Source organism: Gossypium hirsutum, chromosome A07 (assembly GCF_007990345.1).
Source record: "Gossypium hirsutum isolate 1008001.06 chromosome A07, Gossypium_hirsutum_v2.1, whole genome shotgun sequence".
Taxonomy (NCBI): domain Eukaryota; kingdom Viridiplantae; phylum Streptophyta; class Magnoliopsida; order Malvales; family Malvaceae; genus Gossypium; species Gossypium hirsutum.
The window spans coordinates 46631214-46703302 of record NC_053430.1 but is presented as its reverse complement, the minus strand read 5'-3'; the positions used below and the strand labels follow the sequence as shown (position 1 = coordinate 46703302).

The 72089-nt window shown below is 35.8% G+C and overlaps 1 long non-coding RNA gene, 1 other non-coding gene and 1 pseudogene across 2 annotated transcripts; 1 reads left to right on the top strand and 2 right to left on the bottom strand.

Annotated features, from left to right (window-relative positions):
• Positions 1-2496: 2496 nt before the first annotated feature.
• Positions 2497-3138, bottom strand: LOC121231875 (uncharacterized). The gene is made up of 2 exons (XR_005930014.1): positions 2893-3138; positions 2497-2795 (listed from the first exon to the last, which is right to left on the bottom strand). It is a non-coding gene; the product is annotated as an uncharacterized lncRNA (long non-coding RNA).
• A 36790-nt stretch (positions 3139-39928) lies between these two features.
• LOC121204039 (small nucleolar RNA R71) lies at positions 39929-40035 on the bottom strand. The gene has a single exon (XR_005898967.1). It is a non-coding gene; the product is annotated as a small nucleolar RNA R71 (small nucleolar RNA).
• A 17327-nt stretch (positions 40036-57362) lies between these two features.
• Positions 57363-67213, top strand: LOC107952858 (protein WHAT'S THIS FACTOR 9, mitochondrial-like; annotated as a pseudogene).
• The last annotated feature ends 4876 nt before the right edge of the window (positions 67214-72089 follow it).

The window sequence follows — 72089 nt, the reverse complement described above, 5'->3', positions numbered from 1 at the left end:
ATAATGTTTGAATCAATTAACATTTGTTTTAAATAACATGTATTGCGTGCATAAAAGGTTAATTATAATCCATGAGCATTTTAAATGGTAATATAATTTCATAAAAAATATATAACTTTTATCTCATTTACATGTACAAATTTATTATTAACAGTATTGTATTTACATGTACAAATAATTGTGATTTGAAGCCCATTATTTGTAGGCATAATGCTCTTTAAAAAAAATGTTACCTAATAGTAAAAACATATAACTTGGCTGATAAATTCAAAAAGAACAATGGTCATGCAACAATAACCATAACCATACAAACAAAAGCTTTAATGAGCATTACAAACATACAAACAAAACCATATTCATTTGGGAAACAACAGAACCTGCTACATCAATACTAACCTGTAATGCTCAAATCTGGGACGACTGCGATGTGGAAGTGTTGGAAAAATGTTACCTGTAATGAGAAAAGTGCTCGGATCAACCTTTTTTTTTTGGGGAAAATATTTATGCTATAGCTAAATATAGTATATCAAAGCACAGAACAACCATACACCAATCATCATCCATGAGCCATATTTTAAATATGATATCGATCAAAACAGTATCTAGATAGTTTATTAAATCCCCTTGCCTACCAATCATCAATACTTACAATTATATTAATTACTATTTTAATATCATGATTCAAAAGGTCAACACTTTATAAGGTCAACACACTATCAAAGAATTGAATTTGCAATTACACATTATCAAAAAAAAATAGCACAAATTTAGAACACACGAAGAAAAAAATATAACTTTAAACTAATTCATAGTTAATATTAAAATCTTTTTCACCGGCTTGTACTTATTCCATTTATTTCAAAGGCTTCACACTCATGTATCCACAAGAAATTAACTTGGTTTTTCTTATTTGTTGTAGCTCACATTCATGTTACATGTATTAAAAGGAAATCATATTATGAATGAGAAAAGCTTTATGTATTATGTAATCAACTTAAATTTTAAGATAGAATTAGGTAATAAATTTCAGCCTAATTAATCTTTTATAATTTAGACAACATTATTTTCATTATATGGAAAAAAACATATTAACCATAATATTAAAATGATATACAAGATTTGTTTTATAATTAAGATAACCTTATTTCTATTATAGGGGAAAAGTCATGTTTTGAATCAATTAACATTTGTTTTAAATAACATGTATTGCGTGCATAAAATCTTAATTATAACAATTTAAATTTTATTTTAATAAAACTTATATTAAAATTTAATATATTATGTATAATTGACGTAAATATATTGATTAGTTACTTAAAGCATGTTCAATGTTTGAACATTATAGTTTGGACATTTAAATTTAAATTTAAATACAATTTCGTATAATGAAATTTAAGATCTAATAAAGCATGTTCTAAGTTTGATCATTGATTAAATTTTTAATTTATGATTAGTTTAGTTAAGGTTTTCTAATTTCAAAATAAATAAAATGAAGATTGAAGATTTAAGTTTAATAAACTTTTATACCATTTTAAATGGTAATTTCATTTTGTAAAAAAATATATAACTTTAATCTCATTTACATGTACAAATTTATTATTAACAGTATTGTATTTACATGTACAAATAACTGTGATTTGAAGCCCATTATTTGTAGGCATAATGCTATTTAAAAACATATAACCTAATTTAAATTCAAAAAAGAACAATAATATATAATTTCAAAGGATTCACTGGATTTTCTTTGTTCTGTATGAAACCAGGCGACAAACCATTAAACCCAATTCCAAGTTCAATAACCTACACTGAACTGCCTCCTCATTTCCCTCATTATTTGTAATTAGTTCTCACCTCATTATTTGAGATCACTAATGCATGAAGTCAAGCTATTTAGTATAGTAAGCCTACTTGATCTAGCTTGTAAATGAGCAAAATACAAGTATATGAAAGAGCTCAGCTTGACTTATCACAATTAAAACCCATCATTCCCCTTTCCCTACATTCCTCAAAAGGAATTAGAATGAGGATAGATGTTTGCTCATTAAACAAGTCAAGTAATGGAGGCTCTTGCCATTCATCTTTAGTCAAGTAAATCCCATTAAACAAGTGCTATTCATATCAGGCCTAGTAAAGTGTCCTATGAGTGGGATAAGGGGAAAAATAACAGTTAATCCATGGCTGGCTCAAGCACAAGAACCAACGTCCCCGAATGACATAAAACAAACATCATCTAACAGAAGAATATGAATTTAGGTACGAAAATAGTCTAGACTGACCATAGTCCAAACCTACGATATAAATAGTTTCATCACAGAACATGTGCAGATTTGGGTGAATTTGTAGCAAATAATATGAAATAACTAGATTATAAATTATCCATGCTCAATGCTTACATAACAGGACCGAGTCCTAAACCTAAGAATATAAAATGTGCAACTTCAGCACTCTCTGGTCAAATACACACCCAAAAGTCAGGGATAGAGACTTAATTGTGTAACCAAACTAACAGCAACAGAACTTATGACTATTCTTTATACAATCTTCAGCGCAGTGAAAAATGTGAGCTACACAAATGAAGACCAAAGTCGAGCAATGAGGCACTCACACCTCTAAATCTTATAGGATTATTCTTATACAACATTCACAGCAGTGAAGAACACAAATTAATGAAACGAAGATCAGAGCAGAGCAATAAGGCACTCACGATTCTAAATGTTCGAAATGCAGAGACCAAGTATGTTAAACTCAAGAATCACCCTTGATTTCATCCGAATCTGAATCACTCGCATTATAACCTGATAAAAGACCCACCACAGCAAACAGCAAATTTCAAACAATTAGGAAATTATCACTTACAAGGTGATGAAGATACTAACATTTACAGAGGTGAACCTGGATGCTTATGGCTGACTTTCCAAACTGAAGACCGCAGCCTCGACGCCCTTGTCATCCAAATTCTTCCCTATAATACCAATACACCGAAGCTAAACTTAGAAACAAAGACAAGCTTAGTTGGAAGAAACAAAATGAGAAATAAGATAAACTAATCCAAAAACCCTGTTGCTGCTTCTAGTTAATCTTGGAACCTAAGAATATAGAACAAAAGCTCCAAACTTTTCTTCATCTTGTAATGAATTTTATACAGCAAAATGTAAAATTTGTCATACGAAAATGGAAATATGATTTACTGAAAGAAGTATATGCTTTAAACTTTTTGATGTTGCTCTTTCAAAAATCAGGATTTATAAATTACACCGCACATAATTTATATGAAATCACCATCAGAAAGCAAGGGATATTAAACCCAGAAAAACTTTCGTTAACTAAAACTACAGAAGAGTAAAAGATTCATAACCATGAAATCAGCATTAAACTACTGAAGAATAAAAAGCCACAAGTGCAATTATACAATAATTCCAATGAAATCAGCAACAATTTCATAAAATAAAATAGCAATTTCAACAGAAACTACTGAAGACTAAAGATTCATAACCATGCAAAAATATTTGATAAAAGATTATCGAACAAAAGAATTGGCAGATTAATTTCGGTCCGAAATAAAACTCACCCGATATTGGATTAAAGATGATGACCCGAAAAACGCTTCACTCTTTTTTCAATGGATTCAGCTATCAGGTATTTCCAATTTTGTGAAAATATTGAAGAGCAGTAGAGAGTTGCAGATAGGGTTGGGAGGAAATGGGAGGAGACAGAGACTGAAGAAATGATGAGGACAGAATAATAAACAAAAACGGTGGGAGATGGAAGGAGAAATTTTGAGGACAGAATAGGAGAGGGTCGGGTAGGGAGGGAGGGTAAAACAGAGAGCAGGGGACGGAAGGCGGACGTAATAGGTATTACAGGGATTTGGGAAGGGATTACAAAAGCAGCGAAAAAGGGGATTAGGTCGGGATTGGTTTACGCCCGTAATGCCTATTACAGCGAACCAAACGCCGGATTAGAGGCGTCATGTAATACGCGCGTATTCGGCCTGTATTGTATTAGGTAATACACTGAACCAAACATGTTGCTAGTGTTTTTATAGTGAATTCAAAGCTAGCTCGGATTCAGGGATCATCGGAGACATCGTCACACTATCCAACCATCACTTTGGTACTTTTGAACTAATGGTTTAGTCATATGGCATGTATAGGTATCTTGAGTCATTTTGATTATGGATTTATAATGATTTCGATCATTTATAATGGCTTGTAAATGTATATATTTGGTTTGTAAATATAACCATGAGATTTGTCTTAATTTGGTGGATTTAGTTATGTACTCATATGTGCATATATGGTTGATTTTGAGTTCATGGATGGATATGTGAATGACCATATTATGAGGGTTGTAGAATTGGTATCATGCTTGTGTATTGGTACAAAAATGAGATATGTTAGGTAAAGGTTTAACTAGTTGATTGATATATATATTTTAGTATGTTTTGGTTGAGTAAAACTTGAGATATAAGCATATTGGTTGCTAGTGTTGGAAATGGTGTGAATTAGCCTTGATTGTGGCTAAATTGGATGTTTATTTATACTATGGATTGGTACCATTTTGGTTGTTTCAATGAGCATAATTGTGGGTGGTAAATTGGCTTAGTAAATAGCCTATTTTTGTCTACATGGGCAGAGACACGGGCGTGTGTCTTAGCCGTGTGTAACACATGGTTATGTTACATGACCGTGTGTCCCCTAGTATTAAAATTGAAATAAAGTTAGTATGCTCCACACGACCTAGGGCACGGGCCTGTGACTGGCCGTGTGGCACAAGTCAGTATACCTCCTAATTGGCACACGGCCTAGCACACGGGCGTGTGACTTGGCTGTGTTGCATAATTCAGTATATCCTACAGTTTTGGCATGACCTAGCACACAGCCTGGCACACGGGCGTGTGTGGCCATTTCGAAGGGCACACAGGCTAGACACACGGGCATGTGGTTGGCCGTGTGACCCAAGTCAGTAACCTCACTTGTTTGGACATGGGGTAGGACACGAACTGGGACACGGCCATGTGCTCCCATTTCGAATGTTCAGACAGCCTGTGCCACGGGCGTGTCTGGTGGCTGTGTGAGACACACGGCCTGGCCACACAGGCGTTTGTCCCTTGTTTTGAGAAAAAAACTTTCTTAGTGTGGAAAAGTTTCCCGAGTTATAAGTTTAATCTCGAACCTTTTCTAATGCATGTTTAAGGCCTCGTAGGCTTGATTAAGGGACACCATAGTTGGTTATGATTAATTATATTTGAATTGATAAATTGTATATGAAATGTGTGTTTAAAAGTGTTGTAAGTTTGATAATACTCCGTAACCTTATTCCTGAGTTGAATACGAGTGAGGGGTGTTACAGTTTTGGTTCGTTTTAAGGGCAAATTATGCTACACATGGCCAGGGACACAGGCTATCACACGTCCGTGTGCCACACACAGTCACCCTACACGACTGTGTGCTTCAAGTCAGTATGCTACACGGTCTAAGACATGGCTTGTGACATGACCATGTGACTTAACATCAAATGCACACACGATCTGACACACGACATGTGACACGGCCGTGTGACCCTATTTTGAATACCCACACAGGTGGACACACGGGCTGGGACATGGCCATGTGTCCAGACTTCAAATGTCCACATGGTCTGGGCTATGTCACTCGACCTAGCCACACAGCCGTATGACCCCTGTTTCTTTGTTTTCAAGTTTTTCAAAAAATTTACGTTTTGATTCAAATTGATCCCTATTGATCCCTGATTGTTCCCAAGTTATTTTTAAGGCACCGATGGCTCAGTTTAAGGCTCGTAAGAGTATTTTTACTATGATTATATTAAGTTGCATAATTGTTTTTGTTTTGAAATTAAATGTTTTGATTTTTATGGTAATGCTATGTAACCCTAATTCGGCGACAGAGACGGGTTAGGGGATCTTACAACAACACTTATTAATACCAATAATTTACACATGGAGACACCAATATAGTTATGTACAATCCATTGGTGATTTCATAACACGAAATAATTAGGGTACATTGGTAGACACTATTCCCCGCTAAATGCAGTCACCAGTAACTTCAATTTTCATGCGAATATTAGTTATGTCTAATCACAAACATAGAAAATTTCATACCACAACCAAATTTAGTTCACATGCGGATACTTTTCACTGTTAAGCAAAAATCACATAGATACCTATTCATCTAAGCACTATTCATGTACAGTAAGTTTCTGTAACACTTGCATGCTTTGCATAGACTGTTCATGGACCCCTTCCTTGCTTTAGCTTTTAATACACATATCACTCTGAAAAGACGATTTCTGAAACACCCTTACCCCTCTCCGTCACTGGATTAGGGTTACGGGATGCTACCTCACATAACAAAAAAAATCATGTTATATCAATTCAAATTTCTCTAAATGCTCTTTAATCATCAATCACATAATAAAAAACATGTCATTCATACAATATTGGGGTTAAATAGAGTTTATGGAAGCTCTAAAATAGTTTAGAACAAAATAGGGACTAAGTTGAAAGATTTCAAAAAAGTGTGGCCAAAAAATGCAAAACAGGGTCACATGGCCATGTGGCCAAGCTGTGTGATATGCTGAGGCCATGCAGAGCCGAACCACAATTGGTATACTTTAACCATATATAAGGCTAATGTCGTGTAATACAAGGTCACACGGTCGTGTCGCCATGCTGTGTAATTAGCTGTGGTTGTGTCAAACAACCTACACTTAGATCATTTAGAGCACACAACCGTGCCACATGCTTATGTGAGGAACACGATCGTGTGTCAAACTGTGTTCACTTTTATGTACCCTACAACGCAAGTTATAAACCACAAACTTTCATATACCACATATGCAATTTATATCATTCCTTAAACCACATTAAAATGTACCAAAACATCAATTAAAATATCATTCCAAAGTGCCTAACCAATATGTCATTTGACACCATCACAACAAATTAAAAAATACAACTTAACCATTTATATAAGCATATATGAACACCAATGTACATTTTACCATAATACTTTTTCCAACCTTATCTTTCTAACAACCCAAAGCATGCCTTAACTTTTACGAAAGTAAATCGTACTCAAAACTCAACCATACCATTACTTTGGTACATATAACAAAACTTACTAAATCCATGAAACAACTCGGTACAATAATTTCATATACAACAATTATCAACTAACACAAATGCCAAGCATTTCATCCAAGTTTAACCATTTCCTAACCATATCAAAAACTAAGAACAAGCATACCTATAACATCCTAAATTTTTTGTTTAAAGGTTGTAAAATTGCTTCAAGGATGATTAATTGACTTAGTGGTTAAAAGAAAATAAGGAGATAATGCAATTAGTTCAAGGACTTGAGTTTGATTCCCTTTTCTTACAAAATAACTTAATTTTGCTAATTTTTCTCCTTCCCCCTATTTTTGTGCCACCCAAGCCTAGTAACCTAGGTGTAAATACCACTTTTCATTTATTGTCAACCTTAAGTCATTTTTTTTCAACCCTAGCCACTCCTCTCTTCTCCTCTCTCATTTTTCTCACTAGATTCTTCATTTCTCTAGGATTTCACCATTGTTGTGCCACCCCTTTTTGCTAAGGCTTTACCCAGCCACTTTGTAGGTTATTTTTACCCATTAATCCAATATTTTTTCTTCCCTAAATCCATCCCTAAGCCACCCATATCATCCCCCTAATTATTCACCCCCACCCCCTCTCCCTTGTTCGGATTAGTGTTGGTAAGTCCTATTTTTCTTTCTCTCATGTTCTGCTTTCTGTGTCAATTTTTGGCGCTATTTTTATAGTCAATAAATCATAATTAAAGCCCCAAGATTTTTTCTTTTTGGCTTTCAAAAGATCCCTCCTTGTGTCGCCCTAGATTTGCCTTTTCTGTTGTCTTAAGTGATGTTGCCACCCTCTTAGAATACCATTGTTTTGGGACCGCCATTTCTCTTCAGTTGCCGCCCCTAATATTTTAATTTTTTGGATATTTCCCTCTTTTTGGATCTAATTTAGACATTCTTATTTGAGTAATTAACCAAGCTGATCATTCAACAACTTTCATCTGTGCAAAGTGTAGATTTGTGCGAGATCTTGCACTATTTCGCTTTATTAATAAGTTTTTCTTTGGGCGATCACTTTATTAATAATTTTTGGTACTCATTATGTTTAGGTTTTGATTTAAATGTCCCATGTAATAGCCCATTCTTCAGTGAAATTGGAACAGTGGTTTCGGGACCACAAATCCAATCTGAAAATAAAAAATTATTTTTATTTTATTATATGGTCCGTGTTATGTTAGAAGTGTCATGTGAAAATTTTGATAAGAAAATTTTATTGATTATGTGCTTAATTACGAGAAGGACTAAATCGCATAAAATGCAAAAGTTGAATTCTAGTAGCTATAAGGATTAAATAGCTATGAAATTCAAAATTAAAGGTCCTTATATGGTAATTAGACCATTAAAGAAAAGCATGCAGATATTTTGGTGACTCGTCCATGGAAATTTAGAAAAAGGGCAATGGCTGAATTGGAATTTGAAAATATTTAATTAATTAAAAAGATGATAAAAGATATCATCTTATTTTTTTATGTCATCTTCAACCTAAAATACATGGAAACCCTAGGAGAGAGAGAAGAAACTTTCATGGCTTAATTGGGTAAGTTTCTTTGTCCCGTTTTTAGTAATTTTGATATTTTTAAAACCGGGATAACTTAATCTATCTATTTGGGGGATCAATTTGAAAAGTTATCAAAGTATGAAATTTGGGTCATGGATGTATATGCTGAAAATTAGAAATTTATGGTAGAAAATGGAAGGTTGTTAATAGATAAACAACTTTTACAAAGTGATTTTTGATGAAAACATGATACTAAAATGTGAAATTGTAAAAATTGATGAAAAATTCTAAAATTTATAGAAAATATGTGCTATAAATTTTATGTTGAAAATTTGGTTAGACTTGGAATAGGGAGTAAATTGCATAAATTTTATTTTTCGAGTAGAGGGATGAAATTGGTAGATTTTATACGCGAACCAGTGTCGAGGTAAGTTCGTGTAACTTAATCGAGCGTGTAAATATGTTAACTTGAGTGGTCTTATAAATGCCAGCAGGGTTTTGACAGATTAAAAGCTTTATTGATAGAAGCTTCAGTGTTAGTTCAGCTAGAATCGGGTAAGGAATTTATAGTTTATAGTAATGCGTCATTGAATAGGTTAGGCTGTGATTTGATGCAATAAGGTAAAGTAGTTGCCTATGCTTCAAGATAGCTAAAATCACATGAAAAAAAACTACTCGACACATGATCTTGTATTGGCAGCCATAGTGTTTGTATTGAAAATTTGGCAGCATTTCCTGTCTGGTGAAAAATGCCACATATTCATGGATCATAAAAGTCTGAAGCACTTGATGACACAGAAAGATTTGAATTTGAGACAGCGCAGGTGGCTTGAGTTATAGAAAGATTATGATCTGATTATTGATTATCATCTGAGAAAAGCCAATGTGGTCTTTGATGCCCTAAGCAGAAAATCCCTGTTTTCCTTGCGAGCTATGAATACTCGATTGTCATTATTTGATGATGGTTCAATTATAGCAGAGTTAAAAGCTAGACCAACATTTTTGTAGCAAATATCTGAAGCTCAAAAAAATAATAGTAAGTTGCAAGCAAAATAGATACATAGTGAATCAGTTCTTGACTTAGAATTTCAAATAGGGACTGATGGTTGTTTGTTATTCAAAGGTAGAGTATGTGTACCGAAAAGTTAAGAACTAGTACAAAAGATTTTGAATGAAGCTCATACTTGTAACATGTCTATTCATCCTGGTAGTAATAAAATGTATAATGATCTGAAAAAGATGTACTACTGGCCAAGAATAAAATGGGATATTTCTGAGTTTGTATCAAAATGTTTGATATGTCAGCAAGTAAAAGCTGAACATCAGTTGCCTTCCAGACTATTACAGCCAGTTACAATACTAGAATGGAAATGGGGAAGAATTACCATGGACTTCGTATCAGGATTACCCCTGTCTCCAAAGAAGAAAGATGTCATTTGGGTGATTGTTAATTAGTTGAAAAAGTCTACACACTTTATTCCAGTACGTATAGATTATTCTTTGGACAGATTGGCTGATTTGTATGTTTAAGAGATTGTCAGATTGCATGGGGTGCCTGTCTCCATTATTTCAGATAGAGACCATCAGTTTACATCACAATTCTAGAGCAAATTACAATAAGCTCTAGGTACTCAATTGCACTTTAGCGCTGCATTTCTTCCACAGACAGATGGTTAATCTGAAAATGTTATACAGATTTTAGAAGATATGCTTCGGTGTTGTATACTTGAGTTTGAAGGTAACTGGGAAAAGTATTTACCTTTAGTTGAATTTGCTTACAATAACAGTTATTAGTCCAGCATCAAAATGGTACCGTATGAAGCTTTGTATGGTTCAAATGTATAACTCCATTGTATTGGACAGAATTCAGTGAGAAAAAGATACACAGAGTTAACTTAGTTCGTGAAATCGAGGAAAAAGTGAAAGTAATTCGGGACAGTTTGAAAGCAGCCTTTGATCGTTAAAAGTCTTATGCTGATCTGAAACAAAAAGAAATAAAATTTCAAGTCGATGAAAAAGTATTCTTGAAAGTATCGCCTTGGAAGAAAGTTCTCCGGTTTGATCGTAAAGGAAAACTAAGTCCAGGGTTCATTGGACCATATGAGATTACTAAAAGAATCAGACCAGTTGCATATCGGTTAGCTTTACCACTAGGACTTGATCATATTCATAATGTTTTTCATGTGTCTATGCTACGGTGGTATCGATTCGATCCTTCACATGTTATTTCTCCGACAGAGGTAGAGATTCAACCTGATATGACATATAGTGAAGAACCAATCAAAATCTGAGCTTGGGAAACAAAAGAGTTAAGAAATAAAAAGGTAGCATTAGTAAAAGTTCTTTGGCAACGACACAGTATAGAAGAGGCTACCTGGGAACCGGAGGATACTATAAGGAAGCAATACCCAAATCTTTTTACTGGTAAGATTTTTAAGGACGAAAATCCTTAAGGGGGAGAGTTGTAACAACCTATTCTTCAGTGAAATCGGAACAGTGGTTTCAGGGCCACAAATCCAATCTGGAAAGAAAATTTTATTTTTATTTTATTATATGGTCCGTGTTATTTAGAAGTGTCATGCGAAAATTCTGATAAGAAAATTTTATTGATTATGTGCTTAATTACAAGAAAGACTAAATCGCATAAAATGTAAAAGTTGAATTCTAGTAGCTATAAGGATTAAATAGCTATGGAATTCAAAATTAGAGGTCCTTGTATAGTAATTAGACCATTAAAGAAAAGTATGTAGATATTTTGGTGACTCATCCATGGAAATTTAGAAAAAGGGCAAGGACTAAATTGGAATTTCAAAATATTTAATTAATTAAAAAGATGATAAAAGATATCATCTTATTTTTTTTATTTCATCTTCAACCTAAAATACATGAAAACCCTAGGAGAGAGAGAAAAAACTTTCATGGCTTAATTGGGTAAGTTTCCTTGTGCCGTTTTTAGTAATTTTGATATTTTTGAAACCGGGATAGCTTAATCTATCTATTTGGGAGATCAATTTGAAAAGTTATCAAAGTATGAAATTTGGGTCATGGATGTATATGCTGAAAATTAGAAATTTATGGTAGAAAATGGAAGGTTGTTGATAGATAAACAACTTTTACAAAGTGATTTTTGATAAAAACATGATTTAGGGACTGAAATGTAAAGTTGTGAAAATTGATGAAAAATTATGAAATTTATAGAAAATATGTTTTGTAAATTTTATGTTGAAATTTTGGTTAGGCTTGGAATAGGGAGTAAATTGCATAAATTTCATTTTCTGAACCTAGGGACAAAATTAAAATTTATGGAAAAGTAAAGGGTAAAATGGTAATTTTGCATAGGACGTAAATTAAGTCCAAACAAATATGAAATGTGTGAAATTGATCATTAAAGTTATTTATATAGATCTAGACAACACAAATTCGAGGTTAGGTCAAGGAAAAGAAAATGTTTCGGATTAATAGATTTTATACGCGAACCAGTGTTGAGGTAAGTTTGTGCAACTTAATCGAGCGTGTAAATATGTTAAGTTGAATGTTATGATCGTATGCAATATGATTTATATTTATGTGAATATTATAAATGTGTGAATGATTACATGTTCGGAAAAGTTGGAAAAAGTGTAAAGTTTCGTTTGAATATTGAATTCCGATGAGTATATGTGCTTTCCCGAAATGAATGAGGTCCTGCATTTGTTGCTGACAGGATTTACCTCGGATGAGTAATCCTATTGATCTCATTATTGAAAGGATTTAGCCTGGACGGGTAATCCAGATATAATCCCTCTCGAGCATATGTTACAATTAGGGTTTAGCCTAGACTAGTAATCCTAATTGAGCTCTTCTGAACATACGTTACATAAAGGATTTAACCTGGACTGGTAATCCTGTAGTACGATATGTGGCTCGAGAGTGTGTTCTTCGATTAAATACCCTAATGGGTACCTCAGAATAAGAATTGACGGGTTATTGAATGTACACCTTGAGTGTACTACCCAAGTATCTATCAAAATTTCAATGATTCAACGGTCAAAACCTCTTGGCATGATAAGAGAATTATGGAATGAAATGAATGATGTCTTGAAGGAAAATGGTATAAAGAGCTCATCTATTTTTGCTTGATTGATATGAAGATTTTGTGACTAACATGTTTGATTGAATGCATGAGTTTAGACAATTTTGCCAAGTTGATGGAGAACATGATATTGTATGCTTAGATTTAATAAACAGGATTGGTAAGTTTAGTTTATGTTATACGAACTTACTAAGCATGTAATGCTTACTCCGTTTTATTTTCCCCTATTTATAGTGCTCGGAAGCTCGCGAACGTTGGAGATTATTGGAGCATCATCACACTATCCATTAACTTATTTTGGGTATATATAGTAAAATTTTTTTGGTATAATGGCATGTATAGGCTAACTTGGCCATAGATAGCTTAAATATGTGGTTTGTAATCTAGCTATTGGAATGGCTATTAATGGTTGTTTTTGACATACTTGTAATGTCATACTATGGTAGCTATATGCATGTTAAATGGTTGTTCAAATTATGCCTATCATATGAAATATATCAAGGTAAGATTATAAACATATATGCATGTATGTCTTGTTGAAAGATGGAATTTTCTTAATTTGAATGCTTGAATTGGTTGGTATTGGATGTGAGTTTAAAATACAAGTCATTGGTGTAAATTTTGGGTGAGAAATGAAGCTATAAATGGCTTTATTTTGTCCATATGGGCATGTGTCAAGACCATGTGTGATCCACGGCCTAGTACATGGGCGTGTAGTTAGGGTGTGTGTCCCCTGTACCTTAAATTTGAGAAATAGAATGCTTAGAAATGAGCACACAGGCAAAGACAAAGGCGTGTGTCTCAGCCGTGTGTGTTACACGGGTGTGTGTCTTGGCCGTGTGAAACCTGCACCTAATTTCAAAAGAATTTAGTAAACCACATTGCCTAGCACACGGACGTGTGGCATGGCCATGTGCACAAGTTGGAGAGTTACATGGGGTCGAAAATGGCCTGCAGCATGGGTGTGTCCCAGGTTCACACGAGTTTGTCCCTTGGACCACATGGGCACGTGAGCCCTGTAACTTAGAAAATTTTTGAAATGTTGCGAAAAATTCTTAGAGTTTTCGATTAAGCCCCAACTTGATTTTAATGCTCATATTGGGCTTCGACAGTCCATTTAAGGGACGTTACAAATAGTTTCGAAGGATGTATAATAATTGATATAAATTATCTGTAAATGTTTTGAAAGTTTTGGTAATGCTCCGTAACTTTGTTCCAGTAACGAATACGGGTTAGGGATGTTACATTCCAGGTCAGCAGTGACTGTAGATCTTGTTTGCACTCACGTTTCGTATCAATACAGTGTAAATTCACTTCATAATTCAAATAAGAAAATTTGTGTTTGTAACACTGCTTAGGCCGAACCCTTTTTGGTGTTTTAAGGCTGGTCATTAATCGTATATTATCATATTAAATACTGATTTTGTATATAGGCTCATCTAAGGCTTAGGAGTGGAAGTGCGTATTACGATTTAGTGTCGCGATTTTCGACATTAAGGTGTGGGTTCTAACTTTCTAAAATAAATGTTAAATAAGAATTTTTAGTATTTAATCTGGTAATTAAGATTTTTGGACGAGCTTGATTAAATTACTAAGGAAGTAATTTAAAGGTGGCTGAACTAGGTATGATTTAGGCCCTAACAAATAATGTGAATGTTAAAAGGACTAATTTGTAAAAAGGTTATAAAATGTGTGTAAAAGTGTGATTAAATGAAAAATGTGGGTTGTAATAAGCATAAAAGAGGTTCGACTAGGCTTGGGAATCGAAGAAATTGAATCTATTTCAATTTACGAGCCTAGGGACTAAAGTGTAAAAATGTCAAAGTTTAGGGGCAAAAATATAATTTTTCCCTAATGTGATTTTTGAACTGAATTGAATAATGTGAATAATGAATGAGTTAAATTTGCTATTATAGATCAAGAGAAACGAGGTTCAGACCTAGATCGGGGGAAAAACAAAGTGCTTGACGATTAGGTCCCATTTCTACTATTTTTGTACTGAGGTAAGTTCTTTTGTGAGTAATGCATTATTTTAATTATGTTTTAAATGTTTTATTATTGTATGAATTGTGATTGGCTCATGGACTTATTCGAAAAAGTTATGACAAGAGTGAAATCCCGGTTGAACCCTATGAATAGATAGGATACAAATGTCATGACATTAGGGTTACTGAGACCATGTGTAAGACCATATCTGGGATATGGCATCAATTTGAGACTTCGTGTAAGACCATATCTGGGATATGGCATCAATGTGAGATTTCGTGTAAGACCATAGCGAGCTATTGGCATCGATATGAGATTACATGTAGGACCATATCTGGAATATGGCATTGGTATGGTACCGTGTGTATGGAACTCCCGAGTATCCTTTAGTATTCCAAGTGGTTCAACGGGTAACTTAATGAGTATGTCAAAGGTGAATTGCATGCATATCCAGTTCGAGATGACTCAGGTATGTACGTAAAACCCATACGTAATGAGCTCGTTATGTGATGAACCCTGAGTAAGGATATGATTGAGAAAGTTATGATTATAAGATCTTAATAATATTTATGTCAATTATTATCATGTTAATTGTATGTTATATGTTGGGTTATGTTGTCTATTATTTGCATGGGAACTTACTAAGCTATATATCTTACTCCCCTTTTCTTTCCCTTGTCTTATAGTGTCACCAAGCTAGCTCAGGGATCGGAGACTATCGGAGGTCCACTCATACTATCAACTGATTATTTTGGGTACCAATGAATTTGACATTTTGAGATATGGCATGTATAGGGACTTGGTTATTTTGTTATGTGTCATAATTGAATTGGCCTAGTGTGTTGGCCTATATTGGTTGATAATTCATTTTGTAAATGGCAATTGAAATTGGCTAATATTGGTTTAAGTATATATATGCATATGATGATGTTTTCATGGATGTGGAAATTTGCATGGTTTAAGTTGATAAGTATGTGATGTTTGTATGTAGTAAATGGTAGCATGTGAATGATGTGTGGATGTCTTGATTGTGGCTGAATTGGTTAAATGTAATTGCTTGGATTGGTGTGGTGTTTCGTTGTGTAGGTGTGTGTGTGAAATGGTGACAAAATGGCTTGGTAAACAGACTTGTTTTTGTCCACACGGGCGTGTGTCTAGGCCATGTGTGACACACGGCTTGCCTCATGGGCGTGTGTTCCAGTCATGTGTCCCATGCACCTTAAATGTTGCAAAATAGAATGCTCAAAATTGAAGACACGGGCAGAGACACAGGCGTGTGTCTTAGCTGTGTGTATGACACAGCCTCAGGCATAGGCGTGTACCCTGGGCGTGTGAAGTCTACACCTAATTTATGAAAAATCATAAATTTTAAATCGACCACACGGCCTGGCAAACGAGAGTGTGACTTGACTGTGTGACTTCAATGTGTTCTTGGCTGACAAACAGAGAGTTACATGGGGTAGGGACACGGGCATGTGTGACCACATGGCCTGCCTGCACGGGCGTGTCCCAAGCCACACGGGCGTGTGGCTCTTAAAACATGAAAAATTTTCTAAGTGTTGTGAAAATTTCTAAAGTTCTTGGTTTAGTCCCGAACAACTTCAAATGTATGTTTTGGGCCTCGTAGGCTTGTTTTAAGGACGATATGAATATATATGAAAAGTTTTAAATTTAAATGGAAATTTATGTCTTGGTGTTGTATGATTACTTGTGTATAAGTCCGGTAATGCTTCGTACTCTATTCCGGCGTTGGATATGGGTAAAGGGTGTTACAGATTTGATATAACATGATTGGTTGATTATTAAATGTTGTTGGTTATTTTGTATAACATGTGTTATTATGGAATGGAAATTTGAATGTTCGAATTGTATGTTTGAGTGAGATGCCATGGAATGAATTAATTGAAAGTTGCTATACATACATTGGAAAATTGTTTTAGTAGCATGTTAAATTGCTTATGAAATGATTATGAAACCGATACATGTTAGAATGTCATCTAATTGATTGTGAAATTGAACGCTTGATAAGTGTTACCATTGAATGGGAAAGAATGATATAATGAAGGCTTGTAAAGCATGCCACTGAAATGTGATTATAATGGAAACATGTACCTGTTTGTATCTTGTATGACATATAGCATGTTCATGGGGTGGGATATTATGGATGACGAAGGAATTCCATGGAGTAACAGTGACATATTAAGTCCGCCTTAATGTTATCAGTGCACTGCACTGGGAGTAATGAAGATAATGGCGGTTATCTCGCATAATGATTGGCAATATAATTGCATTGTTTATAACGGTGGTTTAACCATATCAAGCACAACTCGCAATGTTTGGAGTTTGGCAAATGAGTTCTTGGGAACTTGTGGAGTGTAGTGGATGGTTGGTTTGGAATCTTTTTGAATTGTCTTATGTCCATGACACACTCGAATGATAATATTTTATGCCACGTATTGCGTTGCATTAATTTATTGATTGCTATATGTTTGAATAATTGAGTGTTCTTATTGTTTTAGATTCACAGTGAGCTAGTTAGCTCACACCCCTTAGTTTCAAACATCTTAGGTAATGATCGAGACTAGGAACGGACCGGACATTCGGACATAATTCAAACTAAACATTTATTTTTTTAAAAATTTTATAGAGGTTTATTTGGTTTTTGGATTGTGGTTTGGGTTTTCTTTATTTTGGGGTTTTATATATGCATATTTATTTCTTTGATTGGATTTAAAGGTGTGTTATGAAATCGAACAATGCATGATACTTGACTTAACTAAAATTTTTCATAAACTAAGCTTTTCATTGGAACAAAAGTTTTTAGAATTTTGTTTGATGAAATGACGTGCAACATGTTTTCCTAAAACTTCGTTATCTCTAAGAAAATGACTTAAGAATGGTTGACTTGTAAAATGAACATTTTTCAAGTGACACAAAAGGAAACCGTGGTTTTCTTCTTCAAAGAGAGTAACTAAGGTTTTCAAAGTACAGTAGGGTCATTTAATCACGCAGGTGGCTTATGTGGTCTTCACATTTCGGCCATAACGTCTAGGCCAGTTTGGGGAGGTTACATTTAGCGATATCAAAGCCTAGGTTTGGAGTGAATTCTATTCTTTTCAAAAATGAGTTTGCATGCATGCATACATGAAAAAGGATTATTTTGGGGAAAAACAAACTACAGTGTTTTGAAAAATACTTTTTAAAAAAATGACGAAGTCTGAAGTTTCGATGTCATGGCCATAGAAACAATACTGAAACTTTAGAGAAACACTAGGGATTATTCCATAAAATATTAAATAAAAGAACTCTATTAAAATGCAAGAAGAAATTGAACGTAGAATAAAACTGAAAACTCTCTACATTTGAATTGTTGATCTCATAAAAATCCAAAATGAACACTCGTAGAATGTTAACTTGTGGTAGGAGGGGCCATAGAGGGCGACCTTCGTTGGTTCCAGCTAATTCATCTGCTTAACAAAAGTTGGTTTTAAAGCGCTAAAATGAAACGTGGATTTTTAACTTCAATGTGGTACGTCGGATTCAGCTGTAACGTCTGGGCCTGGTTTGGGGGGTTACATTTAGTGGTATCAGAGCCCGGTTGCAACAACTCGGCTGTGGATCGAGTCCGAAAATCTTTTCGAAAACTTAGGCCTAAGAGGGGTATTTTTGGAAATGGTTTTGAAAAGTTCTTTTCAAAGATGTTTTACAAGGTAGACATGATAAAATGGTTCAAGTTTTTCTGGTTTTTTAAACGGGGCTAAAATCAAGAGTTTCAAAACAAGGGTGTGTCAAGTCAAAATTAAAATTTCTACCTGTTGTGACCAAATGCATGTTTTTTATTTTATTTTATTGAGAAGTGGCACACTGAATTCCCAGCACCAAGTCTGTAAGTATACTCTCTTTTACATTATGTGATAATGATATGATGCTATGAATAGAACTGAGACCCTACTATGATACTTTAGATAGGGTAGAGCTGTAAAACGGTAGGAATAAGACTGTAGCTAGGCTATGACGTTGTGAAAACAATCCTTGAACTGCTATATTTCCATAAGACATCTCGTAATAAACAATTGAACATTATACTAATATCATAAAATTCGTAATCAGATAATTCGATATGAGTACAAGAGGAACTCGTGGACGAGGCCGCGGACGTGGTCGCGAAAGGGTGCAAGCTGAATCTTCATCCTCAGGGCATAGGCCAGCTGAGGAGGCATTCGTGCCACAGGCAACTGAGACTGGGTCATATGATCGGGTTGCGGGGGATGATGCTTTGTCCCAAGAAATGTTAAGGGTTTCAGAAAGAGTTGCTGGAGCTAGCAGTGGGACAGTAAATAGGGGATCCATCTCGGAGTGACTCTGGGCTAACGCAGCAGAAGTTTTTAGGGGTGTATCTGGAGTAGCCCCAAATGTGGTTGAATATTGGCTAGAGGCAACATAGCGGATTATGGACGATTTAAATTGCTCTGTAGAGCAAAAACTGAAAGGGGTTGTGTTGTTGCTACGAGACGAGGCATACCGATGGTGGATCACCGTGAGGGAGGGTACCTCGATTGAACGAGTAACCTGGGAATTGTTCAAGACTGCTTTTCAGGGGAGGTATGTTAAAAGAGCTAGAATGGAGGAACCGGTTTGAGCAGTTCCAGTGAATACTTTTAGACCGTAGGCTTGCAGGGACTGTGGTAGGGTGCATATGGGGGAGTGCTGGAAGTGAACTGGAGCATGTTTTCGATGTGGGTCAAAGGAGCATAAGTTCAGAGAATGTCCTCGAAGAGCAGCTCAAGAACTAACAGCGGAACAAAGGGATGTCCAACCACAGCGAGGAGGACCACTATCACAGAGAGGTCGTGGGCAAGGTAGAGGTGGCAATGGAAATGGACGAGGACGTGGGGCACCTAGCAGGGGTGCTGGACATGCTGAAGCTCGACAGCCGGCATTAGTTTATGCTGCACGATGTCATGAGGAGGGTGACGCTCCTGATGTTATAACCGGTACGTTCTTCATTCATAGCACGCCTTACACTGCTTTGATTGATGTGGGTTCCACTCACTCGTATGTTGCTTGTGATGTATCTGGGGCTTTGGGTGTGCTTCCCGAGGAGACGGTGAGTGGGGTATCGGTGATAAGCCCTTTAGGACACTCGGTTAAAGTAGATAAACTCTTTAGGGCAATGCCTTTAGAGACACAAGATAAGATATTTGTAGGAGATTTGATGGAGCTGCCATTTGGGGATTTTGATCTTATCTTGGGAATGGACTGGCTAGCTAAGCATAGGGTGACATTGGATTGTGCTGCTAAGAGAATGGTACTAAGAACTGCCGAAGATGAGGAGATGATGGTCATAGGGGAACGAAGGAATTATTTGTCCAATGTTGTTTCAGCTTTAAGAGCCGAGAAGTTGATTCGGAAAGGTTGTGAGGCGTACTTGGCATTTGTAAGTCAAGTTGAACCTGAGGGGATAACTGTGGAGTCGGTTAGGACCATTAAAGAATTTCAAGATGTATTTTCTGATGAACTTCCTGGATTACCTCCGAACAGAGAAGTCGAGTTCGGAATCGACTTGTTACCTAGAACAGCTCCTGTGTCCATTGCGCCTTATAGGATGGCACCAAAGGAGTTGGTAGAATTGAAAGCACAGATTCAGGAACTATTGGATAGAGGGTTTATAAGACCAAGTGTTTCCCCGTGGGGCGCACCAGTATTGTTCGTAAAGAAAAAAGATAGGACCATGCGAATGTGTATTGACTATCGGCAGTTGAATAAACTGATGATCAAGAACAAGTATCCGTTACCAAGAATTGACGATCTGTTCGACCAACTAAGAGGAGCCTCGGTATTTTCTAAGATCGACCTTCGATCAGGATATCATCAGTTGAGAGTCAAAGAAGTGGATATTTACAAGACGACATTCAGAACTCGATATGGTCATTACGAGATTCTAGTTATGCCCTTTGGGTTGACTAATGCACCGGCAGCATTCATGGATTTAATGAATCGGGTGTTTCAGCCGTACTTGGATCGGTTTGTGGTCATATTTATCGATGATATCTTGGTGTATTCAGAAACGGAAGAGAAGCATGATGAGCATCTTCGTGTTGTGCTGCAAGTGTTAAGGGAAAAGCAACTTTATGCAAAGTTTAGTAAGTGTGAGTTTTGGCTGAAGGAGGTCACTTTCTTGGGGCATGTTGTGTTTGCTGAGGGAATCAAGGTGGACCCTCGAAAAATTGAGGCAATTCTGGAATGGAAGCCACCGAGGTCAGTAACAGAAATTCAAAGTTTTCTGGGTTGGCAGGTTATTATCGGAGATTTGTGGAAGGATTTTCTGTGTTGGCAGCACCGTTAATGAAACTTATAAGGAAGGGAGCACCTTTTGTTTAGATGAATAAGCAGCAAGAGGCTTTTGAAAAACTGAAGAAGGTTTTAACAGAAGCGCCAGTGTTGATTCAGCCAGAGTCTGGTAAGGATTTCACTATGTACAGCAATGCGTCACATGTAGGTTTGGGCTGCGTGTTGATGCAATAGGGTAAAGTGGTCGCTTATGCTTCATGATAGCTTAAGCCTCACGAGGTAAACTACCCTACGCATGACTTGGAGTTGGTAGCAGTGATTTTTGCGCTTAAAATATGGAGGCACTACTTGTATGGGGAGAGATGCATTATTTATACAGATCACAAGAGTCTTAAGTACTTGTTAACTCAAAAGGAGCTGAATCTTAGACAGCGAAGGTGGATAGAGTTGTTAAAGGACTATGACTACTCGATTGAGTACCATCCAAGTAAGGCAAATGTCGTGGCTGATGCATTAAGTTGAAGGACTGTAGCGGAATTGAAGGCAATGTTTGCTCATTTAAGTTTGTATGATGATGAAGCTTATTGGCAGAATTACAAGTGAGACCAACTTGGGTGGAGCAGATTAAGAAGCAACAGTTGGAGGATGAGTCGTTGGTTTCTCGGTTTCAGCAAGTCGAGAAGGGAGAGAATCCAGATTTTGGGTTAAATAATGATGGGGTTCTTTGTTTTCGAGGAAGAATTTGTATGCCGAAGGACTCTGACTTGAGATTAATGATTTTAAAAGAGGCACATAATGGACCTTGTGCTATGCATCCAAGAGGGAGTAAGTTGTATCGAAACTTGCGAGAGCTATATTGGTGGCCTAGACTTAAGCAAGAAGTGACCGAATTTGTAGGGAAATGTTTGACGTGTCAACAAGTAAAGGCCGAGCATCAACTGCCTTCAGGATTGTTACAGCCAGTAAAGATACCACTTTGGAAGTGGGAAAGGGTAACTATGGATTTTGTAAGTGGGTTTCCATTGACACCTTTCAAGAAGGATTTAGTTTGGGTAATTGTGGATAGGCTCATGAAATCTGCCCATTTCATACTTGCCCGAACTGATTACTCACTTCAGAAGCTGGCCAAGTTGTATGTGGCGGAGATAGTGCGGTTGCATAGGGTGCCAGTATCGATAATTTCTGACCGAGACCCAAGGTTTACATTTTGGTTTTGGCAGAAGTTGCATGAGGCGTTGGGAACGCGATAGGATTTTAGTACGGCCTTTCACCCTCAAACAGATGGGCAGTCAGAGAGGGTCATTCAGATTTTAGAAGACATGTTGAAAGGTTGTGTTATTGAATTTAGAGGCAATTGGGAGGACTATTTTCCATTGGCAGAGTTCGCGTATAACAACAGTTACCAAGCAAGTATTCAGATGGCTCCTTATGAGGCACTATATGGGCGAAGGTGTCGTTCGCCTACGTGTTGGGCAGAGTTGGGGGAAAGGCAAGTACTTGGTCCAGAGTTGGTAGCAGATACTGAAGACAAAATTAAGGTGATCAGGAATCGGTTAAAGGAGGCAGCGGATCGAAAAAAGTCTTATGCCGATCTGAAGCGTAAGGATTTGAATATGCTGTGGGGGATATGGTCTTTTTGAAGGTATCGCCTTGGAAGAAGATATTGAGATTTGGTAAGAAGGTCAAGTTGAGTCCACGATTTAGTGGACCTTATCGAATTATTAAGCAGATAGGGCCAGTGGCTCATCAGCTAGAGTTACCTCTAGAGCTGGATCGTATTCATGACGTTCATGTGTCCATGCTAAGGAGATATCGTTCTAACCCAACTCATATCGTGCCAGTTGCAGAATCGAAGTACAGTCGGATTTGACCTTCAAAGAAGAACCTGTGCAAATACTTGATCACGACGTCAAGGTGCTAAGAAGGAAGTCAGTCCCATTAGTGAAGGTACTTTGGAGGAACCATTGCAAGGAAGAAGCTACTTGGGAGACCGAAGAGGCGATGCGTCAGCAGTACCCTCAACTGTTTGGATCAGGTAAAAAATTTTGAGGTCGAAATTTCTTTAAGGAGGGTAGAGTTGTAATATCCTGATTTTTGAGTTTTGTTGTGATTCTCGATATTTTGGTAAAGTTTTTACAATTAGATATTTGGTTGGGAAATTCATAATTGGAGGGTGTAAATGGGCTTATGGAAGGCCCATGTGTTGGCTGAAACCCGGTAGAATTTTTGAATTTTGGACTTAAGAAGTTAGGGGATTTGGATAGGTGGTCTTATTAAAAATTGTGGGTAAAATGTATCACAAAAGTGCCTCTGGTAAAGTGGCTAAGTGACGCCACTAAAGAGCTAAAAAGGTGGCGTGTAAGAGGTTGGGGGAAGACCTGGGTTCGATTCCCTGTGATGGCAAAGGTAATGTTAATTTTTATGCTTTGAACAGGCAGGAGTTGTAGCCGAATGGAGCTCTGTGCGAGAGAGTTTGAATCAGTCAAACGCATGGATTAATGAGGGATAAGGGGAGAGATTTTAGGGATTTAAGAGGGAGGTAGAGTTAGCCGATTAGAGGGGGTTAGGGAGGGGGTTTCGGTAGAGGGGTGTTAGGTTAGTATTTTTGGCATTTAGGAATTTAGTTGTGCCGTTTTCTTCTGTAAACCATAGTTTCATTCTTTTCTTCTTCTTTTTTTCTTTCTTCTTCTCTAGCCGAACCATGACCTTTCCATCCACTTTTCCTTCCTTTTCTTTTCCGAAACCTGTTCACTATTCCCTCCTGTTCATCTACTACTTCTATCTTTACTTTTGCCAAAAAGTCACAAAAGCCGAAACCTGTGGTGTCGATTTCTTGTTGACCAGCAACTCTCTGTTTTCCTTCACTTTTTGGTGGCCAATCCCTTTATCTTCTAGGCTTTAAACAGATTCAAGAAGAGAGACTGTGGTAAGTATTCGTATTCTAAATCGATTTCAATAGTAACTGTTGATAAAACCGAAACCCCTATAGTTTAGGGAGGTGGCCGATTGGAGATATAAGCCTTATTTGGCTTCTTTATTTATTTTTGTTTGGGTTCTATGGTGGAGTAGATACGTTGGAGGAGCAGCAAGGCGTGGGGTGTCGATTTGGATAAGCTTGGATCACCGGAGTGACTAAATCTATATCTAGTCATCAATTTCGGCAAAGGTATGAATTCTAGGGCCATTATGGATGGTGGCTGAATATGTAAGTGTTAATAGGTAATCTTCGATTTGGTTTAATTACTAACATGATCTAATCTATAAGCGGTTGATTATAGGAGAAATCGCGTAGGAGATCTCGTCAAGGAATATCGCAAATTAGGTGTGTAACGAACCCTCTTTCGTAGCTTAACTCGATATTTGCCGAAAAGCTGAAATGACGAAATTCTAGCATTTCGAGGACTCGTGAGCATGTGAACGCTCATAGGTTAGTTAGATTCGCTAAGTTTGATGATCGGGATCGTTGGAACAGGTAAGGGCACGATTTGGTGTACGATGGTAAGTTGGTCCTCGAGGGGCTGAAATCGGCCCCACTGGGCTTTCAGGCCCATTTGGGTAAATTTGGTAGAAAATGGAATCCTATCAGATTGCGCATTAATACGGCTAAGACCGTTATGGAATATGGGCTAAATAGGCCTAGATGACTAATTCGGCTATGTAGGGCCCATTAAGGGTTTTTGGCCCAATAACTCGGTTTCGCTAAGAATGGGCTAGAATCGCTATCAAAACACATGAAATTGTTAGTAACTGATAATGAACACGGAGAACCCTAATATTTGGTAAATTTACGAAATTACCCTTATAATATGAAAATAACTATTTTGCCCCTAAGTAAAAATGACCATTTTACCCCTAGGGTTTAATTATGAGTTTGATGCATGAGATTTTGATATATATATGATTTGATACGATATGCACATGATATGTATGATATGCACATGATGTATTCATTTATGCATGGGTTGGGTTTATATGGATGGAGGAAGTGCAAAAGGGCTATGCCCTAGTTTACCGAAAAGGGCTTTTGCCCCAGTTATTAAAAGAGGCTAGGCCTCCAATTATATCATAAAGCAGCTATACTGCCAGTGGAGAGTTTGGTTGGGTGCGTTGAGTTATTCCCCATATGGAGAGCTTGGTTGGTATGGGTGGAGAGTAACGGTTGGTGGGTTGAGTAGTCTCCCCAAATGGGCTTGCATATGTTCATTGATGTTGCATGTATTATTGAAATGGGCCTATGGGCCATATTGTTACAGTAAAGGCTATTCTAGAAATCTGATTCACTACTCAACTCACACTGAGCTTTCTTAGCTTGTAACTCTTTATCATATTCCTGAGCATCGCAAATCTGTAGAAGAAAAATCAATCTCGCTTTTTAACTCTGCTAGAATAGCACCATCATGAGATAGGACTAGCCGTGCGTTCATAGCTCTCAAAGCAAGACTTTCTGCTCAAAGCATTGACAACCACATTGCCTTACCGGGGTGATAATCTATCACAAGCACATAATATTTAATAATTCAAGCCATCTTCGTTGCCTCAAGTTTAAGTCCTTTTGAGTCATCAGATATTTAAGACTTTTATGGTCTGAATAGACATGGCATCTCTCCCCGAATAGGAAATTCCGCCAAATTTTCAAAGCAAATACAATAGCGGCTAATTCTAAATCATGCGTAGGATAGTTCTTCTCATGTCGCTTCAATTGCCTCGAAGCATAAGCTACTACCTTACCTTCTTGCATAAGAACACAACCCAGTCCATTCAAGGATGCATTACTATAAATCACAAATTCTTTCCCTAATTTCGGTTGTACTAACACTGGTGCCTCGGTTAACAACACTTTCAATTTCTCAAAGCTCTGTTAGCACTTCTCTATCCATTTGAATTTGACATCCTTTTGCAATAACCTCGTCATTGGGGTGGCTATCATCGAAAATCCTTTCACAAATCTTTTGTAATAACCTGCTAAACCCAAAAAGATCCTAACTTTGGTTACGTTCCTTGGCGGCTTCCATTCGACAATAGCAGAAATCTTACTAGGATCAACTCGTATACCATCTTCGGAAACAGTGTGGCCTAAAAATCCAACCTCTCAAAGCCAAAACTCGCTTTTATTAGACTTTGCATATAGCTATTTATCCCTCAAAGTCTATAAAATAGTTCTCAAATGCTCAGCATGCTCTACCTCATCTCTAGAATAAACTAGAATATCATCAATAAACACCACAACAAACTTATCTAAATATGGTCAAAAAATTCGGTTCATTAAATCCATAAACACAGTAGGAGCATTCGTTAGTCCAAATGGCACAACAAGGAACTCATAGTGGCTGTACCTCATTCTAAAGGCAGTCTCAGGCACATTAGACTCTTTCACTCTAACTGGTAGTATTCGGACCTCAAGTCTACCTTATAGAACCACGTCGCTCCCTTTAGCTGATCAAACAAATCATCAATCCTTGGAAGAGGATGCTTATTTTTTATTGTCACCTTCGAAAATACGTCCGTATACTCCCACACAACCGACACTGATTTGATTTTCAATTTGGATTCCTTAATATTCAATATGTATGCCAAATAAGCTTCATACCCTTTTTTCATATATCTCTGAGCAACCATCGAAGATATCATAATTGGTGACTTATCCGCATCATCTGATTCAACCCGAAGAATTCACCATTTTCACATTTCAATTCCATAACTTTTTGTCTACAATTCACTATAGCCTCATATAGTGTCAACCAATCCATACCCAGTATGACATCAAATTCGTCAAACAACAACAACATCAAGTTGACCGAAAAACAATGATCTTTAATCATCAAAGGACATTTCTTACATACTTTATCAACTATCACATGCTTTCCTAACGGGTTAGACACTTAATTACAAATTCTGTAGACTCAACAGGTATATTCATACTAGATGCCAACTTCATACACACATACGAATAAGTGGAGCTAGGTCTATCAAAGCAATAATATTAGTATCATAGAGAGAAAATTTACCAGTGATCACATTAGGAGAAGTTGTATCTTCGCGTGTACGTATGGTGTAGGCTCTAGCCGGAGCCCTAGCTTTAGACCTCACTGTCGTATCTTGTATTGCATTCTTACTATTGGACTTATTCCCAGCGTTTCTCGAGGGTCTTCCCCTAGAAGCTGCGTCAGTCAGTCTTGGACTCTGAATTCTTTCTTTATCCATCCTCTTGGGACAATCCTTAATAAAGTGGTTTAGAGAACCACATTTAAAACAAGATCCTTCGCTCGCTCTACAGTTGCCAGAATGATGCCTGCCATACTGCGGACATTCAACCTCAAAAGGTTTAGCGTTACCCACGCTTGCCACAGACATAGCCTGAGATCTAAAACTCGAATTTTACTTTCTACGATTCCCTTATGAATGTCAAGCTGACATATGTGAACGAGAATACATCTCTCTAGATTTCTTAGACTGGGATGGCAATGACTTACTCACGTACCTCTTTTTTGCATCTCTAGCATCAGACTCGGCCTTCTTCCTCTCTTTAACCAAGTCTTCAGCTTTACAAGCCCTTTCAAAAAGTACCACAAATTCTTTCAACTCAGTAATACCCACTAATGTCTTAATATCCTCATTGAGCCCATCTTCAAATCTTCTACACATCTTAGCTTCGAAGGGTACACACTCCCGGGCATATTTACCAAGTCTGACAAATTCCCTCTTATATTCACTGATTGTCATACGACCCTGTTTCAATTCCAGGAAAACCTTATGCTTCTGTTCGATGAATCTTTCACTAATGTATTTCTTTCGAAATTCCTCTTTAAAGAATTCCCAAGTAACCCTCTCTAGGGGTACTACAGATATCAAAATTCTCCACCAGTGATATGTCGCATCTCTCAATAGGGATATGGCACATTTTAAACACTCCTCGGGTGTACATGATAATTCATCAAATACTTGTATCAAGTTCTCTAACTAGAACTTAGCTCTTTTAGGGTCATCATTGACATTTGCCCTAAATTATTCGACACCTTGTTTCTGAATTCTATCAATAGGTGTTCTAGTGAGTCTCATGAAATCCATATGTTGAGGCAGCACAGGTGCAGGTTGAGGATTTGGGGGAGGTGGGGAAGGTTGAGCATTCGGGTTTGTTCAAACAAACTCCGTGTACCATGCGTTCATTGTAACATCTCGAAATAGGGCTTAGTTAGAATAGTGGTTTTGAGACCACAAATCTAACATCAAAATACTTATTTTATGATTATTGTGAGGCCTAGAATATGAGAATATACATGTTTTAAAATTTCATGAAGAAATTCTTTGAGTAAGGTGTCCAATTGGAAATTAGGGACTAAATTGAATAGATTGCAAAACTTGGATTCTAGAAGCAATTTGCATGAAATTGCTTTAGATTATAAAATAGAAGGTCTTAGGGAGTAATTTTCCCAATTTCTAAGTTTTTGAAAAAAAAAGGGCTTGCATGGATGAAATTTTAAAGAAAGGGCTTCAGGGCATTTTGGTCATTTGGCATTTTAATGAAATAAAATGGGAAAAAGAAAGCCAAAATCAGCCATCTTCTTCCCCATAGCTGCCGAAATTCCTAGAGCTCTATAAGCTAGGGTTTTTAATATTTCAAGCTCAATAGTAAGTGCTCCCAAGCCCCGTTTTTAATTCTCTTTGTATTTTTGAGATCCCAATAGCTTGTTCTCTCCATTTCTACCCATATTTCATGCTAGGGTTCATTTTAAAAATTTACTCATGAATGAGTTACTTGTATTTTGATGGATTATGGAAAAATATGAAGGTTGGATGTGTGTTAAACATCTTTTCCTAAGTGATTTTCATGCAAAACCCTCAAAGGGACCTTTTTGCAAAAGTTGTAAAATGTGCGGTAGAAATGTGAAAATAATGGAAATTTTGGGCTACCATAAGAGGGAAAAGTGTTCGGCTAGGCTTGGTCAAGGTATAAATTGCATGCGTTTCATTATACGAGCCTAGGGACTAAATCGTAAAAATGTGAAAGGTTAGGGGCAAAACGGTCATTTGGACCGAGGTGGAATTTAGACTTGAAATGTATAATGTTGAGTGTTAATGATCTATTTTTATTGTTATAGACCCCGAGGAACAAATTTCAGAGGTCGATCGAGGAAAATGAAAGGTTTTAGAATAACTGAAACACGACACCGAAACGAATACCAGGTAAGTTCGGATAACTTAAAGTAAACACTTAATGTGCCTAATTATATGATTTATGAATGCATGATGATTGCATTTATTAATAACATGAAATTCTATAAAATGCATGTTTAAGTATGAATTGTGATAAATGTCTTGGTTGAGGTTAAAAAGGGAATTCGATGGATAAACCACGATTGACATATGTAATGAGGTCCTGCATGTGTTGCAGTAAGGATTTAGCCCAGACGAGTAATCTGTTGATCTCATTTATAAAAGGATCTAGCTCGTACGGGAGTTCCTTTGAATGGTCGGGCCTCCCGAAGAATATGTGTGCATTATGGATTTAGCCCAGACAGGTAATCCGATTAGGATCTGAATTTAACCTGGACTGGTAATTCAGATCCGAGCTCAATAAAGGTGTTTGTCATTATAAGGGATTTAGCCTAGACTGGTAATTCCGATATCACTTTAGGAGTTCATAAAATGTGGGATTTAGCTTGGACTGGTAATCCCGCCATAAGATGTGAGGTTCGCGGGAGTACATATCTGAAACGATCATTGTACGAATTGGTGGTAAATGGATATTCCATCGAGATTCCCTGGAAACTCAACGAGATTAATGTGACTTCTATATATACAAATAAGAAGATAACTTTCATAGTGCATTGTTATGTGACTAACTTATTGATTGAGTGTAAGTGATAGGGAAGCCATCCTATGCTCATTGAATTTATTACCCAATTTGACTGCATGCTAATTACTTGGTAAGTTTACTATCCGATTATTCAAGCTTACTAAGCATGAAAATGCTTCTTACCCCTCTCTTTTCCTTGTCTCTCACAGAGCTCGAGGACTCATAAAGATTGGAAGACGGTTGGAGAGTCAACATACTATCAAATAGACCAGCTTTGGTATAAAGACATTTTTAAATTGTTCAATTGCATGTATAGGCCTTTTGAGTATTTTGTTATATGTGTAATTTGATTTGCCAAATGAAGGCTTGTAAAGATAAATCTATCTTTTTGTTTATGGCCATAGAGGTCGGCTTGTTTTGAAGTAGGCTATGACCTACAAAATATCCATGCAAGTTTATAATCATGTGCGATGGTTGAATTCCAATTGGCAATGAGTCATAAGAAAGAGCCAATCTTGAATGTATTAAAGTGGTAGGACAACACATAAATACAAGATGGGAAATAACCTAGCATGTACGAAACCAATGATATGAGGTTTCCATGCAATGAGTTTTTGCAAAGATCATTTATGAGAGCATAATTATGTTTTACTTTGTTTCTAATATTCATTAAGTATAAGTGTTAAAAGGGGGTGACCATAGGCTTGGAAAATAACCTAATAGGGTCTACACGGTTGGGTACACGGGTGTGTGCCTAGGCCGTGTATGACACACGGGCCACACCCGTGGGTGTCTGGCATGGTCGTATGTCCCCTGCATCTAAAATGGTAAGTCTATTAAATGAACATGGGCTAGACACACGAGTACGTGTCTTGGCCGTGTGAATTTAATAGAATGCTCAAATATTGGACACGGGGTGATTGCACGGGCATGACCCAAGTCACACGGGCATGTGACACTTCAAGTTAGAAGAAATTTTCCAAGGTGCCCAAAGTTTATCAAACGTTCTCGGTTTTGTCCTGCACCGCCTCTAGGCATGTTTTAGGTCTCGAAGGCCTGTTTAAGGGAAAAGATATACATATTTGAAAGGTTTTAAATTAGAGCGCAACTTAGTGACTTGATTTAATATGTTTATGAACGTGAAATCCCATTAACGCCTCGAGCCCTATCCCGACGTCGGATACGAGTGAGGGGTGTTACATTTATCATGTGGAGAAAGGCCTCTCTGCCTCCTTCTCCTTTACTAACAATTTCAGGCCTACTTTCAGATCAGGCGTGTTACTTTCCACATCATCCGCCACTGCTCTGTCGGGATCCATTTGCTATATGAAAACACAATTTAATATTGTCAGGAGTCGTCACACTATCATTACTTATATATATATATATCTTTATGGCATGTATAACTAGACTCAAATACGCTAGGTTAGTTCAAGAATCTACTAAACCATAGCTCTAATACCACTAAATATAACACCCCTTACCCGTACCTGAGACCGAAACAAGGTACGAGGCCTTATAGAACATAAACAGGGTATTTCTAAAAAAATACGAGTCATAAAATTTTATTTCAAATTAAAATCGACCAAACAAAATCATTTGTTCTTATCATGGACCTACGAGGTCCAAAACATACATTAGAAGTAACCTAGAACTAAATCGAGAACTTAAGAAAATTCTAAGAAAGTTTCTAGGTTAAAGCCTCACACGCCCGTGTGGATGCAATGCACACGCCCGTGTGTTTTGGGACAAGCCCGTGTCCCTTACCTGTGTAGAATTAATTGAATTTATTTTTCATTTCCAACCTTTAAGGGTTTTCACACGGCCGAGCACACGTCTGTCTCCCTAGCCTGTGTCCCTCACACGGCCTAGACACGCTCGTGTCATCGTCCGTGTCCAAAAACCTGGACATTCTATATATGATGTCATCATTCATTTAGGGGCACACGCCCATGCGCTAGGCTGTGTCCTCCACACAGCTGAGACACACGATCGTGTCTCTACTCGTGTGTTTACTACCATGCATACTGACTTAGAAATTTTCTGTGTAGGGGACACACGGCCATTCAACACGCCCATGGGGCAAACCGTGTGTCACACACGGTCTAGACACACGCCTGTATGTCTACCTGTGCGGACTATTTAAAGGCTATTTTCCAAGCCAATAGTCACCCATAGTCACTCATACATTGAAACATACTTTATAACATACAACATGACATATTTGTGCACTCAAACATTCCACATCATGGCACTCTCACATCTTCATAGTGTCATTTTATTGCACACTCATTTGCTTCACCATTTTGAGGCATTTTACACCAATTTCATGCATTATTAAACTTGTTACCATAGCTTCAATTTGTGTATTCATGCACATAGTCATTTTAAGATATTAGGTCATCCCTTATCCTTTAGTACCAGATTTATACTTTACCATACATTCATCGATCAACCACACATCACATCATTATCATTTATTCACCGAGCAATAACATGTCCTACCATCAAAACACTAGCACATGCATGTATGGGTAATTAGATTACAACCCAAATGATCAAGTATGAGCCATATCACATGGCCATTACAAAATGAATCATCATTATCATAGGCCTTGACAATTTGGCCAAATAGCATGACACATATCACAAAATGACCAAGTTTCCTATACATGCCATACTTAAAATAATAATTTCACTATACCCAATAGTCTTTTGATAGTGTGATCGAATACTCCGACAGCTTTCGATCCCCGAGCTAGCTTGGCAAAACTACAAAGGATGGAAAAAGAGAGGGGAGTAAGCATTAAAGCTTAGTAAGTCCACATGCAAATAATATGCAATAGTGGTAAACAATTAACATGCAAAAACGTGATAATATATACATAAAAATTATTCTTTCATTCAAATCTCTTTGCTTTCTCATTAGATGCACATATATAAACTTGCTCATCGTAAACCGAACTTTATTAAGGCATTACTCATAGGTTTAGCATACATACCTGTACTCATCATAAGTATCCATAACCATACCTCTTTCATATGTCCTTCTCAGGACTCTCATTACATTCTTTACAATACCCGTTGAACATTTGGTATACTATTGGATACACGGAAACCTTGCACATACGTGTCTCATATATAAACGTAGCAGAAGCTACCACATAACATGTAACACGTCCATAATGAACTCGGACCTCTCAACAAGCTCGGATGTTACATGAATCGCATCCACCATGAACTCAAACCTCTCAATGAGCTCGGATGCTTGCATCTATAATGAAGTCAGACCTCTCAACGAGCTCGGATGCCACATATCTCACGAACTCGGACCACTCAACGAGTTTGGACTCCTTAGTTCCTAGTGACATGTCACTTGTATCCTAAACTATTCCAAGGTTCAAACGGGATTTTTCCTCACTTGCATATATTATCTCCCTCGTACTTGTTCGTAACGTCGTAAATCACGACCATAATAACATTCACGCTTTCATAACAATCAATAAGAATATAACTCATAATTACAATAAAACACTTATCACATTATATTAAAGCATTTAAAACATACTACCAGACCACATTATTTGCATATGTACTTAACTCGGTACAAAACGGTGGTAATCGAGCCTAGTCATCGTATACTTTATTCTTTCCTCAATCGAGTCCCGATTCACATTTTTCTAGATCTATAATGCCAAATTTAACTTATTTATTATTCACATTATTCAAAGGGGCCATAAATCATACTTTTGCAAATTTATATTTTGACCCAAAAACTTTCACATATTTATGATTTAGCCCCTAAGCTCGTAAAATGAAATGCATGCATTTTCTTGATTACCCAAGCTTGGATGAACCTTTTCTATGCTCATATCAGCCCATATTTTCTCTTATTTCACATTATTATTACTCACTTTTTCACTTTTACAAACAAGTCCTTCATTTAGGTGTTTTCACTAAAAATCACCTAATAAAAGATGTTCATCATGCATCAAACATTGATATTCCTCCATTAACCATCAAAGTACAAGAATGTCATGCATGGTTAAATTTTCATGCATGAACCCTAGCTCAAAATATAGCTCAAAATGGGTAGACCATGTGACTGGGACTTCAAAAATATAAAGAAAATGAAAAACAGGGCTAAGGAACACTTACTATTGAGCTTGGAAATGTTGAACAAAACCCTAGCTATGGTGTTTTGTGATTTTTGGCCGCCAGGGAGGAAGATGGACACATTTTTTGTCTCAGTTTCCCTTTTTATTCTTTTAGTTACCTAATGACCAAAATGCCCTTAGGGTTTCTCCTTCCAATTTTTTCCTATGCATGTCCATATTTGTCCAAAATTATAGAAATTGGTTAAATTGCTAATTACGACCTCATAATTCATAATCTAAAGCAGTTTCATGCTAAAAGCTTCTAGAATGCAACTTTTGCAATTTATTCAATTTGGTCCCTAAAATGCAATTGAACATTTTATGCTTAGAATTTCTTCATGAAACTTTCACACAAGCATGCATTCATAACATAAACCTCATAAGAATCATATAATAACTATTTCTATCTCAGATTTGTGGCCTCGAAACCACTGTTTCTACTAGGCCCTAATTCAGGATGTTACATTGTACGATATTTGTGATTATCCGAGTATCCTATTCAATTCCGAATGGTTCAACGGGCTATAATAAGTTAAGATCAAATGAAAAATCAAGTTAAAAGTCTCAGGTATGTGTTTATACTATGTTATGAAATGATGGTAAGTTGAATGTTTGAATTAATGATATAAATGTTACATGATAATGTGAACTATATGTATGCATATGTGGAGGTGTACTTTCAATCTACTTATGTATTTATGATGTAAATGAGAGTACATATGTATGTGAAAATCTATTTTTGGCTAAAGGTTAAGTATATGTGACAGTGCAAATGAAATGTATGTGCCTTTATATTTGAGAATTGGTGAAGTATATTCGGCCAAATATTACTATTGTATAAATATGTAATATTACGGTTTGATTTATGAAGATATGTATATAAGAGATTAAATATTCGGTTATATAAATATAAATATATATTGATATTATAAATTTGAAATTGTATGGTATTTTGATAATAGATGCATGTATATACAGTCAAGGTACAATTTGTATATGTCATATATGAAGTTGTGAGCTTGAAAATACATGTGATTCATGATAGCATAAATTAATTGTTTAAGTTAAGTTAATAATAACATTGAGATGTTTATTTGCTTATGACTTACTAAACTATGATAGCTTACTGTATGTGTTTATGTTTGCCTCTATTTTATAGATTTTGGAGTCAAGTTATGAGCTCAGGGATCATCAACAAAGTCTATCACACTATCGACTATTTTTGGTACTTCTATAAGTTAAATTTTGAACATATGGCATGTATAGGCTATACTGTATACGGTTATGTTCGAAGATGTGTTTATATATCAAGCCATACGAAAATGGATAATTTGATACCTAAATATTTGCTATCTTGTTCATAGTTCATATGTGTGCTGAGCTTGGTTTATATGCTTTTACCAAATGACGATATGTTTGCTTTTGGTTTTAATGACTCAATCATGATATACTTGAATATGTGGTTGGTCTAATTTAGTAAGCCTTAAGTTGATTATTTTTAGTTGTTACGGTATGATATGTGTGGCATATTTAATATGATGCATATGATAAATAGCTATGGTTTGAGGTATTGGTAATTGGTTGTAATGAAATAGATATGGATAATAAAAGTGAGTTGTTCATGATTAGTACATATATGTGAACCTTATTGTTATGCATGTTTTATGCGTGAGATATGCTTAAAGCTAAGAATGAATGTATTAGGCAATTGACATTGAAATGGAATTTACTATATGACATGTGGCAATTGATATTTGATTTATCACGGATATTTGATTTACCTAATAGATTACATGTAAAATGAGTTATTAATTATTGATTTAATTTTATGTAATGATACATGCGTATAATTTGATTTAGTAAATAAAGTGGACAATGAATAAATAGATATGACCTATTAGTTATGCGCATGAATATTTAGATGAATTTGTAAGTATACTTGTTCATGTCTTAATTATTTAAAACCGTGTATAGAAATGCACAGTAGATCATTATTGATTTGATTAGACTTTGAATAATTATATTTTTATAATGTGGTGTCGAATGGATAATGTCCATAATGATATATATTTTAAATATGTTTGCTTTGTATAATTTATGTTGGTAATAATTGATTTATTTATTTGTATTGTTTTGAGATGCGCATATGCTATGTGGTAAAATGTTATAAATCGGTATTATTTGCTTATGAATTATCTATTTGGTTATATTTTTGAAAAATGTTAAGATATGATTGGTAAAGAAATTAAATTAGTTATATATGTTAATATTTGATTGATTTATGAGTTTGAGCTAGAATATGTATATGATTATTCAGAATTTATGTCTTGTCTGGTAATACCTCGTAACCCCTTCCGACGACGAATACGGGTTAGGGGTGTTACACATCTATACTACAGGAAGTGCATAGTAGTCATTTTGTTTTGCATCCTGGCAGTAATAAGATGTATCGTGACTTAAGGGAAGTATATTAATGGCCAGGTTATAAGCGTAAGGTAACTGAATTGGTATCGAAGTGTTTGACTTGCTAGCAAGTTAAGGTTGAGCATCAGTTTCCATTTGGGTTACTACAACCAGTTTGTATTCCATAGTGGAAGTGGAAGAGAGTGACCAGGAATTCTGTTAGTGGGTTGCCCTTAACACCTACTAAGGAAGACTTTGTTCGGGTCATAGTGGATAGATTGACCAAGTCTACTTATTTTTTTCTGGTTTGCACTGATTATTGTCTTTTGAAGGTAGCTAAACTTTACATTTCTAAGATAGTGAGACTGTATGGAGTGCAAGTGTCAATTATTTTGGATTAAGACCCTTGTTTTACATCTCAGTTCTAGAAGAAATTTTATGACGCTTTGGGTACATGGTTAGACTTTAATATAGCTTTTCATCCGTAGTCAGACTATAAGTTAGAGAAGTTCATTTAGATTTTAAAGGATAGGCTAAGGAGCTATGTGATTGATTTTCAAGATAGTTGGGAGGAGCATCTACCGATGGCAAACCTCACCTATAATAACAGTTTCTAGTCTAGTACCCAAATGGAACCCTACGAGGCTCTTTACAATCATAAGTGTCGGTTGCCTTTATATTGGACTGAGTTGAGTGAGAGGAAGATGTTAGGTCCAAGATTGGTTTCGGAGACTGAGGATAAATTTTGGTTAATTCAGGATAGGTTAAAGATAGCTTCTAATAGACAAAATTCCTATGTCAACTTAAAGTGAAAGGAGATCGAGTTTAGTGTAGGAGACTGGGTTTTTCTTAAGGTTTTTCAATCGAAGAAAGTTTTGAGATTTAGCCGGAAGAGCAAGTTAAGCCCTAGCTGCGACCTTATCGGATACTTTAAAGTATTGGTTTAGTGGCGTATCAGCTTGAATTGCCTCTTGATTTGGATCGCATACATGATTTTTTTCATGTATCCATGTTGAGACAGTATAAATTTGACCCCTTTCATGTTGTACTAGTTGAAGAGATAGAGGTTAGACCAGATTTAACATTTAAAGAGGAGCCTGTTCAAACTTTGGACCATGAGGTCAAATTTTTGATGAAGAAAAAAATTCCTTCAGTTAAAGTGCTTTAGATGGATCATAGCATTGAAGAGGCTACTTGGGAACCAGAAAACTCAATTCGACTTCAATATCTTCATCTCTTTGAATCAGGTAAATTTCGAGGCCTAAATTTCTTTAAGGGGGGAGAGTTGTAACATCGCAAATTTTTTTATTTAAAGGTTGTAAAATATTTCAAGGATGAGTAATTGGCTAGTGGTTAAAAGAAAATAAGGAGATAATTCAATTAGCTCAAGGACTCAAGTTTGATTCCATTCCCTTACAAAACAGCTTAATTTTGCTAATTTTTCTCCTTCCCCCTATTTTTGTGCTGCCCAAGCTTAGTAACCTAGGTATAAATACCACTTTTTCACTTTTTTTCAGCATTTAGTCTTTTTTTCAACCATAGTCGTTCCTTTCCTCTCCTCTCTCATTTTTCTCTCAAGTTTCTTCCTTTCTCTGGGATTTAACCATTATTGTGCCACCTTGATAAACTATAATATATACATATTTTTACCCCATGCTTGGCATATTTATGAATGATTTTTCTTTGGTTTTAGTGAATTTGAAACGGGCCAAAATGGACAAATTGGGCCTAATTCAGTGTTTCACACGGCCTAGGCACTTCCACACGGGTAGACCACACGCCCGTGTTTCATGGCCGTGTCGACACTAAACCAAGTCAGAATTACACACGGCCTGAGCATCTTCACACGGTTGTGGCACACGGCCATGTCCCTGTCGAGCCCAAGTCTAATTCTACTTGAAAAAAGGCTAATTTTGGGCTAATTTGGGTATTCCAAAGTCTATTTAAAGACCCTAGAAGAGGATTAAAGGGACGCAGAGAAGCGAAGGCAGAAAATACTCAAGAACAGCCATCGGGATCAGCTCAAAAGGAGGATCTACATCAAGACTGAAGATTTCCATCCAAATTCCTAGAAGTTCTTTGGGTTTCTTTATGTTTTGTTGTTTTCCAATTTTTGAGATGTTTTCCATTATTATGAACTAAACTCCCTAAATACCTAAGGGAGATGAAACCTAAGACGAATCTTATTACTAATTGAGTTATATGATAAATACTTTTTCTTATTCTTAATTGTGAGTTTAACCCTTGTTTTAATATTTTAAGATATTAATGCAGGTTTCAATGTGCTTATCTAGTGGAGGAAAAGTCCTTGTTTAAGAGTAGATCATTCATAATTAAGCGGATTTGCATGTAATACTAGAGATAGGACGACATAAATCTATCGGATTATAGTCAAATCTAATAAAGGAATCCATAGATCGAGTTAATACGACAATAAGGGTTTTAATTAGAAAGAGATTTCGTTTAATCAACCTAGAGTCAGTTGTTTTTAGTCTCAAGAGAGATATTAACATAAATCAGGGATTATTACGGATTAAGTCAAGTGAATAAATCGTCTAATTCAAAGATAATAAGTGAAGTCTAGGTGGATTCTTCCTTTGGTATTGTTTTCTCCATCGGCTTTCCAAAAGTATTTTCCAACTTTAATCTCTGTCGCAATCTTAGTTAATTAGAGAATTAGTGTTAGTTTAAAAACCTTCTCTTAATTGTTAGGCTAGATAATAAAAAGATAGTAATTACTAGTACTTTTAGTCCTCGTGGATACGATATTTCCAGTCTCCCCATAACTATACTGCTGTTCAATAGGTGCACTTGCCTTAGTCGAATTTTTAACTAGTTTTACGACCACCAAGTTTTTGGCGCCGTTGCTAGGGACTAAGATATTAGGAACACTTAATTTTTATTACTTTAGCCATTTTATTTTTATTGCAATTTAATTTTGTTTTTATTTACTAAATTTTCTTTTCTTTACTTCTGGCAGGTTTTTATAGTTTATGACTAGAAAAAACACGTCAGGACCTCTACTTTTTGATAGTGAAATCGAAAGCACAGCTCGCAGGAACTAAAGAGAAATAAGGCGAAGCCTACAATACATAAAGGAAGAGCGAGAGGCCGATATCCATACCACAACTGAGGAGATGGCTGATAATCAGAATAATCCGTTACCTCATGTCGTTGCTGCAAATCCAGTAAATCAGAATCCTGCTCCTCGTACTATGTATGATTATGCTAAGCCTACTTTAACAGGAACTGAATCGAGTATAGTTAGACCTATTGTTGCTGCAAATAATTTTGAACTGAAACCTAACACGATTCAAATGATACAACAGTTTGTTCAATTTGATGGTTTGCAGGACGATGATCCAAACTCTCATTTAGCAAATTTTCTGGAATTCTGCAACACCTTTAAGATCAATGGTATTTCTAACAATGTCATTCACCTTCGGTTGTTTCCATTATTATTGAGAAATAAGGCTAAACAGTGGTTGAACTCGTTACTGCTATGGTCAATCACCACTTGGGAACAAATGATCGAAAAATTTTTGCTTAAATATTTTCTGCCTGCTAAATTGGCTAAATTGGCTAAATTAAGAAATGATATCTCTTCTTTTGTGCAAATGGATTTAGAAACACTTTATGATGCATGGAAGAGATATAAAGATCTATTGAGAAGGTGCCCTCACCATGGATTACCCCTTTGCCTACAAGTTCAAACTTTTCACAACGGTTTGAATCCCTCGACTAGACAAAAGATTGACCCAACAGCTGGTGGAACTATCAATAATAAGACACCTGAAGAGGCTTATGAGTTCATAGAAAAGATGTCACTGAATAATTATCAGCGGGAAGTTATGAGGACAAAGCCAACGAAAGTAGCCGGCGTTTTTAACGTCGACTCGGTTACTATGCTTTCCAATCAGGTAGAACTTTTGAATAGAAAATTTGATGGTTTACTTGGTTCTACACAGGTTCACCCAGTAATGCAGTGCGATGCAAGTGGAGGTGGAACGAGCAATTTAGAATATCCATCCTACAGCCCTAACATGGAGAACGAGCAAATGAATTATATGGGTAATAATCATCGGCCTCAAAATAATCCTTATAGTAACACTTACAATACAGGTTGGAGGAACCACCCAAATTTCTCATGGGAGGCCAAGGAAATCAAAGACCACCACCCCCTCCAGGCTTTCAACAACAACAGTACCAGCAAGAGAAAAAACCGAACCTTGAGGAGATGATGAGAAAATTTATTTCAGTAGCGAAGACTCGTTTTTAGAATACTAAAACCGCACTTAAAAATTAGTAAGCATCAATTCAAGGGCTCGAGAATCAAATAGGACAGCTGGCTAAGATGATTTCAGAAAGACCACCAAAAAGTATACCTAGTAACACCGAACCCAATCCAAAAGAGCATGTGAAAGCAGTTACAAAGAAGCTGGAAAGTGTTAGCTAAATCTGAAAAGAAGCTGCCACCAAAAGCTGACAGAAAAGAAGATGAGGAGGAAAAACCGAAAAACAATGAAAAACCAGTGTTGAGGGAATATAAACCACCAATCTCATACCTAGCAAAGTTGAAGAAAGACCGCATGGATGCACAATTCGGTAAATTTCTTAAACTTTTTAAACAATTACATATTAACTTACCTTTTGTTGAAGCTATCTCGCAGATGCCTACATATGCAAAATTTTTGAAAGAGCTTTTAACAAATAAAAGGAAGTTTGAAGAATTATCTACAGTGAAACTCAACGAGGAGTGCTCGACTATACTTCAAAATAAACTTCCAACCAAACTGAAAGATCCAATAAGTTTTACTATTCCCTGCTTAATTGGTAGTTTAAATGTTGAGAAGGCGCTAGCTGATTTAGGCGCTAGCATTAATCTGATGCCCTACAAAATGTTCAAGCAATTTGGCCTTAGGAAACCAAAATCTACTAGGATGAGTATTCAACTAGCTAACAGATCTGTTAAATATCCTAGGGATATTATAGAGGATGTACTCGTAAAAGTAGATAAATTTATATTCCCTATTAATTTTGTTGTGCTTGACATGGATGAGGATGTTGAGGTGCCTTTAATTTTAGGTCGTCTATTTTTAGCCACTGCTAGGGTTGTTATTGATGTGGGTGATGGTAAACTTGTGCTTAGGGTAGGTGACGAAGAGATTATTTTTAGAATTTATGATGCCATGAGATTTCCTAGGGAACAGGATGACTCATGTTATTTTATTGACTCTATTGATCATGCTACTCAAGATTCTTTACAGGAAATCGTGCATAAGGACACATTGAAACTGTGTCTTGCCCAAGGAGAGGAGGTAAATGATGATGATTTTGTGATAGATAAGATAAAAGCTGAACTAAATTCAAATGAGTGTTCACTGAGACAAAAGAACTACTAGGGTATTAAGGTAAACAATGAATTGAAATTAAAGCCCTCTGTTGAAGAACCACCTACGTTGGAATTAAAGCAACTACCATATCACTTAGAATATGTGTTTCTTTGAAATAATTCCACATTACCAGTAATTATTATTTTAGATTTACAGCCAACCGAAAAAGACGAGTTACTCCAAGTATTAAATGAGCACAAAAGAGCCATAGCTTGGAAAATTTTTGACATAAGAGGGATCAACCCTTCTTTTTGCACACACAAAATTTTAATGGAAGATGAATACAAACCTTGTGTGTAAGCTCAAAGACGATTGAATCCTAACATGAAATAAGTCATAAAAGCTGAGGTAATTAAACTTCTAGATGCTGGAATTATTTATCCTATTTCTGACAGTTCTTGGGTGAGTCCTGTGCAGGCTGTTCCTAAGAAAGGAGGCATGACTGTTGTGGCCAATGAGAAGAACGAATTAATTCCAACGTGAACAGTCACAAGATTGAGAGTTTGCATTGAATATAGGAAATTGAACGATGCTACAAGAAAAGATCACTTTCCCTTACCATTCATTGATCAAATGTTGGAAAGATTATCTGGACATATGTATTATTGTTTTCTAGATGGACTCTCTGGTTATTTCCAAATCCCAATATCTCTTTAGGACCAAGAAAAAATGACATTTACATGTCCATACGGTACGTTTGCTTATCGACGAATGCCTTTTGGATTATGTAATACTCTTGCTACTTTTCAGCGATGCATGTTGGCCATTTTTGAAGAACTCGTGGAAGACATTATGGAGGTATTTATGGATGACTTCTCGATATTTGGTAACTCTTTCCATCTTTGCCTTAAAAATTTAAAACGAGTTTTAATGAGATGTGAGGAAACAAATCTTGTACTGAATTGGGAAACATGTCACTTCATGGTTCGTGAGGGGATTGTGTTAGGCCACAAAATTTCTAGCAAGGGAATCGAGGCTGATAAAGAAAAAGTTGAAACTATTGAGAAACTACCTTCCCCTAATTCAGTTAAGGCTATTCGAAGCTTTTTAGGTCATGCTGGATTTTATAGAAGATTTATTAAAGACTTTTCTAAAATAACTAAGCCTTTAACGAATTTGCTAGAGAAAGATGTACCTTTCAATTTCAGTCAGGAATGTTTAGAAGTATTTAGTACTCTTAAAAATAAATTAATTAATGCTCCAATTGTAGTTGCACCTGATTGGAATTTACCCTTTAAGCTAATGTGTGATGCGAGTGATTTTGAAGTAGGTGTGGTTCTTGGACAGCGGAAAGACAAGCACTTTCAACTTATCTATTATGCTAGTAAAACTTTAACAACCGCACAAGAAAATTATACAACGACTGAGAAAGAATTTTTGGATGTGGTTTTTGCATTCGATAAATTTAGACCATATTTAATATTATCTAAAGTTGTCATTTACACTGACCATTCAGCTCTTCGATACCTCTTTACTAAAACAGATGCAAAATCTCGACTAATAAGATGGATTTTACTGTTGCAGGAATTCGATTTAGAAATTCAAGATAAGAAAGGAGCAGAAAATCTTGCAGCAGATCATCTATCTAGATTAGAAAACCCACATCTCAAGGGACTTGACGAATAGGAGATAAATGACTCATTCCCTGAAGAACAACTCTTTGCTATATCTAACTCTGAGGAACCTTGGTTTGCAGACATTGTGAATTATTTAGCTGCTAACGTTATACCAAAAGGGTTGACACATCAGAACAAGAAGCGATTCTTCAATGATGTGAAAAACTATTTTTGGGAAGAACCTTTTCTTTTTCGTATATGTGCAGATCAGGTAATTCGAAGATGCGTTACAAAGACAGAAGCAATTAAAATTTTGGAACATTGCCACTCAGGACCGACTAGAGGACATTACAATGGAACTAGGACCGCACATAAAACACTCGAATCAGGTAATTACTGGCCCACACTATTCAAAGTCGCAAACAGGTATGTTATGTGACAGCCCTAAAGTGACCCTAGTCGGAAAGCGGTCTCGGGACCACTAGACCGAGTCACCAAATTATTTGAATGTGATAATTATTGCCTAAAATATGTGAATATAAATGTGTGAAAGTTTTAAGCTTCGATTTAGTTAATTGCATGTGAATTTAGTTGATAGGACTTACGTGAGAAAATTTAGAAATGTGCTAGGCAAATGCACGTGGCCTAATAGTGCATGTAATCAAAGGGGTGGACTTGCATGTCAATTTCCCCCCATTTAAGTACTAGTGGCCGGCCATGACAAGGGATGATGGGCAAAACATGTCATGCAACATGTTGTGTTAATGGAAAAATAAAATAAGAACCATGGGCAATAAACTAATAAGAAATGGAAGGAAGAAAACAAAAAAAAGGAATGTGTGTGAGTGTTCCCCCCCCCATTGCCGTGAGTTGGAGAAGAGAAAAAAAAATTTGTTCATCCTTTTTCATTTCTTTTGGCCGAAAATTTTAAGGAAGAAGGAAGGAGTTCTTGCTTCATGTTTGGCTTGGAAGAGGATTAGGAGGAGGTTTGGCCATACTTGTATCTAGATTAAGGTATGTTTGAGGTTGTGCCATGAGATTCATGCATGTTTTTAGTTGCTAGCTTGAGTTCTAATTAGCCCATGGTTCAAATCTTTGCTATGTCATGGGGATGATATTCGGCCTAGGTGGATTTTGTGTTAATGCCATTGCATGCTAAATATGAAGCTTGTTAATGATACATGTGATGGTGGATTGATGACTCTTGGATTTTCTTTTTAGCATTTTTGAGTGAGACATTAAGTTCTTTGTTTAACCATGACCAAAATTGAAATGGTATGGTGTTGTGATGTATTCGGCCATGGTATATCCATAAGTATGATTTATGCTTATTGCATGGTAGGTAAGATTTGTGTTTTGGATTTATGTTCATGTTTAGTTATAATCAACTTTGAGATTCGGCTCTTGCACATATATATATATATGTTTGCACATGACGTATTGGTATGACATATACAATATCTCAAGGTATATATTTACATATGATGGTGTTTCGGTTATGGAGTACATGATGGATGCATATTGAGTTATAATATGTAATGCATTAATTAGTAAAAGGTATGCCATTTGTGTGTGGTATTGAGTATATAATTGGCCTCAACATAGACATGCATAATCGGCCACATGAATGAGTACATAGGTTGATGTGTTGTTCGGCCATAGGTAAGCATATTGAAGGCTTTATCTTGACTTAGAAAATTCGGCTAAGGAGAGTATTAACTAATGTGTTGAGTTTGATTCATGATTCCGTACATATGTGACTTTAATGTCTAATGGATATATGTGAGCCAAGTACCTTGAGTTCCTCTTTTCGATGCTCAAATGATTAAATCAATTTATTTGTTAAATTAAGCTCAAGAGCAAAGGGGAACTAAATCCGATAAAGGGAAGGAAAAAGTGGTCGAATAGCCATCGGAATCATTCGACAACATCCGAGGTAAGTTTTCGAGTAATGGGACTTAAATTATGATTCGATTAGATTATGTCTTAAGTAAATCAAAATCATGCTCTTGTATGTGGCTATTGAGCCGAAATTGTAAATGTGATAAGTGTCTTGTGTTTGAGCTTTGGTAATGAAAATGAAATATGAATGTGTCATGATTTATTGATATATGTGCATGGTTACTCGAATGATATCCGGGCTAAGTCCCGAAGGCTTTTGTGCTAAGCGACTATATCCGAGCTAAGTCCCGAAGGCTTTTGTGCTAAGCGAATACATCCGGACTAAGATCCGAAGGCATTTGTGCTAGCGACTATATCCGGGCTAAGTCCCGAAGGCATTTATTCTAGTGACCATATCCGGGTTAAGACCCGAAGGCCTTGTGCGAGTGGTTATATCCGGCTAAACCCCGAAGATGCTTGATTTGGGAACGAGCGATCTTGCTATAAAAATTTAAATTAATACGCTCGTAAAATCCCAGCGATGAGGTATGTTTCGTGTGTGCTTTGAATTAGTTGATCCCTTACAAATCTGTATTCGCTCAGTCGATAAATGAGCTACCGGCCTTTGGCTAAGTTGATCTTTTGTGTATGAACATAAGGGTTGGTAATGTGAAGTAAGTATGATATTGAGAATTTGTGCATATGAAATTATCCGTTTAGCTATATGAATGCTATACTTTTGTTGTGCTGGAATCCCTTGCTCAAAACTTACTAAGCATAAATTGCTTACTCCGTTTCTTTGTTTCTCTGTTTTATAGATTTTGGCTCGTCAGCTATCGGACTCGGGATTTTGGAAGTCAAAGTCTCCCACACTATCAAAGCCCCCTTTTGGTACAATTTTGGTTGAACTTTGAAATGGCATGTATAGGACTACCCTTCTTGTTGTTGGTCATGTACCCATGGATTTTGTGTAAATTTGGATAGCCATGCGAAAATGGCTTATATACTTTTTTAGCATAGTACTATAATCGTTTTGTATGTTGATCACTAAGAGGTATGGAAATGTTTGGAAACAATTAGCCATTGGAACGGTTAATCATGATTATACTTTGTGCTATGTATGCAAAAAAAAAGGGCTAATTGAATCATGGAAACTATGAAATAGGTAAAGTCTACCTTAAAGGCAGATGCTGACAGCAGCAGCAATGTGGATGTGAAAAATCACTAAAAATAGTAGGAATGGAATTAAATAGTGAATAAATTATGTAAATGAACCTTGATTAATCTACTTTCATATGGAAGAAACGAAACGGTCATATGAGTTGTATGTTAAGAGATATTTAGGTTTTCGTGAAACAGGGCCAGAACGGTTTCTGGATTCCCTATTCCGACTTTGGAAATTCATTATAAATTAACCAGAGATAATTAGGAGTCATTCCATATATGTATAGATTCCTCTTTGAGTCTAGTTTCTATAGAAACAAACGGCATCAGTATTGAAGCCCTGTATAGGGAGATATCCAAGTCGTAATGCGCGAAGGTCAGTGTAGTCGATCCGTGTAACATGGGAGACTTTAACTAATAAACTGTACTAATTGGCCCGACCAAAAATTATAAAAAAAAAATTTAGATGCATATATGAGTCTAGTTTCATGGAAAAATCACGAAACTGATTTTCGAGTTGTGGAACTCAAGATATGATTTTTAAGGTGACAGCGACACAGTTAGCCAGCTATCTGGAAATTTTTAAAATGAACTGTGCAAGTAAATGAACTAAGTCGGTCAGCACCTTGTGTTCGACTCCGGCAACGGTCTCGGGCACGGGGTGTTACATGTTGCTACTTGTGATATATGCCAACGAATAAGTAATATATCTAAACGTGACGAAATGCCCCAAACGTACATGCTTTCATGTGAGATATTTGATTATGGGGTATTGATTTCATGGGTCCATTCCCTAGCTCGTTTGGAAATAAATACATATTAGTAACCGTTGATTATATGTCTAAATGGGTGAAAGCCCAAGCCTTACCTACTAACGATACTAGAGTAGTGGTGAAGTTCCTTAAGAAACTTTTCTCTCGATTTGGAGCACCTAGAGCAATTATCAGTGATAGAGGGCACTCATTTCTGTAATGCTCAATTTGATAAAACCCTTAAGAAATATGGAGTTTACCACAGAACAGCTACCCCTTACCATCCTCAAACTAGTGGACAAGTCGAAGTCGCTAACCGAGAGCTTAAACGCATATTAGAAAAGACTATAGAGTCAAATATGAAGGATTGGGTAAAGAAAATAGATGACTCTTTATGGGCCTACAGAACCGCTTTTAAAACCCCATAGGAACATCTCCTTACAGACTTGTTTATGGGAAGAGTTGTCATTTACCGTTTGAACTAGAACATAAAGCATTATGGGCTATAAAATTTTTGAACTTTGATCCCAAACTCGCAAGTGAAAAGAGATTGATGCAGTTGAACGAGCTAGATGAATGGCGAGCTAATGCCTATGAAAACTCACGATTATACAAGGAAGCAACGAAGCGCCGCCATGATGCTCTTTTAAAGCAACACAAGTAATTTGAAGTTGGAGATCTTGTCCTGTTATACAACTCAAGGCTCAAATTATTTCCTGGGAAGCTTAAATTATGATGATCAGGTCCGTTCGTAGTCCAAACTATCTTTCCATATGGCACAACAGAGGTAAGTCACCTAACCCAAGGCACTTTCAAGGTAAATGGGCATCATCTTAAACTTTATAACGGTGAGAATTTTAAAGACAATGGAGAGGAGCTACGGCACCACGAACCCGCCTAACATTCCCACAAGGTAAAGTCGAGCTTAGACTCTAAACAAGCGCTTCTCGAGAGGCAACTCGAGCACTAATCCCACTAAATAACTTAGTTTGTTTTTCCATTTGTTTTACAATCTAACTACAGGTATTCTTGGCATACATGGCCTAGCACACGGGCATGCTTTAAGCCGTGGGATCCCCACGAGCAGGAGACACAGGCATGGCCATAGCTGTGCTAAAACAGGACAAACATTTTCCCAAGACAGGATGACACACGGGCTGTGATAAATCGCCACGACCGTGGTGAAACTGCACTTTAATTTCCCAAATAAATCAAGCAGAGACATGGCATATGTTAAATCACCACGGTCGTGTGAGGCGGCTGTGAAAGCCACACGGTCATTAACATGGGCGTACTTGAGGCCGTTTGAAAACTTGCCCAAAGATCGAAACATTCAACAAAGTCAGAATAAAACACGGGCTGATGCCACGGCCGTACCCGAAAATCATGTGCAATCTTGATTAATGGACACAGGTGTGTGAAAAACAATTCAATCACCACATGGCCGTATGATGCAACCGTGGGAGCCATACGGCATATGCACACAGGCGTACCTACAGGCCATGTGCGATACTTACTTAAATCATCAGACCATAAGCACAAGTCATAAACACGGGCATAGTGTACCGAACACAGGTGTGGGAGAAGTGAACGAATGAGCACACAGCCGTGCGATGCAGCTGTGGGCACCATATGGACCGGGGACACAGGTATGTCGAAGGGACCGTGTGCAACACTGACTAAGATTTCACGAAAAACATGGGCAAGGACCACACCACACGGGCGTAGGCCACGGCCGTGTGGCCTAAAACGAGGCTTACACGACCATGGCCCCCATTTATTCCCCTCTCCTAACCCTAATTTTTACCATTTCCTATTTAAAACCCCTCTATTACTATTCATCATCCCTTCCATTATTCACCTTCTCCATTCCGGCCACCATTCTCCGACGAGCCTCTGGCGACCAATACTCCACTCTCCTTTCCTTTATTTCTTCCTCCTTTTTCATCTACTTTTCTCCATCGTTGCTCAACCCTTTAACCTTATTTTCCTTTTTCCATCACACCCCGCCCCAATCCGCATGCCTCAAGCCCACCCACACCACCTCCGTTCGGCCACCATCCATCCCGGCGTCAGTTCACCTTCTTTCCCCCATTTCCTCTAATTTCTTTTATTTGCTTATATTTTATCTTATTTATTTGCTATTTTTATTTTATTCTTGCCATTTTTCTATATTATTATTAATTTTCTTAGTTTTAGATTCATTATTATATTTCTTTAGGTATGTCTGTTTTTGGTTTCACTATTATTCTACCTTCGCCATACTGCTTCTAGTTAATTTTGGTAGTTTGTTACTTATCGTAGGATTTTCTTTCTTGTTTGCTTATTAGGTACTATGAGTTGTATTGTTAGCTTAGTTGTAATTTTCCTTTGCTCTTATTATGACCACTTATATTCGTATACTCTTAATTTAGATTCAAACACTGTCAAATTTTTGTTTTCGCATGTTTGGTTAATGGTGCATATAGGACTACATTTCCATCTTATTATCTTAATAGAGTCCTCTAAGTCATATTTTTGTCTTATCTCCTCCTAAGCTTATCGATGTCTTTGATTAAGTGTTAATTCTGCAGCTTCTATTCATAATGAAATGTTTTCCCGTTTCAGGCACACCATGACAAATACTAGAGGCAAGAAGACTTTCGTCCCCGCCTCTAAAAAGTGAAAAGGAGTGGCATCCTCCTCGGGTCCCACCACTGAGATACGACATCCATTCCTCCAATTTCCACTAGGTCCCCAAGAGGAATTATTTCAGATCCTACGTGCCCGACCACTTGGTATGGGACATTGCATCGATTGGGCCGCACTAAAACAGGTCCACCTAGCTAATTCGGTTAGGGCCCTCCTAGCCACCGCTCTATGGGACCGATTCTTTGATGTCATCGAGTCGACGTGTCTAGAGTTCACTTTGGAACAATGCTCGATGTTTCAGTTGTAGACAGTTATGGCGGAGCACGATGACCCAGGAACAATCCAATTTTACCTTGGCGGTCTGGTACGGCAGTTGAGTGTCCCAGAATTTGGAGTTGCTTTGGGGCTCTATACAGACGATTTCATGGAGGCTGACAACTTTCCCCACCTCCACCGCCACATCCACTATGCGCCTTCATCATGTTAGAACGCCATGATGCCTGCTACAGGCATCTATGACCCCAGCCTCTCGAAGGCATCGGCTCTAACTCCAACTCTGTGATATGTCCACGTTCTTTTGGCACACACATTAACAGGGAGATGAGAGAGCACTGGTGTCATTAACACTCACGACGCCTACTTCCTATGGAGCATGAGGCAGAGGCACATTTTTTATCTTGCCTACTTCATCGCCCTTGCCTTTCGCCATCAAATCGAGTGACACCGAAAGGGAGTCATCAGCCTTGGCCCATATGTGACTCGTCTAGCGCAATACTTTAGGCTCCTGAATACAATGACACAATCCTCTTCACTCACGCTCATTGGCCAGATGTCCCCACAGGGCATCTAAAGAATGCTTCATATGCGGATGATTGAGCATCATCGTGGGTTCGACCCTCCTCAGTACCGACTTGCACGAGCTACCAATAAGGATGATGCCGAGGATATTCCTGATAATATCCCTGCATTTCAGGAGGACCCACCTTCTCAGCCACCACCGAGTCACCGGCCAGTTCATACAGTTGCTTCATTGTCTGAAGTTTCTGACCACCTTCATCGCTTTGAACAATACTGCACTCAGTGTTTCAACAGCATCGAGGCGACTCTACAAAAAATTTACCAACATTTTCACATATCGCCTCTGTGACAGCCCTAAATTGACCCTAGTCGGAAAGTGGTTTTGGGACCACGAAACTGAGTCTTATAAATAATTAAAGGTTATATTCTGTGTTTATGATGTGCGTAAATGCTTGTATGATAGTTCCATACTTTAATTTGGTCAGTGTATGTGAAATTTATTAGTAGGGACTTATGTGAGACAATTTAGAAATATGCTAGGCAAGTGTTCAAGTGGCCTATTAATATATGTGGGAAAGTGCTTGTCCTTGCATGTCAAATTAGCCAAATTAAAGCATAGTGGCCGGCCATGCTATGGGTGGAAACATGTCACCAACATGTTATGTTAGTGATGTATGTTAGGAAAAATAAAATAAGGAGCATGGTAATAAAATAATGAAAGGGAATATGATGAAAAAGAAAAAGAAAGAATGTGTGTGATTGTTTCCTCCCCCCCATTGCCGTGAGTTGAAGGAAAGAAAACAAAAAAAAAGTGTTCATCTTTGAACATCTTTGGCCGAAAACTTTAAGGAGAAAGGAAGAAGAAAGGTTGAAGAGGTTCGGCCATGCATGTAACTAGGCTAAGGTATGTTTGATGTTGCTCCATGAGATTCATGTATATTTTAGTTGTTAGCTTGAGTCCTACCTAGCCCATGGTCTAAATCTTTGCTATGTGAGGGAGATGATACTTGGCCATGGGTGTTGTCTTCTTGGTGGATGCTAGATGTTGTGTTGGTGAGGTATGACGATGATAGAGTGTGTGTGAGAATTTGAAAAAAAAGGTAGGTCTTAGCAACTTCATGAAGCAATCGGCCATGGTATATCCATAAGTATGATTTATGCTTGTTATGTTACTCATGGTTAAAATGATTCGGCTATGCTTCATGTAAAAATAAAATATACATGTGAATTCAGATATATGATTATATTTGGTTAATGATTTATCCTTGTGAAGTATAAATTTGTAACATGATTTGAGTTGGAAGTTATTGTAATGTATTTGTGCATTCGGGTACATGATGAAAATATATGAAATGGTTATAATCAACCTTATGATTTGGCTCTTGCACATATATATATATGTTTGCACATGATGTATTGGTATGCCATTTATGTGTGGTATTAAGTATATAATTGGCCTCAACATATACATGCATACTCGGCCACATGAGAAGATTAGTGTTGCATGTATTCGGTTAGAGGCAAGCATATTGATGCCTTTATCTTGGTTTAGACAATCGGCTAAAAGGGAGTGTGGATTAATATGTTGAGTTGATTCATGATTTCACATGTATGTGACTTTAATGTCTAATGTATATATATGGGCTAAGTACCTTGAGTTCCTCTTTTCGATGCTCAAATGATTAAATCAATTTATTTGTTAAATTAAGCTCAAGAGCAAAGGGGAACTAAATCCGATAAAGGGAAGGAAAAAGTGGTCGAATAGCCATCGAAATCGTTCGACAACATCCGAGGTAAGTTTTCGAGTAACGAGACTTAGTTACCAATTTGATTAAGTCATGATGTATGAGCATAACAAATATGCGGCGATATGATGATTCTACTTGAATCATATGTTGAGCTAATTAGTCTATACGTATGACGGGTAGCCGTATGTGCATAGAGATAGTGTCATAAAGCAAAGTAAACCATGCTGTTTGTATGTGGCTAGTGAGCCGAAAATGGGTTTGCTTAATACGGGACTTGTGTTTGAACTCCAATTATGAAAACAAAATATAGATGTGTCATGACTTATTGATATGTGTGTGAATATTTGGATGATAACCGGGCTAAGTCCCGAAGGCATTTGCGCTAGTGACTAGTTCCGGGCAAGTCCCGAAGGCATTTGCGCTAGTGACTAGTTCCGGGCAAGTCCCGAAGGCATTTGTGCGAGTTACTATAACCGGGCTAAGTCCCGAAGGCATTTGTGCGAGTTACTATAACCGGGCTAAGTCCCGAAGGCATTTGAGCAGTAGCTATATCCGGCTAAACCCCAAAGGTACTTGGTTGGGAATGAGCGATCTTGCTGTAATAATTTCAATTAATACGCTCGTAAAATCCCAACGATGAGGTATGTTTCGTATATGCATTTGAGTAGTGATTACGTTTAAATATTATTCGCTCAGTCGATTAATGAGTTTCCGGCCTTTGGCTAAGTTGATCTTTTTTGTGTGAATATAAGGGTTGGTAATGTGAAGTAAGTATGATATTGAGAATTTGTGCATATGAAATTATCCATTTAGCCATATGAATGCTACATTGTAGTTGTGTCAAATTTTATGGCTCAAAACTTACTAAGCATTAAATGCTTACTCCGTTTCTTTGAATCTCTGTTTTATAGATTTTGGTTCGTCAGCTATCGGACTCGGGATTTTTGGAAGTCGAAGTCTCCCACACTATCAAAGCCCCTTTTGGTACACTTTTGGTTGAACTTTGAAATGGCATGTATAGGACACCCCTTTTTTGTTATTAGTCAAGTACTTTGGTGTTGTATATATTTGGATAGCCATGCGAAAATGGCTTATATATATTTTGAGCATAATGTTATAATCATCTTGAATGTATATGTTCATTAAGAGGCATGGAAATGTTTGGCAACGATTAGCCATTAGAATGGTTCATCATGATTATATTTTGGGCTATATATGCTAAAGGGCTAGTTGAATCATGGAAACTATGAAATAGGTAAAGTCTACCTTAAAGGCAGATGCTGACAGCAGCAGTGATGTAGATTTGAAAAATCACTAAAAATAGTAGGAATGGAATTAAATAGTGAATAAATTATGTAATCAAATCTTGATGAATCTACTTTCACATGGAAGAAACGAAACGATCATATGAGTTGTATGTTAAGAGGTATTTACGTTTTAGCGAAATAGGGCCAGAACGGTTTCTGGATTCCCTGTTCCGACTTTGGAAATTCATTATAAATTAACCAGAGACATTTAGAAGTCATGCCATATATGTATAGATTCATTTTTGAGTCTAGTTTCTATAGAAACAAACGGCATCAGTATTGAAGCCCTGTACAGGGAGATATCCAAGTCGTAATGCATGAAGGTCAGTGTAGTCGAACCCTGAAACAGGGGAGACTTTAACTAATAAACTGTACTAATTGGCTTGACCAAAAATTCTAAAAAAAATTTGTAGATGGATATATGAGTTTAGTTTCAGAAAAAATTTACGGAATTGATTTTCGAGTTTTGGAACTCGAGATATGATTTTTAAGGTGACAGTGACGCAGTTAGCCAGCTCGTCTGGAAATTTAAAATGGACTGTGCAAATAAGTGAGTTAAGTCCGCAAATCCCTCGTGTCTGACTCCGGCAACGGTCTCGGGTACGGGATGTTACAGACTCCAGCACCACCACAGGATCCAGCTGTCGATGAGGACTTTTAAGTCCATTTAATTTTCAATCTGTTTTTCTTTTTATTTTATTTTTTTGTGTTTTTTTTGTCTTTATTTATCATTTTATTAAAAGACGTTTATTAGTATAATTTGAATTTTCTTTTAACTAGTTATTTCATTATTACTAACCATAACCACTCTATCAATATAAATCCCTTAAACATTACTGATGGCATCACAGTTTCAAAAGGTTCAATCGATGGGTGCTACTCAGGAATAAACAAACAATCCTCCACGACTGCCATGTCTGCTCGACCATGACCATAGCCACCACGACACCGACCCTCTTCGCTGGGCACTGTGATTGTGGAACCCAACCTCTACCACCACTTTCACCTATGTCTACATATCACGTACACATCATGTCCAATGTCTCTAAACCCGCTTCTGCTCTTTTAAGGACTACATCCAAATTCAGGGCAATTTCACTTTCCCCCTACTCTCTGATATTATGCTTATAATTATTATTATCCATCTTTGTACATTGAGGACAATGTACATCTTAAGTGTGGAGAGGTTATTTATGTAACTATCAGAAAATCCCTGAATTTTTATATTGTTCTCAAAAAATTTTCTCATATCACTATTAGAATGAAATTTGATTGATTTTTTATTTTTATTGATATGTTTTGAATTAAATCATAGGTAACTGTGCATTGATTGTTTAAAATTTTAGACATTAGAGGATCAAGCATGATAAGTTGACTTTTGAGAATTAAAATTTCTAGGTAATTGAGGTATTATCTTGAAGTTTTGAATTTGCAGGATTGACATCAAATACCCATAATTGTCGTGAGATTTTGAGATTTTCTTGCTCACTGATTTTTCTTATGAGTTTCTCAACATTGATTCGCTATTCTAGAACTTGCATCGATTATACATGTCGAGACTACACTTTTGATTTGATATACTAAAATGATAAATGCACTTAGGTTTTAACCCATTTTCCCTATAAAAAGCCTACCCACATAATTGACCCCTAGTGAACCCCTTTGAGCCTTAACTATTATTTTTTAACTTTTTCCCTTAATATTAACCCACAACTTAACCATTTTTGATTCGCTAAGAATTTCTACCTTTTTATTGACTCCCTTTTTATCGAGATTTGAGTTCATTAGTTACCTAATTATGTTCGTTCATTCCAGTTGTTGATTTATTTCTTTTTATGTACTTTCCATTATTGTACTTGTTCTTATTCTTAAAAAAAACCGTATATTTATATTCATTCAGTTACATATTATTCTAAAGAGCTTGGATAAGTTAAAGATGTTATATTGAGAAAAAGCTCACATTATTAGTTTCGGATAGTTCGAATTCTGGCATTTTTTTTTGTAATTCAGTGATTAGCTTTATTTTCTCTAGGCTTGGTAATTTATTAAATTAATCTCGATTCTAATCCTCTTTTTTAGCCTTTACCCACACTTTTAACCCAAGCCCTATTACAACCCGGTTAAAGACCTTTTGATTTGTGTATCATCTCATTTATAGTGGTGGAGATTTGATTTTCATGCAAGCCTATGGTAATAACTTTTCATGTTTGACTATTGAGTGCTTAATTATTGAACCTTAAACACTTTAAGTGATTTGAATGAATCATTAGTGAGGATGTCAACCTTGTCAATTTGGAATTAAAGGTGATTACTTAGATAAAGGGCGATAGCTATGATTTTATGATTGAAATGCTCAATTTGGATTGTTTGAAACTTTAATGATCTTTTAGTTAAGCTCTTAACGTATGATTACTTGTGGATTATTTCAAACATTCACTATAGGAAAATAGGGCTTTAGCGGCGTTTTATCAAAAAATGCCACAAAAATTGTAAAACACAGAGCAATAGCGGCGTTTTACCAAAAGCGCCGCTAAAAATAGAGTATTAGCGGCGCTTTTGGTAAAACGCCGCTAAAAACCAGAGCATTAGCAGCGCTGTTGGTAAAACGCCACTAAAAGTCATATAAACCCTAAACGCCAAAAAACAGAAACACTAATCTATAACCCCTAAAACAATAATTATTAAAATTTATGGTTATACAATATATTAAATATTTTCTTATATAATCGTGAAAGAGATAGTATTGAATTTAAAATATTGAATTAATTATCATTATAGTTTTAAGGTTTATGGTTTAAGATGGTTTAGGGTTTAAGGTTTATGAGTTAACTATGATTTAAGATATATGGTTTAGGGTTTAAGGTTTAGGAGTTAACTAGTATTTGAAGGTTTATGATGAATTATGGGTTTAGGGATTATGATTTAGGGTTTAGAGGTTAGGGTTAGAGTTTAAGGTGTAAGGGTTTAGGGTTAAGAGTTAAGGGTTTAGGGTTTAGTGTTTATAGGATAGGGGTTAAGAGGTTTAGGGTTTAGATTAATTAGTATTTTTTGATTTATATATTAAACGATTTCTTATATAATTGTAAAAGATATAATATTAATTTGAATATATTAAACTTATGATTATAGTTTAAATTATTTAAGAGAGAATAGATAAACTTTATATATATATATTAAATGGTTTAAGATTTAATCTAAAAATATTTTGATATATTAAAAATAATTCAATTCAAATTAATTCCTCTACACTTAATTTATTTAAGTGAAATTTAAAATTAAAATTTAGTCCTTATATTTTAATTTGATTAGTTTTAGTCCCTGTATTTTTCAAATCGATCAATTTTATTTTTTGTACTTTTCAAAATTTAAAATTTTAGTCATAATCACTCAAATGATAGCAATTATATATGTTTGGTTAAATTCTACTATTAGTCTTGGTATTGTGCGTAAAGTTGTAGGTTGAGTTCATATTATCCAATTATATATTATCATGTAATGTTTTAATAAAAAAGTTAATAATATTAACTATTTGGATTAATTAATAATATTCTAAAAATATATAGACTAAATGATATTAAAAATTAAAGTATATACAAAAAAATCTGAAATTTAAATATATTAGAGAGACCAAATTAAAATTTAACAATTTTAGTAAATAATAATAATAATAATAGAAAAAAAAATTATTGGGCTACATACTTAGTGGTTTTTTTTTAAAAACGCCTTAAAAAATATGAATTAACGTCATTTTCATTAAAAAAAACGCCACAAAGATCTCCCTTTGCTTTCTTCAATTCAAATTACACCAAATGATAAATTTTTTTAATTAAGTTGTCAAAGCAAAAATTTACCAATGGTGTCGTTAAGTTCTCCAGTTCAAATGCAAACTGCATTGATATGCTAAGCATGGAGCTCTGGAGAAGATTCCCTCACCGGCTGCTTCTAATCCGCAGCTTCGTTGACGCCAGGATCAAGTGGGTTCGTGACCCATACCTAGACCTTGCCGTCGAAAGAGAGAAAAACCTCAAAGAAATCCTTTCCCTCAAAAACCAAATCCTCTCCACTCCCTCCAAATCCCTCCCCCTTTCCTCTCTCTCCCCTCTCAAATCCCACTTCAATCTCCCCACCTCTACTTCCAAGCTCTTTCAAAACTACCCTTCCATTTTCTCCCCCTTCCAACCCTCTCCCTCTCTTCCTCTCCACGTCAAGCTCACCCCTCAAGCTATGACTCTGCACAAAGAGGAGCTAGCTATTCACAACTCTCCCCCTCATCGAAACGACGTCGTAAACAGGTTGGCTAAGCTCTTAATGCTGACTAAAGCAGGTAGGCTGCCTTTACATATCTTAGACAAGTTCAAATTTGATCTCGGCCTTCCCACTAATTATATTACCTTTCTTCTTTCTGATTAGCCTGATTATTTCCAAATTTGTGAATATAAAAACCCTTCTGATGGAAAAGAAACCCTTTTTTTAGAGCTTATTTCTTGAAGGAATGAACTTGCCATTTCCGAAATGGAAAAGAGAGCTTCTTTTTCTGACAGTGTGAAATTGAAAAAAGGATTGCCGTTAAGGTTTTCGATGAAATTACCCAATGGGTTTGATTTAGAGAAGAAGGTGAAGAATTGGGTTGACACATGGCAAGATTTGCCTTACATTTCACCTTACGAAAATTCATTTCATTTAGGGCCTAATAGTTACCAGGTGGAGAAATGGACTGTGGCAGTGCTTCACGAGTTGTTGTAGCTGTTGGTGTCAAAGAAGACTGAAGGAAAGAATGTGTTTTGTTTGGGAGAGTATTTAGGGTTCGAGAACCGATTTAAGAAGGCGGTGATGCATTTTTCAGGGATATTTTATGTTTCGAATAAGATTAGGACACAGACCGTGGTGCTTAAGGAAGCTTATAGGAAAGATTTCTTGATGGAGAAGCATCCATTGATGGGTATGCGGTTTAGGTATATTCATGTTATGAATAAGTCGGAAAAGTTTCGAAAAAGAGATGGTGTTCCAGTGTTTAGGAGGAAAAGAAAGGTTATGTCAAATGCTGATAAAGGGTAAGTTATAAAAGAAGATGGTGTTCCAGTAGTTTCTCCTAGGTTTGTTGCTTCTGTCATTTCTACTGATATGCTAGAATGTTTATTTTTTCTGCGTATTTAGAAATCTTTGCTGGGTCATTTTTAGTTAACTTTTGGGGGCAATCTGTTGTCCCATGAGTTGGTGTGTTTATGCTAATTATTCTGGTAGCCCAATCCCCTTGTCTTGGGTTTGATTTACCAATTATCAATATAACACCATATACTTAAAGTGAACGATGTTCGATGCCCGTAATCGATGGCTTTTTTCATGTCCACTTCATATGCCAAGTACTTTTCGTTAACAAAAATATTAGAGAGAAGCGCAAGTAAAGTAGAGAAAAATCACGCTGCCACTGCCTTTACACCCCATTTGTCTGCATTTCTCGATTACACCATATCTATGTTTCTATATATAAGTATATTTATATATTTTCCTTAAAAAAGTATATGTAAACAAATTTTTTCTTATATATTTTTTTCTTCGTTATTGCTGATGAAAGGCCTTACATCTGCAGACTGTCTCCCAACTTTGCTCCAAGAGGAGGTAATGTCTGGTTTCTTATATATTTTTTTCTTTGTTTTTTGTATCAAATTCTTCGTCCCTTTTAGGAATTGACTTTATGAGTTTTTCTTAAACACCAGTTTCCAGACTCTTCTGGATATCATCCCCATTTTAGACAATTACTGTAGCCACTTAAAGCTTTTCACATATCCTAACAAATAGTCCATAGGCTTTTGGCTAAGAATTCAATAATCTTTCATGGTCTTGCCTGTTTGATACTTGTTATTCAGTTATGATATATATTTTTTCATTAGAAGTAAAAAGTTTATCTCAGGATGTCTGCTTGACAGGTTCTGCTTGACAGGATCTCAATATCTCTCCCTCATCTTCTTGATTTTTTCTTCTTAGAGAATCTTGTTGAAGAACAATACTGGACAAACTTCTGTATTGGATTCATTATGAAAATCATTTGTGTCATTTACTACTAATATTTATACATCAACAACATTTTCTTGTGAACATGCAAAATAGAATTTCTATTATTATTATTATTGAATATATTTTTTATGCATGTGTGGAAGTGATTCCTTGTTAATTGTTATTCTATATCCAAAATGTCGGTCCTATCAATTCTCCTGCATTCTGCATCCTAGTTAAGTTCATCTGATAAATGCTACAGACAACTGATTTTTTTCATCTTTGAACCACTCTCTGTTTAGGAGGAAAAAAAATGATGTAACGTATTGAGCCATGTTCGATCTTGTTTCACGCTAAGCGCTTATATAAAAGTATATAGGGCCACTACCCTTATTATCCACTTTTGTCTATTAAACAAGGTTTTTCACTAGTTATAGGTGGTTTCAACATTTATGCTTAGGGAAAATATTCTGTCTTGTTCAATGTCTTTTTGAATGTTTGTTTAAAGTAAAATAGGATGGTCAAGGTAAAAGATTTTTCAGTTAATATGGGTTAAATTTGAAAATTTTTTGGTTAAGGAGTGACAAATTTTTCCTTCTACATGATGTTCAAGATACTGTGTAAATTTAATTTAAATTCAGAGTATTCAACAAGTGATCTGATAAAAAACACTTAATATGTGGGACTGATCTTATTTAAGGGAGAAGAAGGTGCCCTCTCGATGACAACTAGGTTACGATCAGCAAGCACGTCAAAAGGCTTTCCTGTAAACTAGTGTTCCGGTTTTCGTTCAGTAGGCACGGAAACAGCTTGCAAAGAGGATGGTTCGTATTAAACTGTGTTGTCTTACTCCACTTTAAAAGTAATAAATTCCTTTGTTACTGATAAAATATCCTAATATTGCAGGAGTATCACATCAGAGTTTTAGGCTCGAGGTTAATGCTATAGACTATGGTTTTGAACCAACTGATACACCAAGAACTGATAGATCGGTAAACTTCAAAATTACTTTTCTATACAATCTCGATCATGATCTTGCCTGTCCATTTGTTTCTTGCCTATAGAATGATACAACCATAGGATGCTCCCAAATCCCATTAGCCTTTTGTTTTATGCAGTATTAAAGTTGCATTAATCTATGTTATTCGGACACTTCATTTTTCTTAAAATACTCGTATCCGACACATATTTGGACCATGATTTTGAACCAACCAATATGCCAAGAACTGATGAGTCAATAAACTTCGAAATTCCTTTTCTGTATAATCTTTGATCATTATAATCAGCCTGTCGATTTATTCCTTGCCTATAGAATCATGCAATTGCAGGATGCTTTCGAATTTGATTCCCATTAGCTTGTTGCTTTATGCAAGCATTACAGTTGCAAAGGAATAATTGAATTATATTCTTTATACTTCCAAATTAACACCCTAAACAATTATGTTATTTAGACCATTATGTTATTTAGACTCTTTATTTTTCCTAAAGTACTTGTATCAGACATATATTTGAAAATAAATACGGGGCATTGTAAACTTTGAAAAAATTGAGAATATCCATGCGGGCACATACTTATATTTAATGTACATAGTCCGAGCTGACTTAGCCATTAAGGTGGTGAAAAGAAAATCCCCCTTCCCATTTTTTCTTTGTTATTTATATATCCGTGCATATATCCATATATGTGTGTGTGTCTGTGTGGATTATTATCCGGTGCACCGGATTTTAACACAAGTGGTGTTAAAAAACTGTCATGTGTCCATTTATTTATTTATATTTTTAAGTATTGATTAAGATCATGTGACAGTTTCTAAACCTTGTTTGTGAAATTAAGAAACTCCACCCGACATTGTATCAAATGATAAATATATGTGTATATATAAGAACCGATGATCATTTGACTGTGTTTGCTGCAATGGCAGGTATCAAAGAATATAGAGCTGGGTTTGGCTGCTCTGCATGGCCAAAAAGGGCCAGCATATGATCTCATCATTTTAAATGCCGGAATTGTGGATCATTTACTGGGTTGTGATGCTGCTGAAGACGTGACTATAGCTCTCGATAGGGCCAGGGAAGCCGTTGATAGTGGTAAGGCTCTTAAGAAACTCCTAAATTACATTAAAGTATCTCACAAGTTAAAATGAAACCTATGTGAAACAGTGCTTGCTTCCTCTTAAGGCTTTTTATTTATTTATTTATAAATTGGCTTAAGTTACGATTTAGCCTCTAAACTGTATTCAGTTTTTCACTTTGATACGTAAATTTTTTGTTTCACTTTGGCACCTAAACTATCATATTTATCCTACTTTACCCCAAAATATAAAGTTGCCAATAAGAATATAACATGTGGCACATAAAATAGGACGAAGATAGTTGAAGTACCAAAATGAAAAAAAAAAAGTTTAGGTGTCAAAAGTGGGAAAAGAATATAGTTCAGGGGCTAAGTTGTTACTTTTGAGTTTTTCCTTTTTTGGGTGTAGATCTGTGTTGTAAAACTGTTAAAAAGAGGAAATAGAGAAAAAAAAAGAAAAAAAAGGTGTCAATTAATAGAACACCATATCCTTGGCTATGGGGTTTTGCTTGGTAGTTATGCAGCTATTTATTGAAAGTTGAAACTCATGCCTGTTTTATGAATGCTTACATGCATGGCAAGCTGTTGTTAGCCTTTCTTTCTATTATGTTTGTTGCTTTGTATTAGCATTCTCTATGCTACTTGCCCTACAAAGTTCCAAGTTTCCATTTTTATTAAAGATGGCAATCCGGTATTTGGAAATGTTAATTATCTGATCTTTGGCAATTTTGCCGAGCAGAATTAAGCTAATTTTATGGTTCTATCTTTAATTAATGCAGGACTGAGCAATGCTTCCTTTATAGGTCAGTTTCCTGTTTCTTTGTCATGGATGGATGTATTTATTGGAATATGGGACAAAGTAACTTAATACAAAGAAATTTTACATTTGATTTTCTATGCCTTTTAGATCACCTCTAATTTTAAGATTGATTGCAAATGACTAATATTGTGAAATAACACTTATATAAGATAAAGTAGTAACTCTGGCTTTGGTACGCAGGATGAACTGCTTTGGTTGGAATTTCTTGATAATTAATGTTGTGGAATTTTTTTATCCGAGAGTAATTTGGATGTGAATGTAACATTAAATGTAATAACCCTTTACATTAACAAAAACCACTGCCTTCATCTAGCAAATGATTTCATTTCAGGGTGATATTGGTGATTTTGGGTTTTATTTATGTTTTATGGCATATTCAAAGTCTGCAGTTAAGTTTACAGTGAGCCAGTTGACTGCATTTCTTTTTTCATTTTTTACAACTTTTTCTGACCAACAATTTATTTGTTACATATATGTTTTATTTTATTTTAATCGTTAATTGTATGTCACTAATGCTTAATTGTTATAATCTTTTACATAAATGTTTTTTTTTTTACTCGAGGTTAAGAAGTTAGCATCACAATGTCAAAAGGAAGCGGACAAATGCAATTCAGGTATGGAGACGTGCGAAGAAGTAAGGGAGAAAGCTGAAGAAGCACTGTCAGCTCAAATGAAATTAACAGCAATGTGGGAAATAATAGCCCGTCAGAAAGGGTGGAGAGAAAAGGTCGCCAAATCTAAGGCACAGACACAAGGTAACCTCCAGTTTGTCTAAACCATCCACCATGGCCTGATAGGAAGAAAATTAGTAGAAAATGTATTTCTTTCCTTCTTTCTTTTCCACTGTTCAGTGCTCTGCAACATTGTAGTAAACATTATATTTGATAATTTTGGATAAAGAAAAACGATTAAAATACAACATGATATGAACATCTAAATGTGTCAAAGGGATATACTGATTACCATATCTAGCAAAATATGATTTATTTCTAGCATAAACTAATTCACTCCAAAACTACTCTTTATTTTAATTTGTCATCAATAACTCATGCTTCATTCTAACTATCATTTTTTTTCTTTATGGATTTTCACTAGCGTTGATGATGCAAATTAATCATTATTCATTCCAATATATTTGAAGAAAGGAACATTTGTTCCGATAAAATATAGTATATATTCTCTGCTCCTATCTAATTTATCATCAATTTGCCTTCTCAACGACTGTTATTTTACCAGAATCCCAACTGATTGAATCATACCTTTGAAATATGCGAGCTATAATTTACTGTGTAAGCTGATGGAGTTACCATAATATAGCTCTTTTATGTTTTGACTGGTGGCAAATGGAACAAGAAAAACCAACTACACTAGATTGCAGTCCAAGAACAATTTGCAGAAGGCACATAATGGTTGGCTCTTACCTCTACAAATGCATATGGGAGGCATTGCAGCAGCGAATAAGAATGATATTGATCAACATGTAGTTGACACCGTATGTGCTCTAAATCCGAATTCAGGTGTGAGTTTCAGATATTTTCTGTGCAAAAAAGTATTAGAGTGCCTTATGTTTGTATGTTAGTTAAGCAGATTATAGTTAGAACCTGCAGTAGGATCAACTAATTAGTTGATCAAAAACTACACCCAGTTTTGTAATAGTCTACTTGCATATTTGCATATATTTAATAATAATCTCGTGTCAACTAATTATTCTATTTTTTTATTTAATTGTTTTGTTTTCAACATTTTTTTATTTGAGTTTTTGACTTAGAAAAGAGAATATTCATTACCAGCTTAAATAATCAATATTGATATTTCACGTGGGAATGGATATTCGAATCTTATATTTTACATTATTATGATTTAAGTCCTTATTTCATTTAAGTAATTTCATTATAATATCTTATTTTATTGATATTTTTATATTTAATTTAGTTTTTATTATTTATTTTAGTTTTGATTCTAAATTTTTATTTTTATTTTAATATTTAAGATAACTTGAGTTCTAACTTTTGGATTTTAATTATGTTATTAATTTAAATTCATTAATTTTTGTATTTAGTTTTAAAGTTAAATTTTAATAGAAAATTTTTATATTTATATCATAGATATTATTCTTCTCAATATTTTGATAATGAATTTTAAATTCTTTATATTTTTCATAACCCTTATAATATTCTATAATATATATTTTTTGACTTTCATGACATTTAGCGGCGTTTTTGAGAAAAGCGCAGTTAAAGGTCATGATATTTAGCGGCGTTTGTAGGAAAAGTGTCGCTAAAAGTCATGACCTTTAGCGGCGTTTTTTCAAATAAACACTGCAAACTTAGCGGCATTAGCAATAGCGGCATTTTTTGTGGCGCTTGTAAAAACGCGCAAATAGTTTTAGACGCCGCTAAAAGTCAGTTTTGCTGTAGTGATTATTGATGAGAATTATAAGTTGAGAAGAATTTATTTTAATTGTGAGTTGAGGATTTTGCTTGAGGACAAGCAAATGCTTAAGTGTGAGGATATTTGATAAACCGTAATATATACATATTTTTACCCCATGCTTGGCATATTTATGAATTATTTTTCCTTGGTTTTAGTGAATTTGATGCTTCTAATCCTTTAATTTAGGGTCCGTTTGGTAACCTATAAAAGCTTTTCATAAAAGCTGAAATTTTTAGGCTTTTTTGATGTTTGGTTGCTTGAAAATGACTTTCCAAGGTAAAATGTTTTACAAAACACGGGAAAAAGAGGGTTTTTTTAAAGGAAAATGTCTTACCCTTTTGAAATTGGTAAGACATTTTCCGAAAATTGACTCTTCTTCTCCTATTTCTCCTTCCCCTTCCCCTTGGGTTGCAAATCAATTTGGTCAAGGAGAACCGCAGCCATTTTCAATGTTGAAGAAGCCATTTTCAATGTTGAAGAAGTCATTTTCAATGTTGAAGAAGTCATTTTCAAAGTTGGCTTATCTTAGGCCACCAACTGAGACGATGGCTTGAAACCCGGGTAGAAATAAGACCAATCGAAAACCTTGGAAGCAACAAATCGCAGGGGCGTAAGCTGTTGAATAAGCTGTGGGTCTTGAGGCAGATGTGGCATCTTTTGAACCACCGGGGAAAAAGCTCACTTTTTTCAATGCAACTAGAGGGCTCTCAGGACTAACGCTACTTCCAGCCCTCAAGTTTAAACTAAAACACGACATGTCTATGATTATCAATCCATTGCACTCTGTTTTTGGAATTTCACATCATTTTAGAAAACTGAATGCTCCCCTCTTTTTCCCGATCCTTCCGAACTGTGGAAAACCACTGATCTTCACCACTTGGTTTTCCTCAGATTGGCGGCAGAGGTGAGAAACCATGTTACAACTTTATGCTTCTTTTTGTTTAATCTGAATTATTGCTAAAGAATTGTTCCTTGCATGTTTACGTGATATATAGTCACTTCCAAGATGTCTAAAGCTCAAGATACATTTTACACCGTGAAAGAAGAGATTCAAGAATCTGTAGGTTGGGCCTTTATTTATTTTTTGAACCTTGTTAGAGAGAGAGAGAGATTGCTTGATCTTTTTTATTTCGGATTTTCAGTTAGATAACGTTTTGGGTGTTTCTTTTTTATTGGTATAGATTGATAAGTTGCAATCAAGTTTTCATCAATGGGAAAGAATTCTCCCCGACACTGAAGAACAAGTACATCTCATGAAAGAGCTACTTGCTAATTGTGAGAGCATCGAATGGCAGGTACTCAAATTAAGTATTCCTCCTTAATTGAACTGGATCCTTGAGATGGGGGAAAAGACTATGTTGTGATGATGTGTCTTACTTCATCTTTGTTGGGTTAATTGAACAATTTTAATCCAATTTGCTACTGCTGAAAAGATACATTTCTTGATAGGAAAGTAGATGAGTTGAACAAAACAATAGATGTGCCAACAAGAGATCCTTCTCGGTTGGCATTGATAATAGAGAACTTGAAAGCCGGAGAAGATGGACCATCACTGCTCGTACTCAGGTATATCGTCTTTATAGTTGTCACATTTTTTTAATTAAGGACTGGAAATATATTAATAATGTTTATTTGCCGATTGGGGCATTGCAGGCATTGTCCTGTTAATATAATTGTAACTTATTGTGATTCTTAGTCTTAATGTCATGGACCTTTTTTAAGGATTGTTTTGTTGAATTAGGCAGGAGATGTGAAGAAATATGTAGTAGCCCGAAAAGAAAATGGTAATTCCGCAAGTGCAATACGCCATGAATTAATGAAATTGCCAATTTCGCATCAATCGGACAGATCATATCAGTATAGTGCAGAAGATAATGATGACTTTATCGCTTCAGAATCAGATAGACAAATGCTTCTTATAAATTTGAGTGTCCTTAACTACACTGCCTTGAGTTTGTTTCACTAACATACTCCGTCATCCAATTTTAATAGTTTTCGGTTGCTTATTAATTGGTGGTTCTAGGCAGCAGAATGAGGAGTTGGATGAACTTAGTGCAAGTTTTGAGAGAATTGGAGGTTTTGGCCTTACAATACATGAAGAACTTCTTGCACAGGTGAGTGTGTAACGGTATAATCTCTATGGTACTTTCTCTTTTTAATCTTTACTTAGTTATGCATGAATTATTTAATATGTTCTGTTCAATTTCAGTGTAGGATCAATATCTACGATTTCATATGCTAATACTTCGGTGTTTCAGGAGAAAATAATAGATGACTTGGGTACTGAAATGGACTGTACAACAAACCGACTGGATTTTGTTCAGGTAATTCCCTTTAATGGCAGTTTCGTAGATGCAAAACAATCCTATCTGCAATCTGAGAGTGAATTGTTTGGCCTTTTGTGCTTACATTTTAACTTGAGTTGAGTTTGCTGCCTATTAATTACATAATAGTTTGTTTTGAATGATTACTTTGTTTTGAAAATTCATGTTTTTGTCCATTGCAGAAAAAAGTGGCTATGGTTATGAAGAAGGCAAGTGCTAAGGGCCATATTATGATGATATTAATTTTGCTAGTTTTGTTCATTATTCTATTCATTCTGGTCTTCCTCACTTAGTCTTCTGATTGTTATACACAAGTCTGATATTTGGATATAACCATCGGAGCTGCAGAACATAGAGGAGTTGGTTGGTATGATATCAAAGTGTTGAATAAACGATGATCGAAACATGCTGAATGAAGAAAGCATTTTTCTTCTATGCATGTGAAATTGTTGAACTTGATTTAGGATTATGTAAGACAGGGATATATGTATATGTATACTTCTAATTGTAATATATGCAAAAACAATTTAAATAATTGAGTATTATTATATATTTAATTTGATTTATTTATTTATAAATAAATCATTGTAATATATGTAAAAACAATTTAAAATATAAATTTATTAATAGATGTAAAAATAGCTTTTTCGAAAAATATTTTTAGGTAATCTACCAAACAGCAGAAAATATTTTACACAGATTCATCTGAACACCAGAAAAGTAAATCATTTTCTAGAAATCATTTTTCGGGAAACATTTTACTGGCAAACAAACGGAGCCTTAATGTTTTATACTCAGGAGAGCTTAGGATAGCAAAAAGTGCGAGAAACGGACCAAAAACGGACAAATTGGGCCTAATTCAGTGTTTCACATGGCCTAGGCACTTCCACACGGGTAGACCACACACCTGTGTGTCATGGCCATGTCGACACTAAACCAAGTCAGAATTGCACACGGCCTGAGTATCTTCACACAGGCGTGGCACACGGTTGTGTCCCTGTCGATCCCAAGTCTAATTCTATTCGGAAAAGGCTAATTTTGGGCTAATTTGGGCATTCCAAAGTCTATTTAAAGACCCTAGAAGAGGATTAAAGGGACACGGAGAAGAGAAGACAGAAAATACTCAAGAACAGCCATCGGGATTAGCTCAAAGGAGGATCTACATCAAGACTGAAGATTTCCATCCAATTTCCTAGAAGTTCTTTAGGTTTCTTCATGTTTTGTTGTTTTTCAATTTTTAAGATGTTTTCCATTATTATGAGCTAAACTCCCTAAATACCTAAGGGAGATGAAACCTAAGACGAATCTTATTACTAATTGAGTTATATGATAAATACTTGTTCTTATTCTTAATTGTGAGTTTAACCATTGTTTTAATATTTTAGGATATTAATTCAGGTTTTTGATGTGCTTATTCAGTGGAGGAAAAGTCTTTATTTAAGAGTAGATCATTCATAATTAAGCGGAGTTGTATGCAATCCTAGAGATAGGACGACATAAATCTGCCGGATTAGAGTTAAATCTAATAAAGGAATCCATAGATCGAGTTAATGCGACAATAAGGGTTTTAATTAGAAAGAGATTTTGTTTAATCAACCTAGAGTCAGTTGTTTTTAGTCTCGAGAGAGATATTAACATAAATCAGGGATCTCTACGGATTAAGTCAAGTGAATAAATCGTCTAATTCAAAGGTAATAAGTGAAGTCTAGGTGGATTCTTCCTTGGGTATTGTTTTCTCTATCGGGTTTCCAAAAGTATTTTCCAACTTTAATCTCTGTCGCAATCTTAGTTAATTAGAGAAATAGTGTTAGTTTAAAAACATTCTCTTAATTGTTAGGTTAGATAATAAAAAGATAGTAATTACTAGTACTTTTAGTCCTCGTGGATACGATATTTCCGGTCTCACCATAACAATCCTACTGTTCGATAGGTGCACTTGCCTTAGTCGAATTTTCAGTTAGTTTTACGACTATCACACCCCATTTTACTAAGCCTTTACCCTTATTTTTCCTGCCACTTTGCTGGTTATTTTTACCCCTACCCTTGATTCTGCCCTAAATCCATCCCAAAGCCTCCAATATCAACCCCTTAATTGTCCACTATCACCCCCTTTCCTTTATTCGAATAAGTGTCGGTAAGTCCTATTTTTCTTTCTCTGATGTTGTGCTTTGTTTGCCAACTTTTGCTTCTTTTTTTATAGCCAATAAGTCATCATTACAGCCCTCAAAGTTATTCTTTTTGGCTGTCCAAAGATCCCTCTTTCTGCCGCCCCAGATCTGCCCTTTTTGTAGTCTCAAGTGGTGTTGCCACCCCCTTAGAACACTATTGTTTTGGGACTACCGTTTCTGTTTATTTGCCACCCCTACTATTGTAACTTTTTATATTTTTCCCTCTTGGATTTGATTTAGACGTTCCTAGTTGAGTAACAATCTTCCGACGACTTTAATATGGGTAATGGGTAATGCAAATTGTAGATTTGTGCGAGATATTGCACTGTTTCACTTTGTTAATAATTTTTGCTTTTGTCGATTGCTTTAAAGTCTGAATGGGGTTTTTGGTTATTGATTTTTTGGTATTAATTATGTTTAGGTTCTGATTTAAATGTCCTGGGTCATCAATGACTGTAGATATCGTTCGCACTTGCGTTTCATATCAATTTAATGTAAGTTCGCTTGATAATTCGAATATAAAAATTCATGTTTGTAAGACTGCTTAGGCCGAACCTCTTTGGGTGTTTTAAGGGAGGTCATTAATCGTATATTATCTTATTAAGTGCTGATTTCAGATATAGGCTAATTTAAGGCCTAGGAGCTGTTGCAATTTTCAAAATGAAGGTGTTGGTTCTAACTTTCTAAAATAAACGTTAAATAAGTATTTTTAGTATTTAATGTGTTAATTAAGCTTGCTGAATGAGCTTGATTATATTACTAAGTAATTTAAATGTGGCCAAACCAGGTATATTTCGAACTCTGACAAATAGTGTGAATGCAAAACTAATTATTATGAAATGATATGATATAACATGATTTGTTGATTATTAAATGATGCTGGTTGTTTGTATAGCATGTATTATTATGGAATGAAATTTTGAAAGTTCGAATTGTATGTTTGAGTGAGATGCCATGTTAAATTGCTTATGAAATGATTATAAAACTGATGCATGTTAGAATGTCATCGAATTGATTGTGAAGTTGAACGCTTGATAAGTGTTACCACTGAATGGAAATGAATGATATAATGAACACGTGTAAAGCATGCCATTGAAATGTAATTGTAATGGAAACATGTACTTGTTTGTATCTTGTATGATGTAATGCATGTTCATGGGGTGCGATATTGTGGATGAAAGAGGAGTTCCGTAGATTAACGACGACATATTAAGTCCGCATTAATGTTGTCATTGCACTGTACTGGTAGTAATGAGGAGAATGACAATTATATTGCATAATGATTGGTAGTATAATTGCATTGTTTATAATGATGGTTTAACCATATCGAGCACAACTCGCAATGTTTGGAGTTTGGCAGACAAGTTCTGGCAAACTTGTGAAGTGTTGTAAATGGTTATGTAGGAATCCTTTTGGATTGTATTATGTCCATGACACACTTGAATGATAACATTTTATGCCACGTATTGTGTTGCATTAATTTATTGATTGCTATCTATATGAATAATTGAGTGTTCTTACTGTTTTTTACTTACACTGAGCTAGTTAGCTCACCCCTTAGTTTCAAACATCTTAAGTAATGCTCAAGACTAGGAACGGACCTAACATACGACATACGGCGGACTTTAGACTAAACATTTATTTTCCTTTATATTTTATTAAGGTTTATTTGATTTTTTTTACTGTAAAATTATATGGATTGTGGTTTGGGTTTTTCTTCATTTTGGGGTTTTATGCATGCATACTTATTTCTTTGATTGAATTTAAAGATGTGTTTTGAAATTGGACAATGCATGATACTTGACTTAACTAAAGTTTTTCATAAGCTAAGTTTTCCACTGCAACAAAAGTGGTTAGAATTTTGTTGGATGAAATGACGTGCAACATGTTTTTCTGAAACTTCACTATCTCTAAGAAAATGGCTTAAGAACGACTAACTTGTAAAAGGAATGTTTTTCAAATTGACACAAGAGCAAACTGTGATTTTTCTTAAAAGAGAGTAACTAAGATTATCAAAGTACAGTAGGGTCATTTAATCATGCCAGTGGCTTATGTGGTCTTCACAATTTGGCCATAACATTTAGGTCGGGTTAGGGAGATTACAATACCATTTCGAAACATGTTATCATAATGCCCCAAATGCATAAGAACATCTAAACTTTGCCATTACTATTAACCTTTTAAATACCAAACTTGGCATCAAACCATTCATCACATAACAAGTTACCATATAAACTGTTATACAAGCATAACCATACCAAAACACATCCATCCACTTATACATCCTATGTACATGCCACAAATAACCAAACTCGAAACATCAAAAGTCTACCGAATTCAAAAGACGAAAGGTGTGTGCTTCTTGTAGATCTAATCGACGTGTTTCGGACGTCCAAAATCTACAAGAAAGTATTAATATGGGTAAGTATTTAAAATACTTAGTAAGCTCATATAATATAAACAATTACTTACCTCAATTACTTATCACACATTCAATTCATTATGCAAAATAAGTATTGTAACACCCCTTACCCGTGTCCAATGTAATGGCCTAAATTCAAGGTTATCGGAACAATGGTTTCGTAATCATAGATCCAATTTAAAGAGAAATTTATTTCAATATTTTTGCTTGAAAATTGATATGATAGGAAAATCGTATGAAAATATTGATAGAAAAATTTTACCAATTTAGTGATTAGATAGAAAAA